Here is a 72,089-nt window from a genome sequence, read left to right as displayed (position 1 = left end):
GGCAGTCAACAGTCAAGTAGGTGGTCTACACGGGTTTTGGTGGTCAGCTTCTTGCTGACAGTTTTGATGTGAAAATTCCTTGCAATCTATGTGCAACAAGTACCTGAGCCCTCAGAAGTTATGTACTTCATTGTAGGTGATCAATAACTGTTAATCATCATAATGTGATATAAATAGGCTTCAGAACCATTGGAAGCTGAGTTTTGCCAGAGCAAAAATATTAAAATACAGTGAATGATAATGTTAGTGTGAATGAGGTTGACTCCATGGAGATTAAAGTAACTTTTATTTGCTAGTATTTAAAATTTTCTTTCCTATTTCCAGTTCTCAAAAGCCTATGGCCCTGTGTTCACACTGTACCTGGATATGAAGCCCACTGTGGTGTTGCATGGGTATGAAGCAGTGAAGGAAGCTCTGATTGACCATGGGGAGGAGTTTGCTGGAAGAGGAAGCTTACCTATGGCCGAAAGATTTAATAAAGGTCTTGGAAAGTAAGTGTGCATGTTCATGTGAGTGCTGCCTAGTATTGACGGTGAAAGTGAAGACTGAAAGGAGGGGCTGGACTTCTTCCTGAGAGACAAGTTAGCACTCTCTATGGTTTCAACTATCAGATCTCTCATCTGTTCCCAGAATCTATTTCAGTGTTTTACCATTTCTTCAGGTGTTGTTTTTAGCAATGGAAGCATATTTAAAGAGACAAGGTGCTTCACAGTCAAGACTCTGAGGAATCTGGGCATGGGCAAAAGGAGCATTGAGGACCATGTTCAAGAGGAAGCACAGTGCCTTGTGGAGGAACTGAGGAAAACCAATGGTAAGTTCAGGTTTAAACATTTACAATTCAGTTAGGTATGTGTGTATGTCATATTAATCATATCCTATCTATATTTTTTGTTTTGAAATCATAAACAATGATTATATGTTTCATGTTCATTTTTCATTGAGCTCTAGAACTAAGCATTTCCATTAGCACAGGAGTAATTTGTCTTTGTGGTTCATTTTACCATGGAATAAGTAGTTATGTTAATAGTGACAGAGCAGAATCAGAGGACATTTGTTTACATTTTCTTGGATCACAGGGGTTTGAGTAAATTAACTGAGCAGTACAGGGATTCTTCTAGGCCCATGTTTTCAGTCCTGGGTAACAATGATGTTATATATGGCTTCCTTTCTCAGTTGAGTGTATCAAATTTTTATCAATGGCTGTGTCTTCTATAGCATGATATCAAATTGTTTTATTTATTTAAAAATTATTTACTAAATTGTGAATATTACATAATTGTGTTAAGATCTTGATCCCCCAGCAACTCTTCTGAGACATACCCCCACTTTCCTATCTATCCTACTTTGTGTAGTTTCTTTATTTATTATCAACTAAACCTGACTTGCACTTGACCTATATGATTTTTAAAGAAAATTTTCTTTAGTGCTTTCACAATTCTTTACTTCTTTAAAAATATGTGTTAATTGAAATAGAATTAATTCCTCTTTTCCCATCTATTCATTTCAACATGCCCTCCCTTGTCCCTTTTCATTCTTTTCCCATTCTTTAATTGTTAGCCACTTGTCTTTGAGTATTATTGCATATATGCATGTACATCGACACATATGTATACAACTTTCACCCCACCCAAAAGATCAAGCCACATAATGCTCACCCACAATCAGAGAGTCTAGTTCGGCCCTGCACAGGTTCCCAAGCTGTCAGTACATAGTGCATGAGCTCCCACTAGTTCAGGTCAGCTGTCTCTGTGGTTTTTCACATCATGCTCTAAACCCTGCCTTTTTCATATGATTCCTCCTCCCTCTCTTCAGCTGAACTCCAGGAACTCAAACCAGTGCTTGTCTATGAATCGCTGCATCTGCTAAATTCAGTTACTGGATATAGGTTCTATGATGAAAATTAGGGTAGTCCCTAATCTTTTTAAAGGGGAAGGCCCATTCAGACTCCCTCTACACTATTTCTAGGAGTCTTAGCTGAGGTCATCCATGTAGATTCCTGAGAATTTCTCTAGCATCAGGTTTCTCCCTACCCCCATAATGGCTCCCTCTATCAGGGTATCTCTTTCATTGCTCCCACCCTCCACCACCTGACATAACTCTTCTTCATCCCTTATGTTCCCATTCCACATCCCCTCCTTTATACCAACCTTCTCTGTATACCCAGCAGATCGTAACAATTTTTCCTTCCTGCGGCCCTCCGTGTGTGTCCCTCTTAGGGTTCCCTTTTTACCTAGATTCTTTGGGTTTGTGAACTGTAGCCTTGTTCTTTCCCCTTCCATCCAATATCCACTTATGATTGGGTTCATGCTATATTTTCCTTTCTGGCTCTGGGTTACCTCTCTCAGGATTTTTTCTAGTTCCATTTATTTACCTAAAAATGTCAAGATGTCATTTTTTTCCTGATGAGTAATACTCCATTTTGTAAATGTACAACATTTTCTTTATCTAGTGTTTGGTTTTGGGGCATCTAGGTTGTTTCCGGATTCTGGCTGTTACAAATAATGCTGCTGCTATGAACAAAGTTGCACAAATGTCATTGTGGTGTGACTGTGCATCCTTTTTGTATATACCCAAGGGTGGTATTGGTGAGTCTTGAAGTAGATTGATTCCCAATTTTCTGAGAAACTGCAATTCTGATTTCCAAAGTGACTGTATAAGTTTGCACTACCATCTGCAATGGAGGAGCATTCTCCTTACTCTACTGTCATCAATGTTCTTAACCTTAGCCCTTCTGATAGCTGTAAAATGGTATCCCAGAATTGTTTAGATTTGTATTTCCCTGATGGCTACAGATGTTGATCAATTCCTTAGATGTTTTTGGCCATTTCAGTTTCTTATGTTGAGAATTCACTGTTTAGGTCTGTACTTGATTTTATGAATTGGATTATTTTTGTTTTGGTGTCTAGTTTCTTCAGTTCTTTATATATTTTGGAGTTCAGTCCTGTGTCTGGCATGGGATTGGTGAAGATATTTTCCAGTTCTGTAGGCTGCTGTTTAATCTTGTTGACCATGTCCTTTGCTTTAGAGAAGCTTCTCAGTTTTAGGAGGTCCCATTTATTGGTTGCTGCTCTCACAGTCTGTGCTATTGCTGTTATATTCATGAAGTGTTCTCATGTGCCCAAATGTACAAGGTTACTTCCCATTTTCCCTTCTATCTGGTCAGTGTAACTGTATTTCTGTTGAGGTCTTTGATTCAATTACACTTGAGTATGTGCATGGCACTAGATATGGAATTATTTGTATTCTTCTATATGTCAACCACCAGTTAACCCAGCAACATTTGTTGAAGTTGTTTTCTTTCTTTCCACTGCACAATTTTGCATTCTTTGTAAAAAAAAAATCAGGCATTCATAAATGTGTGGATTAATGTTTGAGTCTTTGATTCAATTCCCTTGATCCATTTGTCAGTTTTAATGCCAATACCAACCTGTTTTTATTGCTGTAGCTCTATAGTAGAACTTGAAGTCAGGGATGGTATCCCTGAGGTTTTTGCTTTCCCATATGAAGCTGAAAATTGTTCTTTCGAGGTATGTGAGGAAATGTTTTGGGATTTTAATGTGGATTGCACTGAATGTGTCGATTTCTATTGGTAACATTGCCACTTTTACTATGTATATCCTAATAATCCAAGAGCATGGGAAATCTTTCTATTTTTGATATCTTCTTCAGTTTCTTTTTCAAAGACATAAAGTTCTTGTCATATAGATTTTTACTTATTTGGTTATCATTACCCCAAGATATTTCATACAATTTGTGGCTATTGTGAAGAGTGATGTTTCTCTGATTTATTTATCATCCATTTTATCATTTCTATACATGAGGGTTACTTTTTTTTAGTTAACCTTGTATCCTGTTACATTACTGAATGTGTTTATCAGCTCTAGGAATTTCCTGGTACAGTAGTTGGCTTATAAATGTATATATATACATTTATATATACTATCATATCATATGTAAATAGTAGAAGTCTGAATTCTTCCCTTCTAATTTGTATCCCCTTGATCTCCTTTGGTTGTCTTATGTCTCTAGCTAGAACTTTGAGTACTATATTGAATAGATATGGAAGAGTGGACTGTCTTGTCTTGGTCCTGATTTTAGTGGGATTGCTTTGAATTTCTCTACATTTAGTTTGATGTTAGCAGTCATCTCACTGTATACTGCCTTTATTATGTTTAGGTATGTTCCTTGTATCCATGATCTCTCCAAGACCTCTCTGAGTGCCTTCAGCTTTTGTAGCCTCAGTATTTGTTATCATCTACTGTAAACAAAAGCTTCTCTAGTGGTCATGGAGACATGTATTTTATGTCTGTCTTTCTTCTGGATTATGTTTTACTTACCAGGGGCTATACCCTTAAAGAAAACTGACTCAACTTTGGAGAGCTAAATAGTGCCAGTAGCTTCCTGATTATTATTGGGACTTTGTACCTACCTACTCTCTCCATATTGTGATTCAGTCTGGCTTAAACTTACATGGGTCTTGTCAATATTGTCACAACTGTTGCAAGGAAACATTTGTAGCTGCCTTGAGGTGTTCATGAGACACTATTTCACACACCACCTCTGCTATTTTCTGCTTCTGTGTCCATAATTATCACTAAGCCTTAGGAAGAAGCTGTGAGATACAGTTGTTCCAAGTATGGCTGAGTCTCTTTTTGCTCTGTGCTTGAGTGGCTGTGGCTCTCTGTGTTATTAATCATCTAACACATTATGAGTTTCTCTGATGTGGTTTGAGAGATGCAGTAATGAATAGGTATTGTGACATTATTTGGTGTTGGTTAATACTATAACCATGTAGCAGAGGAACAGTAGTAGATTCTCCATCAAGGTTGATTATATGTCTAGGCACAGGACCTTAGCCTGATAATGGATGCAAGTATGGATTTTGCTCAGGGAACAGGCCTTAAACTGAAAATAAATGCTGTTTGTAACTTCCAAGATACTCATGCTACTTTGGCACCTGTTGATATGCCTTGCCAGGCAAGCTGTTACTGTAACTTGCACAGTTTAGAGCTGGGCAATATTGATTATTACTTTTCTATTTAGTAGCCCACATAGCACATTCCAACATTATGAGAGCTAGACTATACAAAAATTTTGAGAAATCTGAAATTAATAGGTTAATGTTTCACCTAAAAAATCTTCAAAAATGAACAAATAATATCATAAAATTTAGATAGGAAGAAGACCGAGTTGGTTTGTACATGCTCTTAATCCTAGTACTCAGCAGTCAGAGACAGGTAGATATCAGTGAGTTCAAGACCAGCCTGGTATACATGATAAATTCTTAGACAACCAAGGCTATGCTTTCTTAAAAAACCAAACATTAACAAAAACACTAATCAGGAAGAAACAAAAATCAAGGCTGAAATAAATTAACAATCTAAAAACTCACAAAGACTTGCTTCCAGGTTCTGGATAATACAAAGAATGCTGCTATCAACATAGTTGAATATATGTCCTTGTTGTATGAATGTGCATCTTTTTTTTTGAGACATATTGATTAGTTTATTTAAGGCCGGACAGAGTAAGGAGACCAAGAGAGAAGAGGAACAGGGGTAAAGGCTGATTGCCACGGCTGGTCGCCAGAGAGAGAGAGAGAGAGAGAGAGAGAGAGAGAGAGAGAGAGAGAGGAGGAGCAGAGGCAAACAGAGAGCAGAGAAGAAGCAGAGAGAGTGAATGTGCATTCATTGGGTATAAGCCAAAGAGAGGAATTGCTGGAACTTGAGGTAGACTGACTCCCATTTTCCTGAGGAATTGCCATACTGATTTCCAAAGTGGCTGTACAATCTTGTACTCTCATCAGCAGTGGAGGAGTGTTCCCCTTGCTTCATATCCTCCCCAGCATAAATTGTCCTTGCTGTTTTTGATTTTACCCTTTCTGACTGGAGAAAGATGGTGTCTCAGAGTTGTTTTGATTTTCATTTCCCTGATGGCTAAGGATGTTGAGTACTTTCTTATGTGTCTTTCAGCCATTTTAGATTACTATATTGAGAATTCTCTATTTAGTTCTGTACCCCACTTTTTAATTACATGGTTTGCCATTTTGGGGACTAGATTCTTGAGTTCTTGGTATATTTTGGAAATCAGACCTCTGTACCTATTGGATTGTTGAAGATGTTTTCCCATTCTGGGGGCTGCTGTTTTCTCTTGCTGACTTGTGTAATTTGCCTTACAGAAACTTCACAGTTTCAGGAGGTTCCATTTATTAATTGTCAGTCTCAGTGTCTGTGCTACTGGTGTTATGTTCAGGAAGTAGTCTCCTGTACATCCCACTTTCCATTTTAAGAGGTTCAGTTTGGCTGGGTTTATGTTGAGGTCTTTGATCCATTTGAACTTACATTTGTGCATGGTGTTGTATATGGAAATATCTGCCATCTTTTACATGTTAGCATTCAGTTATGCCAGCACTATTTATTGAAGATGATATCTTTTTTCCATTGTAATATTTTATCTTCTTTGTCAAAAATCTGGTGTTTGTAAGAGTGGGGGTTAATATCAGGGATTTCAATTCAACTTCCTTGTCATACTTGTCTATTTTTGTGCCAATACTAAGCTGTTTTAATTACCATAGCTCTATAGTAGACCTTGAAGTCAGGGATGATGATGCCTCTAGAAGTTCCTTTATGGTTCACAGTTGTTTTGGCTATCCTGGGTTTTTTGTTTTTCATATAAAAGTGAGTATTGTTCTTTCAAGATCTGTGAACAATTGTGTGGGGATTTTGATGGAGATAGCATTGAATCTGCAGACAGCTTTGTTATGATTGTCATGTTTACTACAGTGATTCTACCTCTCCAAAAGCATGTGGGATCTTTCCATTTTTTTGGTATCTTCTTTGATTTCTTTCTTTAAAGACTCAAAGTTCTTGTTATACAGGTCTTTCACTTGTTTGGTTAGAGTTACTCCAAGATATGCTATGTAGTTTGTGGCTATTGTAAGGGATGATTTTTCTCTGATTTTATTCTCAACTCATTTGTTGTCTATATATAGTAGGGCTAGTGATTTTTTTTGAGTTAATCTTGTATCTTGTCACTTAACTGAGGGTGTTTATCAGGTGTATGAGCTTCCCTGGTAGAATTATTTGGATCACTCATGTAAACTATCATACCATCTGCAAATATTAAAAGTTTGACTTCTTCCTTTCCAACTTTTATTCCCTTGATATCCTTTTGTTGTCTTGTTTCTCTAGCTAGAACTTCAAGTGCAATGTTGGAGAGACATGGAGACAGTGGACAGAATTGTCTTGTTACTGATTTTAGAGGAATATATTGAGTTTCTCTCCATGTAGTTTGGTGTTGGCTGTTGGTTTGCTATATATTGTTTTTAATAGATTTTGTTATGTTTGTTATCCCTGATCTCTCCAAGACATTTATCATGAACGAGTGTCTACTTTGTCACAGTCTTTATCAGCATCTAGTTTGATGATCATGGGGTTTTTCTTTTTCAGTTTGTTTATATGGTGGATTACATTGATGGATTTTCATTCCTTGATGAAAGTCTACTTGATCATGTTGGATGATTTTCATGATGTGTTCTTGGATTTGATTTGCCATTATTTTAGTATTTTTTTGCATCAATGTTCATGAGGGAGATTGATCTGTAGTATTCTCTTAGTTGTGTGGTTATGTGGCTTGAGTATCAAAGTAATTGTAGCCTCATAAAAAGAGTTTGGCAATGGCCTTTCTGCTTATATTGTGTGAAGCATTTTGAGAAGTAGTGGTATTTGTTCTTCTTTGAATTTCTGGTCAAATTCTACACTGAGACCATCTGGCCCAGGCCTTTATTGGTTGGGAGAGTTTAATGAGGGCTTCTATTTCATTAGGAGTTACAGATTTGTTTAAATTGCTTATGTGTTCTTGATTTAATTTTGGTAAATGATATCTATCTAGAAAATTGTCCATTTCCTTTAGATTTTCAAGTTTTGTTGAGTATAGGTTTTCAAAGTATGACCTGAAGATCCTCTGGATTTCCTCTGTGTCTGTTGTTTTGTCCCCCCTTTCATTTCTGATTTTTTTAATTTGCATGTTCTCTCTATGCCTTTTGGTCAGTTTGGATAAAGGTTTGTCAATCTAGTTAATTTTCTCAAAGAATCAACTATTTGTCTCATTGATTCTCTGTATTGTTTTCTTTATTCCTAGTTTATTTATTTCAGCCCTCAATTTGATTATTTTCTTGTATCTCCTCCCCAGGGGTATGTTTGCTTATTTTTGTTCTAGGGAACTCTTACAGCTGATAAACACCTTCAGCAAAGTGGCAGGATACAAGATTAACTCAAAAAAATCTGTAGCCCTACTATATACAGATGACACATTGGTGGAGAAAGAAATCAGAGAAGCATCACCCTTTACAATTGCCACAAACAACATAAAATACCTTGGAGTAACACTAACCAAAACAGTGAAAGAACTGTACCGTAAAAGTTTTGAGTCTCTAAAGAAAGAAATAAAAGAAGATACCAGAAAATGGAAAGATCTCCCATGCTCTTGGATAGGCAGGATCAACAAAGTAAAAATGGCAATCTTGTCAAAAGCAATCTACAGATTCATTGCAATCCCCATCAAAATCCCAACACATTTCTTCACTGACCTTGAAAGAACAATTCTCAACTATATATGGAGAAAGAAAAGACCCAGGATAGCCAAAACAACCCTGTACAATAGAGGAACTTCTGGAGGCATCACCATCCCTGACTTCAAGGTCTATTACAGAGCTATAGTCCTGAAAACAGCTTGGTATTGGCACAAAAATAGACAGATAGACCAATGGAATAGAGTTGAAAACCCTGATATTAACCTACACACCTATGAATACCTGATTTTTGACAAACAATCCAAATATATACGCTGGAACAAAGAGAACATCTTCAACAAATGGTGCTGGCATAACTGGATGCAAACATGTAGAAGACTGCAAATAAACCCAAGCCTTTTGCCCTGCACAAAACTTAAGTCAAAATGAATCAAAGACATCAACATAAACCCAGCCACACTGAACCTATTAGAAGATAAAGTAGAGAAATACCCTTGAATTAATTGGTACAGGAGACTGCTTCCTGAACATAACACCAGTAGCACAGACACTGAGATCAGCAATTAATAAATGGGACCTCCTGAAACTGAGAAGCTTCTGTAAGACAAAGGACACAGTTAGCAAGACAAAACGACACCCCACAGACTGGGAAAAGATATTCACAACCCCACATCTGACAGAGGGCTGATCTCCAAAATACACAAAGAACTCAAGAAGCTGTTCTCCAAAACACCAAACAATCCGATTAAAAAATGGGGTACAGAACTAAAGATACAATTCTCAATAGATGAATCTAAAATGGCTGAAAGACACATAAGAAAGTGTTCAACATCCTTAGCCATCAGGGAAATGCAAATCAAAACAACTCTGAGATACCATCTTACTCCTGTCAGAATGGCTAAAATCAAAACACCAATAACAGTTTATGCTGGAGAGGATGTGGAGAAAGGGGAACACTTCTCCACTGCTGGTGGGAGTGCCAACTTGTACAGACACTTTGGAAATCAGTATGGCAACTCCTCAAGAAAATGGGTATGAGTCTACCACATGATCCAGCAATTCCACTCCTAGGCATATACCCAAAAGAAGCACATTCATATAACAAAGACATCTGTTCAACTATGTTCATAGCAGCCATAATTGTAATAGCCAGAAACTGGAAGCAGCCAGATGCCCCTCAGCTGATGAATGGATAGAAAGAATGTGGTACATTTACACAATGGAATACTACTCAGCAGAAAAAAATCAATGGAATATTGAAATTTGCAGGAAAATGGATGGAACTAGAAGAAACCATTCTGAGTGAGAAAACCCAATCACAAAAAGACAAACATAATATGTACTCACTCATATGTGGATTTTAAACATAGACTAAAGATGACCAGCCTACAATACACACTGCCAGAGAAACTAGTAAACAAGGAGGATCCTAAAACAGACAAAATTAGTCCCCTGGAGAAGGGGAAAGTGACAGGATCCCTTGAGCAAATTGAGAGCATGGGAAGAAGGTGGAGGGAGCCACAAGAATGAGAAGGGAAAAAGAGGAAGGATTCAGAGGTCATGAGGGAGCAGAAAGGTTGAGTCAGGTATGGATTAGAAGAAAGTATATGCAATAGGTAGGCCTTTAGTTTGGGGGGTGGTAGGGGAGGAGGGGAGGGAAAAGGGAACAGAGATTGTCATGTAATTCAATCATGTTTGTTACTCAAATTAAAAAAGAAAATAAAAGAATAGAAAATTAACTATTTACCTTTTAAAGTGACTTAAATGTTTTAAATTCATATTCTGAGTGCAATTAGTAATTGTCAGAATATCTGAAAATACTAATTCTTATAATGCTTCCTATTAGCTAGTGACTTTAGTATTTAATATCTAACAGATAAAATAATCTATAGAAGAAGTAGTAATCTCATATCTTTTCCAGAAAATCTTTTCACTCTAGAAATCATTTTAAATTGTTTCTTTCCATTTGAATTGTATTTCCATTAGTCAGAAGTAATAGATAAGTCAATATCATATTTTTTCATAAAACTTGTTGAACACTTTTTCAAATTTACCCAAAGTATTTTATTTTATAAATGACATTACATTAGAAATTCATTTTTAACTAAAACTAGATAAGCAGTACATAAGAAATATTTATCTTGTGTCCACTATACATTAAAATGACATTTTTATGGAAAAGAGTCACTGCATTCAGAGTAGAAAAAGCAACAACAGTAAACAGCTATAAAAAAAACCTTCATATATTCCAGAAACCCAATAATCATGAGGTGTGATGAACAAGATGATCATGGTATAGCAAATATGTTTAAATAATTGGTATAAAATAAATAATACAAACTGTCCATCCAATCTCCATAAGTTTCTCTGTTTAGATCTAAGGAGTCTGTGTATAAAAAGGGATGGTAAGCAGAGGCTTGTCTAGCCACTGTTCTCTTCATCATTTTATCTGCAGGTTTTACTTCTTCTTTTTTATTTTTATTTTTTCTTTTATTTTATTTAGGTTTTATTTTTCTTCTTTTATTTTACTTTTATTGGTTCTTTATGGATTTCACACCATGCTTTCTGATTCCATTTATTTCCCTGTTCCCTCACACCTGCCCTCTGCCCTTGCAACCGCCCCCCCAATAAACAAATCCAAATTGAAAAGAAAAACAAAGCAAAACTAAGAGGCAAAAGCAAACAGCACTAAAGAAAACCAAAACCGGAGGAGGGGGAGGAGGGGCAGGAGGGTGAGAAGAGCAGAAGAAGAAGAAGAAGAAGAAGAAGAAGAAGAAGAAGAAGAAGAAGAAGAAGAAGAAGAAGAAGAAGAAGATTTTTAAGGAAGCTGTAGTTGGCCTGATGAGACAGAAACACAGTTTACCCTTTAATCTGTTCATCTTTATTTGCAAGTGTTCATTGCCAGAAGTCACTGGTCTGACACAAGGCCTCTGGTTTCTGCTCTGCCACCAAAATTGGATTCTCACTAGGGCTCCTCTTGGATATCCTATTGTCCTATGTAGTGGGGATCCTGCTGTTTTAAAGCTTTAGTTTCATCTACTTCACATGCTCCAACAGTTCAGATTTGGAGGATGTTGGGATGGGCTAAATCATATCCCTGGTTCTAGACTTGGGTGGTAGCTGGATTGGTCAGCTAATCAGCTTCCACTCAGCATCAATACCTAGATGAACTCTCAAGCATTATCTCAGCTAGTTCACCCAACACAGCCTACAGCAATTAGTGGGGCTAGTTCTACTCTCACGCTCTCAATCTGAATCCTCCTCACTAGTATCAGCATGACCAGAGCTACTGATTTGCCCAGGCAAGATTCAGGGAACTCTCTCCATATTGCTGTAGGGGCAAAATGAGGGGTGGAAGGGTCAGCTCTCCTGCTCTCACGTTGTCTCACCTGCATCCCTCACCCATACAAACAAGCAGATCAGGTATACTTTGCCACCAAGGTGGGGTGTGGAACCCATGTCAGGAGCCAGCTCTGGTCAGATATAAAAGTCCTCTTTACAGAGGCTTGGCGACTTCCATGCTTAACAGCCAATTAATCAAGCACCCCACCCCTTAGGTTAGTGTTCCAGATAACCTCAGTAGGTTCCGGACACCTGCCCTGGCCTGAGAGCAATTAACACCCATTCCTCCTCCACTTCCTCTTTCTTTACTTCCTCCTTTCTCTTTAAAAACTCCTTGTTTGCATTTAATAAAATCAGACCTTGACAAGAAAACTGCTTGGTCTCATCTTTTTTTCCCACACATTATTTTCAGGCTTAGTCCACCTCTGACCCATGAATTACCAAGGTCCTGCTGCCCGGGGCAAACCCATTCTCCTATGTGCTGTAGCTAGTGTCGGACAGGGCTAGTAATCTCACTTTTGTGACCCCAGGACCAGCTCTATTGTCTGAAATAGGGATCAAGGGGTGGAGCAGGCAGGACATCATTTCCTCGTTGGCCACCACATGGCAGATGATGGGAGCAGTGTCTGAAGGTATTCATCAGTAACAAAATGTATCATTAATGAAATAGAGGATGATATTAATGTAATTACAATTACCCCTAAAATGAAGATTGTTGTCAAGTAAGTGACAGGATGCATGTTTATGGTGTGTATATTTGTGTGTGAGCACACACTTATGTATACATGTATCCACTCATTATCTATTTGTAGTTATGCATTTATATGTAGGGCATGTTTATAATATTTTCATTTCTTATATCAGTAACTCAAAATATTGTTTTTTCTTGAATGCATATGAAGCAGTTGCTATGTAAAATATGAATATAATTTACAAGTACTTCTTAAACCTGACCGCTGTTGGATAAGGGTAACAGAGCTGGATTACCATTTAAAATTACACAAATACTCACATTTAATAATTGACTTCTGTTTTCTTTCATTGATGATTATATTTCTGGTTAATTTTACTATGTTTCATTATTATATTATCTACTTCACACATTATTTTATATTATGGCACTAAATAGTTTATAATAATGAATCATAATTTCTATTCTATATAATAGTAATATATATATACATATATATATATATTATATATATATATATATATATATATATATATATCGTGCACTAGGGATAAACACTGGCTCCACTGTCAGAGGTACCATAGAATGCCCAAGCCTCCTAACTGGCACCCACATTCAGGGGGCTTGGTTCAGTTTAATGCTAGTTCCCCCGCTTTACAACTGGGTTCTCTATGCTCTCACTAGGTCAGTTGAACTGTTTCTGTGGGTTTCTCTAACACAGTCTCAGCTCCTTTGCTCATCCCTTTTCCCTCTATACAACTGGATTTCAGAAGTACGGCTCAGTGCTTAGCTGTGGATGCCTGCTTCTGCTTTGATCAGCTACTGGATGAAGCTCTAGGATGGCAACTAAGGTAGTCATCAATCTCATTATAGGGGAAGGGCATCAAAGGCAGCCTCTCCACTACTGCCTAGATTCTTAGTTGGGGTCATCCTTGTAGATGCCAGATTTCTCTTTAAACTTATCCTGACTCCCTCTATCAAAGTGTCTCTTTTCTTGCCCTCCTCAATTCCTCCCCTGTCTCACTCTTTCATAATCCCTCCTGTACTCCTCCCCCTCCTCTTCTCCCCTTATGTTTTTAGAATTTTACTGAATAATGAATATTCTCTATTTATCTTTTTCTAGAATTACCCCAATTCTTTTTTTTCTAGACCAATGTGGCTGTTAATTTTTGTACAATATCAACTCAACACAGTAAACTGGGATACTTTTTTCAAAAAAATCAGGAAGGAAACCATTCTGAGCAACATCTTTAAAAACAGCTCTGATAAAGCATGGTCACTACTATGTATCATAAAGCAGGTCCAGCTATGAGTGAGTACATATCATGTTTGTCTTTTTGTGATTGGGTTACCTTATTCAAATAAGGTTTCTTCCAGTTCCATCCAATTTCCTACAGATTTAAATATTCCATTTTTTTCTGCTGAGAAGTATACCACTGTGTAAATGTACCACATTTTCTTTATCCATTCTTCAGTTGAGGGGCATCTAGGCTCCTTCGAGCTTCTGGCTATTACAAATAATGCTGCTATGAACATAGTTGAACAGATGTCCTTGTTGTATGAATTTGCACTTTTGGGTATATGCCTAAGAGTGGAATTGCTGGATCTTGAGGTAGACTGATTCCCAATTTCCCGAGGAACCGTCACATTGATTTGCAAAGTGGCTGTACAAGTTGGCACTCCCACCAGCAGTGGAGGCATGTTCCTCTTTCTCCACATCCTCTCCAGCATATACTGTCATTGGTGTTTTTGATTTTAGCCATTCTGACAGGGATAAGGTGGTATCTCAGAGATGTTTTGATTTGCATTGCTTTAAGTATTTGATGTTGGGGAACACACACACACACACACACACACACACACACACACACACACACACACACGAGGCTAAAGTATGCCAGTGGAGCCTGCCACAGATCACATTCAAGGAAACTAATAAAAAGGACCATTGTTGATCTTTTCCTACAGGCATGGTCTTTTTATTTTGTACTCATCTTTCTTACTACAAGTAGCAGAACAGAAAATTAAGTATCGAGATTTTGTTTTGCTTTTCCTTTTTATGGGACAAGGTGATGTGGTTTGAATTAAATCTCACCCATAGACTCATATACTTGAATGATTAATCAACAGAGTGTGAAACTGTTTGAAAGGCATAGAATAATTCAGTGTACCTCTGGGTGAGGGCTTTGAGGTTTCAAAAACCTAGAGACTCTAAGTCTGAAGACCAGAAAATAGCTCTCAGTTTCTGTTCTAGCAACATGTGTGCAATCACACTCCCAGCTATGATCCTCATAGACTAAATCTCTGAAACTGTAGGCAAGCCCCCAATCAAATGCTTTCTTTCATAAGTATTGTCTTCACAGAAATAGAGCAGTGACTAAAACACAAGGTTTCTCTGTGAAGCTTCAGCTATCCTGGAATTAGTTTTATAGACCATTGTGGCCTTGATTCAGAGATCTTCCTGGCTTGGTTTCCCAATTGCTGGGATTAAAGGCATGCTCAATTATGCCAACTTGTAATAGCTGAGATTTTAAATAACAGCATACAAGATACTAGACAAGTATTTCCAAAATTTTATAGGTACCCTGGGCTTCAACAACTGTCCTTACCTGTGACATGTGGGCGCTTCAGCAGGAGCAGGAGAGCATGTCTCAGTGTTGTGCTTGTTGTCTTTGTCCCAGCAGCAAACAAATTGGTCACAGTTCCTGCCAGATTTTCAAGTGCACAGGTCAACTTCTGATTGTAGTTTTCCTAAAAATGTGTTACAAAATATCTGATAATTTGTTACTGGCACATCCATATAGCATAATTTTAAACTGTTAAAAATGCAGATTCCAGAACTAGCACTATTAGTAGAAACCAATATGGCATTTCAGAGATATGGTGTAGATAACAAACTTATGTTTTCTCTATTTATATTTCTTAAAATCCTGATTATCTTCTCATCTCTGCGTGTGTGTGTGTGTGTGTGTGTGTGTGTGTGTGTGTGTTTGTGTGTGTATGTTTGTGAGTGTGTGTGTGTGTGTGTGTGTGTGTATGTGTGTGTGTGTGTGTTTGTGTGTGTATGTTTGTGAGTGTGTGTGTGTGTGTGTGTGTGTGTATGTGTGTGTGTGTGTGTTTAGGGCTGTAAAAATTGAAGGGACATGTATTTGTTTCGTTGTCTATTCTCTCCTATCAAAACACGTGTGGGGAAGGATGTGTGTTACCTTTGTCTGGGGGATAAGTAGATTCGTTTATGAGAAGAGAACAGAAATGGCAAACAAAGTAAGACTTGGCAGGCACTTGACTGACACATCGTGTCTATTCTTCAATACAAGCACTGGTTTGTAATAAACTCCTTTTGATATATATATATATATATATATATATATATATATATATATATTGTGTGTGTATGTGTGTGTATACCTATATATATATGTATATATATATGCCTTTTATGACATTCATAACTAAATTTCCTTGTTAGAAAGTACAATTTAAATTCAAAGCAAGAAGTAAATAGAGTACATAACGATTGAATTTGGAAGACTATTTGGAGAGTTTGATAGCGATTTCTGAAAATATTTTCATGGACTCTATATTACTGCAGACTCACCATAAAGTTCAAATTGTCTAAAAGAGGTAGGATTCATAAATAGCAAGAATAGGTTCAAAGACTGAAGATGACCTGGCTCCATTTCACTTGCGAGTCAACTAGCACTATGATTAATATAATAGGAAAAGGAGCATGTACTTTTTACCTTCTCATAGGGAGGGGGCCCTGAAGGAGCAACCTGCAAGCGGGCTGTTTGAAGCTGCCGTTTTCGAGGTTTTTTGCTACTTTGTATATGGTCATCCAGATAGTATCTTTCTTTTTCACCTAGCTGAGCTGTTTCCCTAGTATTTAAGACTTCATCTCCTGAGCTTTCAGAGTCACCCGAGCTATCAAGATTTAAAGCTTCAATATCATTTACAGAATCATCTAACAAATTACACACTCCCTTGTCATTAGATACCCCGGGAGGTCCTTTTTCCTTTTTTATTCTTACACACACTCCCCCGTCATTAGACACCCCGGGAGGTCCTTTTTCCTTTTTTATTACTGGGCGCGCCCCACCTCTCACTACGTTTGGTTTCTGACATGTAATTCTGGACTTCTTCAAGATTGCTACAACAGTGAAAAAGGTCAAGATGGCTCCGAGTAAAAGCACAAAAGCCTCTACACTAACCTCCCAAGATGGCAACATTCCCAAGCCAAAGTCCAAAAAAGACATACCTCTCCGAATCCTACCTCCCTGCAGTTCTGAATCCTCCTTGTTGCCAAGGGGTCTCCGATGGTGTTGATGATGATGAGGTCAATTTCCTGGGTTTCGGCACCAGATGTCCCGCGCTAACCGTCTCGCCAGCAAAAACGACACGGGGACACTCCTCAGGATCCTTCTGCAGTAAAGTTTTAATGCCTCTTGAGAGGAAGAGCATCAGCTTACAGAGCGGAGACTCTGAACTCCCCAAAACCCCTCCTTATATAGGCTGGCAACCGTCGCCTCAGACTGTTACTCTCTGACTGGATGAAGCCCGTCGGACCATATGACGTCAGCTGGTTGGACCATATGACGTCACGGGAGGGGCGGAGACTAAGGGCTGGAAAGTTACAAAGTTACCTATTGCGCATGCGCACAGCTTGTAACGGCTCCTTACATACGCACCAGCTTGTAACGGCTCCTAACAGCTGTACAAGTTGGCACTCCCACCAGCAGTGGAGGAGTGTTGCCCTTTCTCCACATCCTCTCCAGCAGAAACTGTCATTGGTGTTATTGGTTTTTGCTATTCTGATAGGTGTAAGGTGGTATCTCAGAGTTGTTTTGATTTGCATTTCCCTGATGGCTAAAGATGTTGAACACTTTCTTATGTGTCTTTCAGCATTTTAAATTCCTCTGTTAGGAATTGTCTATTTTGTTCTGTACCCCACTTTTTAATTGGATTATTTGGTGTTTGGAAGACTAGCTTCTTGAGTTCTTTGTATATTTTGGAAATGTAAGTGACTTACATTATCCCCTGGAGAAGGGGAAATGGACAAGACCTCCTGAGCTAATTGGGGAGGGGAGAGGGAGTTAGGAGAAAGAGAAGGGGAGAAGAGGTGGGGAGATGAGGACTTGAGAGAGCAGGAAGATTAGTCAGGGGAAGAATAGAGGAGAGCAAGAAGAGATACCATAATAGAGGGAGCTATTATAGGTTTAAAGAGAAATATGGCACTAGGGAAATGTTCAGAGGTCTGCAAGATTGACCCCAACTAACAATCTAAGCAATAATTGAGAGGCTACCTTAAATGGCCTTCTCCAATAATGAGATTGATGAGTACCTTATATGCTGTCCTCCATCCAGTAACTGATGGAAGCAGAAGCAGACACCCATAGCTAAACACTGAGTTGAACTCTGGAATCCATTTGCAGAGAGGGAGGAGGAATGAGCCAAGAGATCAAGACCAGGCTGGGGAAACCCACAGAAACAGCTGACCTGAACAAGGGGGAACTCATGGACCCAGACTTACAGCTGGGAAACCAGCATAGGACTGTTGCAGACCCCCTAAAAAAGGATTTCAGTTTGGAGGTCTGGCTAATCTAATGGGCCTCAGGTAGTAGGTCAGTATTTATACCTAGTACACGAATGGACTTTGGGAGCCCATTCCACATAGAGGGATACTCTCTCAGCCTAGACACATGGGGTAGGGCCTAGGCTTTGCTCCAAATGATATGATATAGATTCCCTTTAGAAGGCCTCACCCTCCCTGGGGAGCAGAAAGAGGATGGGGTAGGTGGTCAGTGAGTGTCAGGGGAGGGAGAGGGAACTGGGATTGACATGTAAAACAAGCTTGTTACTAATTTAAATAAAAAAGGAAAAAAGAGACATATTACTGATTATTTAATGTTGATTCCAGTTATTTTTTGGATTTTGTGGATTGTGTGTGTGTGTGTGTGTGTGTGTGTGTGTGTGTTTACTTTTTGTGTTTTAGTAATGTGGGATTATCTGTTACCTATGGGTTTTTTTAGTGTAGCTAACTTCCTTGGGTTGGAATTTTCCTTCCAGTCCTTTCTGTAGGTCTGGTTTTCTTCTATGATTTTGTTGAATATGTTTTCTTTGCCATTGAAGTAGACTTCTTCACCCTCTATCCCTATTATTCTTAGGTTTGATCTTTTCATCATACACAGATTTTCTAGATATTTTGTGTTAAGCATTTGTTGGAGTTAACATTTTCATTGGTCAACGAATCTATTTTTTCTAGTGTATTTTCAACACCTGAAATTCTCTTGTACATTTCTTGTATTCTCTTAGTTATGCTTTCATCTGTAGTTCCTGATCATTTACCCAGATTTTCCATTTCCTGCATTCCCTCAGTTTGGTTTTCTTTACTGGTTCTATTTCAGTTTTTAAGTCTTCAACTGTTTGAATTATTTCCTTTACATGTTTGATTGTTTTTTTTTTTTTTAGTTTTCCTTGCTTTCTTTAAGAGATTTGTTGATTTCTTGCATTTTTTTGGTTTGTCTTTTCCTCCATTTCATCTATTTTTTGTTGGTGTTTTCCTCTGTTTCTTTAAGGGAGGTACTCATTTCAACTTAAGGGCCTCTATCATCTTCATAAAGTTATTTTTAAGGTCATTATTTTTTTCTCTTTTTTCCACTTCATCTCTGTTAGGATGTTCAGGTCTTGCTGGTGTAGAACCCCTAGTCTCTGATGGTATCATATTACTCTTTATGTTGTCTAATGTATTCTTATACTGTCATCTACACAGGTGATTCAGGGGATCTCTCTCTAATTGGTATAGGTGGGGCTTAGGTGGTCACTCTTCCTCTCCCATTGGGGTTGGAGCCAAGGTTCCAATGGTGCCAGATGTGGTGCTGGATGGTTTTTGATGTGGGGAGGCTGCTCCCATGTCTCTGGACTTTTTCTTTTAGTGGGGGTGGGGTCAAAGCTCCAATTGGGCAGATGTGATGCTGAATGGTTTGATGGTGTCCCCAGGTCCCTGAGGTTTCAGTGGGTGGGATGGGGGTGCAATGTGCCCTTGTTATGGGTTTCTATGGGGGTTGAGGAATGGAAGAAGGCCCAGGACTCACCTTCCCTGGTGGGTACAGGGCCAAGGCTGTAATCTACAGACCCAGAGAGGCTAAGTAACAAGGAGTGTTCAAGTGGGCATCACAGATCTCCCTGGGTAGTAGAAATAGAATAGATTTTGGCAGTGGACTGGGATAGGTGGGGGATAGGAACAGGAGAGATCATGTGGGGAATGGAGGGAAAGAGTACTCGGATAGACAACTGGAATTGGGGAGGGGCATTTACTGGGTGAGGTAGCAACATGATGCACTAGAAATTTCCTGGAATCTAGAAGGTTTCACCTAGAGAAGACTCCTAATAATGGGGGATGAGAAGTCTAAACCAGCTATTATCTGTAAGAAAGCAAAGTCCTTCCAGAGGAGGAACTGAGACACCAACCCACTCACAAACCCTCCAACTTAAACTCTGTCCTGTCTGCAGGATGTGCTGGATGGAGTAGGTAGTGCATAACTTTTGGGAGTGTCCAATCAATGACTAGTCCAACTTGAGAGGCATGCCACAAGGGGGACCACATGCCTGAACCTGTCTGTAAGGCTAAGATTGAGAATCTGGATAGCACAAAGACCTGGGATGGAACCAAATATAAATGGCAAAATTAAATAATTTCTAATAATATTCTGTTGAACTCATAGACTGGAGCCTAGCATAATCATCATCACAGAAGCTTCATCCAAAAGCTGAGAGGAGTAGATGCCATACACACAGCCAAATATTAGGTGGAACTCAAGGAATCCTGTGGAAGGGAGGGAAGAAGGACTGCAGGAGACAGAGTAGTCAAAGACACCACAAGAACACATCCCACAGATTCACTGACCAAAGCTCACAGGGCTCACGTTGACAGTCAGGGTGCCTATTAGGTCTGTGCTAGGTCTTCTGCATTTATGTTACTGTTGAGTAACCTTCTTTTCTTTCTTTTTTTTATTAGTTCAAATTAGGAACAAGCTTGTTTCACATGTCAATCCCTTCTCCCTCTCGTCCCCACCCCCCAACATCCCAGCTGCCCCTAGCCACCCCTGCTCCACAACCCCAGGCAGGGTAAGGCCCTCAAAAGGGGCTCCCCAAAGTCTACCACATCAGCCTGGGCCAGGCCTAGGCCCTTTCCCATGTGTCCAGGCCAAGAGAGCATCCCTTCACATAGGATGGGCTCTCCAAAATCCCTTCTTTTTTTTTTAAGACCTTACATATTTAATACAGTGTTTTACCCTTGTACAAATGGAAAAAAAATAAGTTCAAAATTTCTAGAACAATATGGCTGTTAATTTTTGTACAATGCCAACTCACCACGGTAAACTGGGATACTTTTGTCCAAAGTTGACAGCACATCTAAAGTTTCCAAAAATTCAAATTATGTGTGTGTGTGTGTCTCTGTGTGTGTGTGTGTGTGTGTTTGTATATATATATATATATATATATATATATATATATATATATGACCAATAATGGCAGTATGTCATGCATCAATAGCAGCAACAGCTTTTCCAGGTTCTGCAGTCATTTGAACAAAACTGTAGAGACATCCAGCACACTCCATTTCAACAAAAAAAAAGTAAAAAAACAAAATCCCAGAAAAACAGCACAGTTCTGTTACTCTTGTGGTACTGGCACCATTTTTTTTTTAAATCAGCTTCTCAATCATGATCTGGAAAGAAACCATTCTGAGCAACATCATTAAAAACAGCTCTGATAAAGCATGGTCATTACTATGTATCATAAATCAGGTCCACATATGAGTACATATCATGTTTATCTTTTTGTGATTGGGTTACCTCGTTCAGAATGGTTTCTTCGAGTTCCATCCATTTTCCTGAAAACTTCAAGATTCCATTGTTTTTTTCTGCCAAGTAGTACTCCATTGAGTAAATGTACCACATTTTCAACATCCATTCTTCAGTTGAGGGGCATCTAGGCTGCTTCCAGTTTCTGGCTATTACAAATAATACTGTTATGAACAGATGTCCTTGTTGTATGAATATGCTTCTTTTGGGTATATGCCTAGGAGTGGAATTGCTGGATCATGTGGTAGACTCATTCCCATTTTCTTGAGGAGTTGCCATACTGATTTCCAAAGTGGCTGTACAAGTTGGCACTCCCACCAGCAGTGGAGGAGTGTTCCTCTTTCTCTGCATTCTCCAGCATAAACTATCATTGGTGTTTTTGATTTTAGGCATTCTGACAGGAGTAAGATGGTATCTCAGAGTTGTTTTGATTTGCATTTCACTGATGGCTAAGGATGTTGAACACTTTCTTATGTGTCTTTCAGCCATTTTAGATTCCTCTATTGAGAATTGTCTTTTTATTTCTGTAGCCCATTTTTTAATTGAATTGTTTGGTGTTTTGGAGAATAGCTTCTTGAGTTCTTTGTATATTTTGGATCTCAGCCTGATTAATTCAAGGGTATTTCCCAATTTATCTTCTAGTAGGTTCAGTGTGACTGGGTTTAGGTTGATGTCTTTGATCCATTTTGACTTAAGTTATGTGTAGGGCGAAAGACTTGGGTCTATCTGTAGTCTTCTACAAGTTTGCATCCAGTTATGCCAGCACCATTTGTTGAAGGTGTTCTCTTTGTTCCAGCGTATATATTTGGATTGTTTGTCAAAAATCAGGTGTTCGTAAGTGTGTGGGTTAATATCAGGTTGCAAATGTTCTGCAACACCTAGTAACCTTATTTTCTGTTCTGTCTACTAATGGATTGAGCAAGGGCTCTTCCTGAAAGTTTTGCTTGCTTTTGGGATAACCTTACTCCTATCCATTTTCCCAGTTCAGCCTTGAAATGATGTTATGTGCCTAGTCTTATTGTAGCTTGTTGTGCCATGTTTGCTTGGTATCCCTGGGAGGCCTGCTGTTTTCTGAAGAGAAAATAAAAAAGACTGGATCTGTGGAGAAGAGGGAAGTGTGATGGAGGGATTGGAAGGGAAGGAGGGAGGGGAAACTGTGGCTGGGGTTGAATCAACTGAGAGAAGAATAAATAAAAAAGAAAAAAAACAGAGAATACAGAGAGGGCATTTAAAACTGTAAAAGGTGATCAGGTCACTCCTAAATGCATGCCCTTCAGAATAACAGCTGGTTTTTCAACAGAAACATTTAAATGCAGAATGATATAGTCCAAGATTACATATGTATTTCTCTAAGAATGCTGTCTGAGTAAACCATGATGAGCAAGCCAGTATGCAGCATTTCTTCATGGCTTCTGTGTCAACTCCTGCCTCTAGGTTCCCACCCTCTAAGAGTTCCTGAAGCATAAGCCAAATAGACCTAACTCTCAACAAATTTAACCATGTCAAGGTCATATAGAGATTGCATAAAACATAAATGAAAGGAAACATAATAAAAGCTAATAAATTATTTCAGCACAATTTTGGCAAAAAATTAAACTTAATCATGATCTTCTACAGCAGAAATTACAGATCTGAAATAAAACCAAAAAATAATCACATCTATAATCAAAAGGGTAAAATTTAGTTTGCAAAATCAAATATGTGAAAGATTGATGCCCTTAATTAAAACAATTTCTGGTTTAAGAAAAAATATCAACAAGTGGGAAAATCACTCATTACAAGCACTGGAAGATGTAATAGTGGTAAGATGTTGGTAATACCCCTCCTCCAAGTTAATCTAATGAATGTCTTCCATGGGTACTAAAGTTCAATAGTAGAGAAATTCACCAGATCCAAGTGCAACTGTAGAAAAAAAACTGAACCCCAAATTTGAAAACGTACTGCAAATTACAACAATATAATCAGTGTGGTATTGACACAGAGATCAAGATTAAGTCTCAAAGAGTTTCAATGTTTAGATGAGCACAGGCATACAAACAGGCAAAGCTCTTCTACATAAAAAATTAAAACTTAGATATGATCAGGGATCTTGTAGCTGTGAAATTATTTAATGTATGTTGAAAATTATAGTTATTTTCACAAATATAAGTTTGAAATTACCATTTGAATAAGCAAGCACAGTATTTAACTATGCACAAAAATAAATACACAACATAAAGAAGCATGTGCACAGATATTTATGGACAAATAGCTCAGAGGTATCAGAAGTATAAATAACACAGATACATGAATGATGAATAAGGAATTGTGGTTCTCAAAATTGTAAAAAGTTTGCTATAACAGGAGGAAAAAGAAAAAAAAGCTGAACTTAGAGGAACATCAAATATTTCATCCAAGTGAAAGAAGACAGAAAATAAAACCACATATACATAAGACCTGGTTTAGATGCAGTACACTCTGTCAGAGAGATGTGGGAAAATCTATAGAAACAGAACTCTCACCATAATACCATGGTGTAAGGGGAATGATGATTTAGTGACTGTAGTTTACTGGTGATTAAAAATTACCAAGAGAGTGTATCTAGTCTTTCTCAGCATTTAGTGCCCTAAATGGTTTTTTCCAATACATACTCAATACATACTCATCCCCTTTAACATAGGGGAGCACTAAATGGACAGAGCAGGCTGCATTCAATTTATATACTTATCTACAGCTGAGTGTTGGTGGCACATGCCTTTAATTCCAGCACTCGGGAGGCAGAGTCAGATGGATCTCTGTGAGTACAAGACCAGCCTGATCTAAAAGAGCTAGTTCTAGGACAGCCTCCAAAGCCACAGAGAAACCCTGTCTTGAAAAACCAAGAAAAAAATATACTTTTCCATAATATATATATGTATGTATATATGTATATATATATTATAGTGTGTGTATGAATATTCAATATTCAATAGTAATTAAATGACATGAAGTTCTTAGGAAGCACTGTGTATGGGAGGTGTTGGTAGAAGAAGGTAGGACACAGTGTCATATATTGTTGGAAGCCAAATCTCAGGCCTTGGCATGAGATCCTAGGCCATGCTAGGCAGGCCACATAGTTAACCTTTACATAGCAGCTCCTTAGAACCTCAGCACAAGAAAAGAAACAACGTAACCCAGTCCTCCACCCACAGGCTCAGTCACCTAGGCAACCCTTCCTGGACCTCTTACTCATGAACTCTTTACCCTGCCAAACATCCTCTTTGTGGCTTCCTAATATCCTGCCTGCACTAACACCTGATGCACAAACAACCCATTCTACTCCTCCCCATATCCTGACTATATAAGCTAGCCTGAGAAAAGTAAAGTTTGCCACTTGATCCGAATCCTTTTCTTTCTGCATCTCTTGTCCCCATTCCCTATCCCTGACTCTCTTGCCCCAGGTTGACGTCCTGCAGGTCGGGACAATATATCAATTAAATAGAATATTTAAAAATAATGTTAATGTGTCTTAGGTAGATTGACGATGAAAGCCAATACCAAAAAGGGGTAGGGGTTTATCACTGTTTAATGGCTAATCATAAATTCAAAATGAAATATAAACATGTTAGAAGAGCACTTAGAAAACATAGAAAGATCCAACCTTCAGAATATAGGCATAGAAGAAGGGAGGAACATGACAGCAAAGTCATGGAAAATATTCTCAAGAACATCTTGGAAGAAAATTTCCCAAAACTATAGAAATAGATGGCTACACAGGTATAAGAGGTCTACAGAACTCAAAATACATGGCACCAGATCATGACATATGATAGATAAAACATTAAAAACAGAGCAAAGACTGGGCATTGGTGGCACACACCTTTAATCCCAGCACTTGGGAGACAGAGGCAGGTGGATCTCTGTGAGTTCAAGGCCAGCCTGGTCTGTAGAAGTGCTAGAATAGGCTCCAAAGCTACACAGAGAAACCCTGTCTCAACTCCCCCCAAAAGCCCCTCAAAAATAAAAACAGAGCACAGAGAGATGCAGGCCATGCCAGTCATAAGAATGGGTAAGAGGACCACCTTCCCTTGTTCAGTTTCCAAAGCACCACACTACTAATACCGCTTCCTGCTGTAACATCCACCCCTGTGAACATGAAGCCACTCCCACATTGGGATGATATTCACTGCTTAGGTGAAGGACATTCTACTCAAAACAACAGCTGCAGAACATGCCAGTCAAAAGAACAAGTATAAGCCATGCTAATCTGTAGAACAGGTGCAGGCTATACTATCCAGAAAAAAAAAAAAACAGATAGGCCAACTTAGACAGAGACTCTCCTTGACTAGAGACCACACCTGTTGCCAGATCCACAGACAGGTAGCCCAAATGAGGTCATCCTCTGCTCTCTAAGTACCTTCACATACACTATTCTTAACCACAATCCCTTTCACATCCATCATCCAGCAGGCAGGGACTACCTGCTGGACCAGCAGTCATGCTGGCCACCAAAAATCCAGGTTACAAAGACCAGAATGCAAAAGAGGAAACAGAAATAAAGAAACAGAAAACCCATCCATCAAAGACAAACTCAGAAATCGGCACCTAAATTTATACTCATCTTAAAACCCAGATGCCTACATTCAGTTGTAAGGACACAATCAACAATAGCCAGGGCACTATGACACCACCAGAGTCCAGCTATCATACTACAGTAAGTCCTAAATATTCCAACACAAATGAAGCCCAAGAAAATGACCTTAAAACTAACTGATAAATATGGCAGAGGTCCTTAAAGAGGAGATTTTAAAATGCTGTAAAGAAATCCAGTAAATCACAAAGAAACAACTGGAGGAAATGAATAAAGGCTTTAAAGACAGCCGGGGGGGGGCAGGTGATGGAAATGAATAAAGTTATAGAAGACCTGAAAATAGAAATAGAAGCAATAAAGAAAATCCAAATGGAGGGAATTCTGGAAATGGAATATCTAGGTCAGTTAACATGCATATATCCAAAGGTTATTCAATCATTTCACAAGATTTGCACAAATATGGTCACAGCAGAGGTAGTCCCAATAGCCAGAACTTGGAAACAACCTAGATGATTCTCAACCAAGGAATGAATGAATAAAATGTAATACATTTGCACAATAGTGTATTAACCAGCTGTTTAAAAATTACATGAAATGTGTAGACAAGTGGGTGGAACTTGAAGAAAAATAATCCTGAGTAGGATAACAAAGACCCAGAAAGACAAACATGATACTATTTACTTAAAAATGGATATAAACTATTTGAGGCATGCGACCTGCATTTCGGCGGGTTCCGAACACCGACCCATTGGCAGCCCAGCCTCCATCCAACAGCTCAGGTAGGCCAGGGGCTGTTTCTGGCACCTGCTCATTGCTGCTTCTCAGAGTCATCTGACGGAAGTGACCTGCATGCCATACAGAGTTCAGTAGCAGGATCCGACACCCCAAGGGCAGGTGACAGCTCTGCCTCCAATTGCCAGCCCTGGCGGGAGCTGGCATACCCAAACACTGCCAACACCCAGGTAACAGTGACACCTCCTTCCACGAGAAGAGTACAGACATCAGAGAATTGGAACTGTTTATATCTACCAGAAGGGAAACTTGGTCCCATACCCACCAGGACAGGAAGAGACACCTGCTACACCCACCAGAAAAGGATGAGAAGAGGACAAGGTAAAAGCACATCCAACAACAGAAAACCCAATATGACACCACCGGAGACTAGGAACCATACACCAGTAAGACCACAACATCACGATGCTGATGAACCAGAAGAGAATGACCTTAAAAATATCTTCAGGAAAATGATAGAGGACCTCAAAGAGGACCCCAAAGAGGAAATGAGAAATTCCTTAAAGAAATAGAAGAAAAAGCAAACCAAAAAATAAAAGAAACAGTTAAAGACCTAAAAAGTGAAATAGAGACAATAAAGAAAGCACAATCTTTGGGAATGCTGGAAATAGAAAAGCTGGGTAAACAATCAGGAACTACATATGTAAGCATGCCCAACAGAATACAAGATATGGAAGAGAGAATCTCAGGAGTTGAAGACACACTAGCAGAAATAGATTCATCAACCAAAGAAAATCTTAAGTCCAACAAATCCCTGACACAAAATATCCAGGAATTATGGGATACTGTGAAAAGACCAAATCTAAGAATAATAGGCATAGAAGAAGGTGAAGAAATCCAACTCAAAGGCACAGAAAACATATTCAACAAAATCATAGAAGAAAACTTTCCCAACCTAAAGAGAGACATGCCAATGAAAATACAAGAAACCTACAGAACATCAAATAGACTGAACCAAAAAAAAGGTCACCTCCACACATAATAATCAAAACACCAAGCAAACACACCAAAGAGAAAGTATTAAGAGCAGCAAAGGAAAAATGTCAATTAACCTATAAAGGCAAACCTATCAGAATCACACCTGACTTTTCCATGGAAACTCTGAAAGCCAGAAGATCCTGGATCGATATTCTACCTACACTAAAAGACCATGGATGCCAGCCCAGACCATTGTACCCAGCAAAGCTCAATCAATATAAATGGAGAAAACAAGATATTCCATGACAAAACCAGATTCAAACAATAAATATCCACCAATCCAGCCCTACAGAAAGTTCTGGAAGGAAAACTACAACCCAAGGAAATTAACTACAACCAGAAAAATATAGGCAATAGATAATCCCAACTAACCAAAAACAAAAGAAAAAAGGGATAGAATCCCACACATAATTTGCCACCATCAGCAAATAAAAAACAAACAAGAATGAACAATAATCAATGGTCATTAATATACATCAACATTAATGGTCTTAACTCCCCTATAAAAACACACAGATTAGCAGAATGGATAAGAAGACAGAATCCATCCTTCTGCTGCATACAAGAAACTCACCTCAACCTCAAAGACAGAGGGTACCTAAGTATTAAAGATTGGGGAAAGATCTTCCAATCAAATGGACCCAAGAAACAAGCGGGGTAGCAATCCAAATATCCAATAAATTGGACTTTAAACTAAAACAAGTCAAAAGAGATGAAGAAGGTCATTTCAAACTCATCACAGGAGAAATCCATCAGGATGAAGTCTCAATTCTGAACATTTATGTCCCAAATACAAAGGCATCCATGTTTGCAAAAGAAACTTTACTAAAATTCAAATCACACATAAAACCACACACATTTATAGTGGGAGATTTCAACACCACACTCTCACCACTGGACAGGAACACCAGACAGAAACTTAAAAAAGAAACAAAAGAACTAATAGAAGTTATGGTACAATTAGACTTAACAGATATCTATAGAACATTCCACCCAAATACAAAACAATTTACCTTCTTCTCAGTGCCACATGGAACCTTCTCTAAAATCGGACCGCATACTTGGCAACATAGCAAACCTCAACAGGTACAAAAATTTGAAATAAGCCCCTGTGTCTTATCAGATCACCATGCTTTAAAATTACAATTCAACAACAACATGAAATACAGAAAACCTACAAATTCATGGAAATTAAGTAACACCCAATTGCACAATTCATGGGTTCAGGAAGAAATAAATAAAGAAATTAAAGAATTCCTAGAATTCTATAAGAATGTGGACACAACATATCCAAACCTATGGGATACTCTGAAAGCAGTACTATGAGGAAAGCTCATAGTGCTAAATGCCCCCATGAAGAAACAGAAGAATAATCACACTAGAAAATTAACAGCACAACTGAAGGCTTTAGAAAACAAAGAAGCCAATACACCCTGGAGGAGCAGATGCCAGGAAATAATCAAATTGAGGGCTGACATCAATAAAATGGAAACTAGGAGAACAATACAAAGAATCAATATAACAAAAAGTTTGTTCTTCGAGAAAATCAACAAGATAAACAAACCTTTATCCAAACTTACCAAACAGAAAAAGAGTGAACATGCAAATTAATAAAATCAGGAATGAAAAGGGGGTCATAACAACAGATACAGAGGAAATCCAGAGAATCATCAGGTCATACTTTGAAAACCTATATTCCTCAAAATTTGAAAATCTAAAGGAAACGGGCAATTTTCTGGACAGATTTCACTTTCCAAAATTAAATCAAGAACAGATAAGCAATTAAATACACTGATAACCTCTAAAGAAATTGAAGCAGTCATCAGAAGTCTCCCAACCAAAAAAAAAAAAAAAAAAGCCCAGGACCAGATGGCTTCAGCTCAGAATTCTACCAGAAATTTAAAGTAAAGCTAAAACCAATTCTCCTCAAAGTTTTCCACACAATAGAAGCACAAGGGTCATTACCAAACTCTTTTTATGAGACCACAATAACCTTGACCCAAGCCACACAAAGACACAACTAAGAAAGAGAACTACAGACTAATATCCCTCATGAACATTGATGCAAAACTTCTCAATAAAATATTGGCAAATCGAATTCAAGAACACATCAGAGAAATCATCCATCCCGATCAAGTAGGCTTCAACCCAGTGATGCAAGGATGGTTCAACATAGGAAAATCCATCCATGTAATCTACCATATAAACAGACGGAGGAAAAAAATCACATGATCATCTTACTAGATGCCAAAAAAGCCTTTGACAAAATCAAATATCCCTTCATGATAAAGGTCCTGGAGTAATCAGGGATAACAGGAACATACCACAACATAATAAAAGGAATATACAGCAAGCCAACAGCCAACATCAAATTAAATGGAGAGAAACTCAATGCAATTCCTTTAAAATCTGGTACAAGACAAGGCTGCCCACTCTCTCCATACCTCTTCAATATTGTCCTTGAATTTCTAGCTAGAACAATAAGACAAAAAAAGGAGATCAAGGGAATACAAATCGGAAAGGAACAAGTAAAACTCTCACTATTTGCAGATGATAGGATAGTGTACAAAAGTGACCGGAAAAACTCAACCAGGGAACTCCTACAGCTGATAAACACATTCAGCAAAGTGGCAGGATACAAGATTAACTCAAAAAAAAAACTGTAGCCCTACTATATACAGATGACACATTGGTGGAGAAAGAAATCAGAGAAGCATCACCCTTTACAATTGCCACAAACAACATAAAATACCCTGGCTTAATACTAACCATAAAATGAAAGACCTGTACCATTAGAATTTTGAGTCTCTAAAGAAAGAAATTAAAGAAGATACCAGAAAAATGAAAAGCTCTCCCATGCTCTTGGATAGGCAGGATCAACATAGTAAAAATGGCAATCTTACCAAAAGCAATCTACAGATTCAATGCAATCCACATCAAAATCCCAACACACTTTAACTGACCTTAAAAAAAACAATTCTCAACTTTATATTGAGAAAGAAAAGACCCAGGATAGCCAGAACAACCCTGTACAATAGAGGAACTTCTGGAGGCATCATCATCCTTAACTTTAAGCTCTATTAGAGAGCTATAGTCCTGAAACCAGCTTGGTGTTGGCACAAAAATAGACAGGTAGACCAATGGAATAGAATTGAAAACCCTGATATTAACCCACACACCTATGAACACCTGATTTTTGACAAACAATCCAAATATGTACGCTGGAACAAAGGGAACATCTTCAACAAATGGTGCTGGCAGAACTTGATGCAAACATGTAGAAGACTATAGGTAGACCCAAGCCTTTCACCCTGCACAAAACTTAAGTCAAAATGGATCAAAGACTTCAACCCAAACCCACCCACACTGAACCTACTAGAAGATAAAGTGGGAAATACCCTTGAATTAATCGGTACAGGAGACTACTTCCTGAACTTAACACCAGTTGCACAGGCACTGAGATCAACAATTAATAAATGGGAACTCCTGAAACTGAGAAGATTCTGTAAGGCAAAGGACATAGTCAGAAAGACAAAGCAACAGCCCATAGACTGGGAAAAGATATTCACCAACCCCACATCTGACAGACGACTGATCTCCAAAATATACAAAGAATTCAAGAAGCTCTTCTCCAAAACACCAAACAATCCGCTTAAAAAATGGGGTACAGAACTAAATAGACAATTCTCAACAGAGAAATCTGCAATGGTTGAAAGACACATGAGAAAGTGTTCAACATCCTTTGTCATCAGGGAAATGCAAATCAAAAGAACTCTGAGTTACCATCTTACTCCTGTCAGAATGGCTAAAATCAAAAATACCAATGACAGTTTATTCTGGAGAGGATGCGGAGAAAGAGGAACACTCCTCCACTGCTGGTGGAAGTGCCAACCTGTACAGCCACTGTGGAAATCAGTATGGTGACTCCTCAAGAAAATGTGAATGAGTCTATCCCAAGATCCAGCAATTCCACTCCTAGGCATATACCCCTAAAATGCACATTCATATAACAAAGACATCTGTTCAACCATGTTCTTAGCAGCATTATTTGTAGTGGCCAGAAACTGGAAGCAGCCTAGATGCCGCTCAACCGAAGAATGGATAGAGAAATTGTGGTACATTTACACAATTGAGTACTACTCAGCAGAAAAAAAAAACAATGTAGTCTTGAAATTTGCAGGAAAATGGATGGAACTCGAAGAAACCGTTTTGAGCAAGGTAACCTAATCACAAAAAGACAAACATGATATGTACTCACTCATATGTGGACCTGCTTTATGATACATAGTAGTGAGCATGCTTTATCAGAGCTGTTTTTAAGGATGTTGCTCAGAATGGTTTCCTCCCAGATGATGATTGAGAAGCTAATTTAAAAAAAAATGGTGCCAAGTACCATAAGTGTAACAGAAGTGTACTGTTTTCTGGATTTTGTTTTTTACTTTTTTTTTTAAATGGAGAGTGCTGGATGTCTCTACAATTTTGTTCAAATGACTGCAGAACCTGGAAAAGCTGTTGCTGCTGCATAACATACTGCATATATATATATATATATATATTATATATATATATATATATATATATTTAAACTTTAGCTGTGCTGTCAAGGTTGGAAAAAAGTATCCTAGTTTACTGTGGTGAGTTGGCATTGTACAAATATTAACAGCCATATTGGTCTAGAAATGTTGAACTGAATTTTTTTCCATTTGTACACAGGTAACACACTGTATTAAATATGTAAGTCTTAAAAAAAGAAGGGATTTTGAGAGCCCATCCCTTGTGAAGGGATGCTCTCTTGACCTGGACACATGAGGATCGGCCTAGTCCTGGCCCAGGATGATGTGGCAGACTTTGGGAAGCCCTTTTTTAGCCCCTACCCTGCCTGGGGAGTGGAGGGGGGATGGCTATGTGCAGGTGGGATGTTGGGTTGGTGGGGAGGGAGATGGAGAAGGGATTGACATCTGAAGAAAGCTTGTTCCTAATTTGAACTAATAAAATAAAATGTAACATAAGTACAAATAAACATTAAACATAAAAAACACAACAACAAGAAAAACGACTCCATGAATTAAGCTGTCATCTCCATTTCTCATCGTCTGTTTTATCTTCATTAAAGTAAAACTAATAGAATCTTGTGTGTATATCTATTTTGTCTGATAGATGAAGAGACCTAAATTTTCAAAAGAATTAAACATTTAAATGAGATAAAATGGATATAAACTGTAAAGAACAATCATGATGTAATCCACAGACAGACCAAGAGATGCTAAGTAACAAGTAGGGCTTCAGGAGGCAATCAAGTATCTCCCTGGGAAGGAACATAGAATAGATTTTGGGGTGGACTAGGGTAGTTGGGGATGGAAACAGAAGAGATTAAGTAGGGGATGGAGGGTAAGAGTACTGCGAGAGACAACTGGAATTAGGTAGCATTTAATGGGTGAGATAGAAACCTAGTGAAATGGAAATTTCCTGGAATCTACAAGGTTGATTGTAGGGAAGACTCCTAGTAAAGTGAGCTAATGAGTTTGAACCAGCTATCCTCTGTCACTAGGGAAGGCTTCAATAGAGGTATTGAGCTGGTAACTAAGCCAAAAAACGTTCGAGCTACAATTTGTCCTTCCTGTAATATGTTGAGGGAAAGGTGCATAACTTGTGGGAGTGGCCAATCAATGACTATTCTAATTTGAGGCCCATGCCTAAGGGGAAGCACATACCTGACACTGTAAGGCTACGAATGGGAATCCGGATAGCACAAAGAACTGGGTAGAATCAACAAGACTGACTAAAAAATGTAAATGATATGATTACTAATGATATTCTGCTGTATTCAGAGACTGGAGTCTAGCATAATTTTCATGAGAGGCTTCATCCAGAAACTGATGGGAGCAAATGCAGAAACTCACAGCCAAATGTGAGGAATCTGGAAGTTCTATCAGGGAGTCCTGTGGAAGAGGGGGAGGGAGGATTGTAGGAGTCAAAGGGTGAAGGCTTCTTGCTGTGTGTTATTTCTACACTGTCTGAAAATGTATTGCTGTGATTGATGTAATAAAAACCTGAACTGCCAATACCTAGGCAAGACGCATATGCAGGTCTTCTTGGCACAGAACAGGGAAGTGGGAAAAGATAATGAAGGCACAAGGTGACACCAATGAGACATAGAGGGAGTTCAATATACAGAATGAAAGGTAAAAAAACACAAGGCAAAATGTAGGCTAGTATAAATGAGTGAATTTAAGTTATAAGCCCTAATGAGGAAAGCCTAAATTCAGGCCAAGATTTAATAATTAACAATGAGTCTCCATTGTCATTACTTGTGAGCTGCTGGCCAACAACAAAGCTTGCTACAGACACCAAGACAACACAGCTCACAAAATCAACTATCCAATGCTCACAGGAGTTCATCCAGGGAGCCTATATAGGTCTGCCCTAGGTCCTCTGCATATATGCTATGTTTGTTCAGCATGATATTAGTGTAAGGATTCAGACATTATACTGACCCTGCCCCCTGACAAGTGGCATTCAGGCAGATATTTAGACAGCTTAAAGGGCCCTATATTGTGTGGTTACATCATGTGTTATGTGACTGCATAAGGACTCTGTACACATGTGCAAGCTTTCCCTTTTAAGTGAGCACCTCCCATCTGTTCACCCCTTCCTCTTCGCTTCTTCCCCCTTCCATTTCTGTTCCCCCCTTCCCCTTCCATCCCTGTTCCCGGTTGGCCAACACCTACCCCTTCCTTTGTTCCCTTCCCCCAATAAACTCCACGTGGGTTTTATTGAGTTTTGTGGTTCTTGTTTCATCACCCGAGGCTGCAGCAAAACATTTGGTGTCATGACTAGCTTAGGCTCTCTCCATAATTTCTCCTGCTGCCTGCAGCTGGCAACCAGCAGCTAGAGTCATTCGGGGACCCTGATCCCAAATCATCAGGCCACTTTCCATCTACCCACCTTCTTGGACTCCTGCACAATACTGGCTACGATTTGATAAGGTACCCTTCTCCTGGTCAGTGTAAACATTTCCTTGGACCTGTGGAAGTGATTGTTGATTGTCTGACACCCTTCCAGTGTTCTTGGAATCAGGGGCACCCCCAGTCACGGCCTTCAAGGCCACGGTTTATCCCTCTTCCAGACTATCACCTCCAGTAGACTTCTATAGGTAAGGCCCCATATACTAAGTCAAATTGGCCACCTAATGGCTCTTTAGATCCCGATGTTTTATAGGGACTTTTATAATTACTGCCATCAGAGAGTTAAATGGAAGGGATTACCATATATCCAAGCCTTCTTCTACTTCTTTTTTAAAAAAGATTTATTTATTTATTTATTATGTATACAGCACTCTATCTGCATGTTTGCCTCAGTGCCAGAAGGCATCATAGCTCATTACAGATGGTTGTGAGCCACCATGTGGTTGACCTCTGAAAGAACAGCCAGGGCTTTTAACCTCTGAGCCATCTCTCCAGTTTTTCTTCTACTTCTTTACTAAACATTCTCTCTCAACTTATCCTCTACAAGGTGGAGTTACTCATGAACAATGTTTACTTGTTTCAAATTCAAGTACTTCCAGTGATTCTAAGTGATGTTCAGCCAAAGAGGTTTGGTATCTTTCTCTTTACATTCTGTTTTTACATGTATGTATGTGGGTATATGTGCAAAATCAGATACATGTATGTGAGAGAATGCATGTACATGTACATACACATATGTGGAAGTCAGAGGTGAACCTTGGATGTTGTTTCTCAGGAGATGACAAGCTTATTTTTTGAGATAGTGTTTCTCACTGGAAAATGTGGCTCACTAATTAGGCTTGAAGAATCTCTTGTTCTGTATCCCCAGTGTTGGTATAACAAGCACACACCACCATGCCTGGCCATTATATACACTACCAGAGTTTAGATTTAGGTCTTCAGATTGTGTGTCAAGCGCTTAATTGAATGAAATATCTCTCTAGCACTTACCCTTGCATTCTCTACCCTTCACAGTATGTGGACCAGCATGATGTGTTGGGAACTGTATTTTCTTTCATTTCTTACCTGAATTGTAAACTAGTCTCAGAACAAGTACACAAATCAAATATATTTATTATTGAAAACATGAAGAAGAAAAATGACAGTGAATTATCTTATTATATTAGCTATATAATAGTAAAGTTCTATTTTAGCTCAAGACCAGATACATATTAGCATAAGGGATATTGAAAGGTTCAGGCATTATGCTGGCCTGCCCCTGTTACCTGGTGAAACAGGCAATACCCTGGTCAGCCCAAGGTTTCATAGGAACTAAGTCTGCACACAGGTGCAGAGGACCCCTTTAAAAGACAGGCCCCTGCCCATTTACATTCTCTGTTCCTTCTCTCTGTCCCCTCCCTCTGTTCCCGCTCTCTGTGCTCTCTGATCCCCCGCTCTACTCTGTCCCCCTCCTATGCTCTCGCTCTGTCTCTCTATGGCAACCAGCCGTGGCTGTCAGCCATTTACCCCTGTTCCTCTTCTTAGTCTCCCCATTCTGCTGGGCCTTATAATAAACTTATAGTCTTATGTCTGTCTCAGCATTTCTCTTTTCTTCTTTTTTTAAACAAAACAATAACAGATAATAACAGTTGCAAAGAATAAAAAATAGAAATATATTTGTGCAGTGACTCCAGAAATTTCAAAATTATTGACAGGTGTTTCCTGGGATATGACAGATTGGGAATACATGAGAGGGGAGGAAGGACAATTTGTCCCTGATGGAATGAAGGTCTAGAGGGGATTGCAGAAAACAACAGAGCTTAGGCCAGAAAGTCTAATCTTCTTTAGACAGGAATGAAGCAGAGCTGGAAGGGGGGTGGCAGAGAAGCAAATCCATTTAGCACTGGGGTTGTATCTATGTCCTTCGGTTGAACCAGAGATTTCAGCTTAAAGTTCTGTAAAATGGTGGTCAGGAATAGAAACAGCTCCATGCGTGCCAGGCCCTCTCCTGCACACATCCGTTTTCCTAGGGGAAAATATCAAAAAAAGATTATTATTCTCATTTGAAAATGTGAGAATCACTGTACTTGGAACTGACACAGAGGCTATGAATGAAGGGTAAATTATTGGATGGGTTGGTAGAAGGATGGCTACATGAAAGGACAGACAACTAGGCAAAAAGAAAAAGGTGGAACAAATTTGTTGCTCAATTAACTTACACTTTTAAGAAAGACATAGTTCAAAAATACTTTTTAGCTGGGTGTGATAGTTTCACATGTGTAATCAGACTGCTTGAGAGACTGAGGAAGAGGGATTCTATGTTCATTATCAAAAATAACAAAACCAAGGACAGAAGCTACACATACAAAGGTAGCATGCACACGGAAGATGTTGACTCAATATCCCTTACTCTCACCCTGAATAAGAAAGAACAGGGTTCTCAATCATCTGTGCAGCGTGTCCTGCCACACGGACAATGTCTCTACCATCTCATGATGATTTCAAAGGTTCTGGCATTCTGAACTGTGTAAAAAATGCTCTGATCTTATTTTATACATGGCCTATTCCCCAACTGGCTACTTTTGATAGCTAGGTACATTTTTAGGTCAGACACAAATGGTTCAGGCAGTGGGTCCAAGTCTTGCCTTTGCTGTTCTAGGGCATTTTGTAGCCACCTTTAATTTACATGAAGTATATAAATGTGTATTTCCCAGCCACCTTGTCCCTGCTGTATCATAAATGGAAGTGCAGCCCGGTGCTGTTGTGAGGCCACGTGTCATGCTGTGTGTGTGAGCTGTATAGATGTCACATCAAGAAAAAAAATTAAATTTGGATAGTTTGATTCTTTAGCATTTAATTTTAATATATAAATTATTTTAAATTTTTTGTCTTAAAATTTATACATCAGCAGTTTAGACAAAGGCTTAAGCAAAATTTTTGTTATGGCTCTCATATAATAAGGAAGTAGACACTAAATCCATGCCAGCAAATGAATATCACAAACTATTTAGAACAGAAGTTCGGAAGTGACTGCACTTGAGATTCAGCCCCACCATCTGTTCTGTGTGGCCTGTGAGCTAAAAATGGTCTCTGTGTTTCTCAGTTGTTCCAAAAATCACATTTCATGATACACAAAATTATTATGAAATTCAGATTTGAGCATCCATAAATAAAAACTCATTGGAACACAAACTGCTATGATCTAATAAGGTTCATGACCTTATTTTAGTTACATGTGATTTTTTTCTTACAATTCTCCAATACTTGTGCCTTTTGAAGCAACTAGGAAGTCTTGTTTTAGAATGTTGCTTCATTTTTGGCTTTAATAGAAAAGGTTTGATAGATAAATGTGCTGATTTATCCCCAATAACCCAGAGATCTGGGAGACTTTCTTATTTCTTTAGTCCAATTGACATTTGATAAGTATTGTTCATTCAGGTGTTCACCAAGGGCTCTTGAGGCTCTTCAGTAATTGTCTGTACTTTTGGAGACATGTTAATTACAAGAGTTGAGCATGGAGGTGATTGACAGCAAAAAAAGACAAGAATGTAAGTTATGATGTCTCTATTTTCATGGGGAGTGAGAAAAGTGTAAATGAAGTTGGCTTTCTTTGGTATTTTTTGATGTAGCTAAAGGAAGAAAATAAATAGTCTACACTCTAGCTTTCTCAATTTTGAACAATGGATGAACAATCAAAGCCTCATTTTCATATCCTGACAGAGAAGGAATCTCTTTTCATGGCAATGCATCAACAATGAAAGGCATACCCTTGATCATTGCAAGTCTGCTGGCTATTAGGGGGGCCACTATGTAAGCCTCCACAGATTCTCATGTCACTGGATCCATGGAAATGAATTTCTCTTACCTGCTGAAAAGGGCATGAAGTAGTCACTTTTCTTAAAGTTCCCATTCTTATCTAGAAAGTGGCCAGGGTCAAATACCTCTGGGTTGGGGAATTCCTTGCTGTCATACAGCACTGATGACAGTGATGTTATTACTGTTGTTCCCTATAACAACACACAGAGACAAATCAAGTTACAAAAAAAATCATAGAGCTGAAACACATTATGGAAATAGCCTAGTTGACTTTCAGCTCCATAGCAGGGGTATGGTTCAAATTACTGTCGGGACATTTCAACACAAAACAGATTAGGAACAGGGAGGAGTTTGAGGCCAGGCATAGTGGTAAGGCTAAAGCACCTTCAGTGACATTTCACTTGAGTATTTGGACTAAAACTCCTGAATCTCTTCTTCCTTTCCTTCAGATTGGACTCATGCTTCTCTGAACAGTGTCTGCTATAGCTCATCACATCTGTCTACATATATGCAAACCAGGTTCCAGATGGAATAGTTCATTGAGTATTTTGAACATAATAAGAGACCATTAAGAACAATATGGAAAATTTGGAAGGACAAATACTATTCATTGTTTCTCATTTACAGAATCTATCTATCTATCTATTTATCATCTATCTATCTATAGGATAAGAAAGCAAATGTAGGGTTATGTAACAGTGTAGAGGTGTGCAGTCATATATGCTGTCTATCTATATGAACACACATCACAAACACAAAAATGCACATATGTATATTTCTCAGAAATGAAGGATGAACTATTTTTTAGGACAAAAGTAAGGAATGGAATTTTGAGGATAGGGAGAAAATAAAATAAAATCCAAATAAGATGAAAGGTAAGTTATGAAGTCCTGATCTGATGACAGCTAAATCAATACAACTTCTGAAGATACACAGAAATTGTTTGGGAGCTGGTGCTGGCAAGGTCTCTTCAGCTAGCAGACAAACCAACCTTATATTATATCAAAGTTGCCAGGAACATGGTCTAAAGTCTAAAAGCTTTCATAGGGTTGCCACACAAATTAGAATGTGGCTAAACTAAGAATGTTTAAATTTTAAATACTAAAAATACTATTACTAACATGTAAATTATGTGAAAATTAAGTTTTAGTGTCAATAGGACTTGAATGTATTATATTTATAAGCAATTGCCTGTGACTGCTTCTCTGCTATAATGACAATGTCTATAAAGGGGCAGCACAGTTCTTATGGACTAGAATGCTTGAAATCTACCAGAACAATTATGGCAAAGATCACTGATTCCTTCTTATCCTATTAGCTCTGCTGAGATCAGTGGCTCCATTCTGATAAAAAAAAAATACCCACTTATCCTACTTGTTAGATGGGAGAATCAGCTGTGATATAGACAGGTTGTTTCATAAAGTAAAAGTATGTTATATTCTACTTGACTAGACCCCCAAAGAGACTAGTCATAATAGCATCCATCAGCAGAGGGATGCTGGGATATAAGTTTAGCTGAGGCAACACTCTCCTCAAACTGGGCCTTAAACTCAAGGAAGCGATGAAGGCCTTAAATTTAAGATGTTCCAATCTTGTCCTTTGTTGTACAATTAGTTGGGCTAATGACATAAACAGAAATAAGTTTTGTATATTAGCCAGATACCTCAATAGTCTTACCTCAGGAGTGTCCTTTAGCCAAATAGAGCACAGTGGCCACCTAACCCATACACTAAATCTGTTATCACAAAGTAAAACCCATTGCTGCCTGGAAAAGTTAGTCCCATGATCTTAGTAACTGGAACCTTATTAATGTCTTTTTGTTCCACCCCACCCTGAAGAAATACAAGAGAGAGTGTAACTTCATCCTTTTCTTTTTTTTTCTTTTTTGGTTTTTCAACACAGGGTTTCTCTGTGTAGTTTTGGAGCCTATCCTGGCACTCTCTCTGGAGACCAGGATGGCCTCGAATTCACAGAGATCCACCTGCCTCTGCCTCCTGAGTGCTGGGATTAAAGGCGTGCGCCACCAACGCCCGGCCAACTTCATCCTTTATGAATGAAGATATTCATGTAAAAATTCTGAATTTTTCTTCTGTAGTATCTGGCACTCAATAAGAAGTTTTACAATGTCTTCAAAGTAGCACAAAGTAGCCACAGAAATGAAGTTAAGTACAAACAGAAACACATCAGGGAGTATTTTTAACTTAGTTTTAAGCCAACAACTTGGTTTTAATATAAGAATTCTAATAAGTATGAGAAGAAAAATTATGGACAGAATATTCTTAATATTGAAATCATTAGTAATATGTGGTGGAGAAAATCCAATGAACATACATGTTTGTAACACATACAGTCAGTGATCAAGGAGGAAATAATACATAGAACCATAAAATGGGTTCAGTGAACAATTTGGAAAAGAATGGACAGACTTTTGTGAATAAAATTCATCTCAAAATTAAAATCTGTGTTCATGGGCCATGCTCATACATAATTGGCTCCACAATAAATTATCTCTTATATACTTAAGTAAATCAGACCAAAAATTTTCATCTGGTTTACACAACTACCTTTGTATTCCTAAAACATCAAACTTGATAGGGAGATATTAAAGTTGCAATTGTCATTCTCATCAGAAATATGGCAAGCAATATGCTGTGGAATAATCCTTTTGCACACTGTGAAGATTTGTCACTCTGATTGATTTATTAAAAAGCTGATTGACCAGTAAGCAGGCAGAAGTTATAGGTGGGACACCCAAATTAGGAGAATGATGGGAACGAGTAGGGCAGAGTCAAAGGACATGCCAGCCAGTCACTGAGGAAGCAGGATGTGGAGAAAATGAGTTAACGTGCCGCTATCCAAGTGGCAAAGCATAGATAAGTCATGTGGGTTAATTTAAATGTAAGAGTTAGGTAGTAGCAAGCCTGAGATAATGACTGAGCATTTACGATTACTATTAAGTTTCCAAGTCTCTTATTTGGGAAGTGGCTGCTGGTTATTTGGGATCAAAGTCAGGGCAGGAAAACTCTGCCTACTCTGATGCCTACTGCAACCAGGTCTGTTCATCACTGTCTTGCAATTCATCAAACTGAAGGGCAACTTCAGGAATATGAAGAGTACCTAGAAAATTATTAGCCCACATAACACCTTCAAATTCCACATATATTTACAGGAATAGTTACATAAATTGTTTTCATTAAGCAGATGGAAAGAACACCAGAGACACTAGAGAAATAATAGCAGACATTAGTAATTCAGGAAACCTCTAAGAAGACATTTGCAGGCTATATTATAGAAAAGAAATATAGCAAAGAAATCAGTATCACAAATAAATGATTGAAGTAGCCTTGTTAAGCAGTTGAAGAATTCAGAATAGCAATTTTTTCAAATTTGAAGATTTTTTCTCATAATGATGAAAATCTAGCAAAGACTTTTGGGAATTTGACAAAATGCTCAAACATTCAAATGAAAATAATTAAGCTTTGCGCAACAGTGTTTGGAAGAGAGAGCAAATGTGGAAGTATCATTGCCAGGTATCTCTGTACCTGTAGCAGCACTGCCCTCCAGATCATGGAGTAGTACAAACCACATCAGCCCTTGGGTGGCTCAGAGGACTGGAACAAACCTGTGAACCTGGGAGCATCAAGAGGGCAGAGATGCAGCAGAGAAGAGACAAGCTTACCTTGGGGATGAAGTAGCCCCTGAATTTAATGTCACAGGTCACCGCATGGGGCAGGTTGGTGGGGATGAAGTCTATGAACCTCTGGACTTCATGAATCATGGCATCTGTGTAGGGCATGTGGCTCCTGTCCTGCATGCAGGGACTTCGGTGTCTGCCAACCACTTGATCAATCTCTTCCTGGACTTTAGCTGGTTGGTTACAGCGAGAAATGAGGGAATAGAAATGTGACATGTTTGGTACAATGTCAGGTCATATACAGCATAATGTAGGTGTTCTAAGGGAATTATAAATGTTCATTATTTCATTCAAGTGTAAAAACATATATATATATATATATATATATATATATATTTACAAAAATTCTGTGTTGTGGGTTTATATCACTATCTTTCTATATTAATATTATGATAGATCAGCATATAATTATTATTTAGTAGCCATAATAGCAAGTGAAGTATAAGTAATTAAAAGTATCAAGGAAAACAATATAATTAGTCATCATGCTTTAGTCTGGGGTAAAGGACATGAGAAGTCAGATACTAAATCTCTGTCTAAATACAATGTTCTCTTACAGTCACATTCTAAGGTATGTATATTTATGAACATATGTATGTATTGTATGTGTACAATTTAAAAGACTCTTCTTTTTGTTCTTACACCCTGTATTGAACAACTTCATCCTATTCAACTACTGCTGAAATATATTCATATTTGTAAAATTACTGTTTCTTATATGCCCACATAAGTACAACATTTATGTCTTTCAGATAGGAGAAATGAAAATTTCAGTTATATCTATATCATCTATATTAACAAGTACATGCAAAACACATACACCATTCCCTTTAACCCTCACTTCATTACCACTAGCATATTGGGACCTCTTGAAACTGAAAAGCTTTGTGTGGCAAAAGACACCATCATTAGGACAAAATGGCAGTCTACAGAATGAGAAAAGATTTTGCCAGATACACATCCAATAGAGGGCTAATATCCAAAATATATAAAGAATTAAAAAATAAGATATCAAAAGAACAAATAACCCAATTAATAAATGGGGTAGAGATATAAGCAGTGAATTCTTAAAAGGTGAGACTCAAATAGCTGAGAAAAACTTAAAGAAACTAAGAAAAAATGATCAAAAACTTTAGTTATCAGAGAAATGCAAATCAAAACTACTTTGAGATTTCATCTTACACCCAACAGAATGGAGAATATCAGTTTTTAAAAACTGCCGGCTCATGCTGGTGAGGATGTGGATTTACAGGAATATTTGTGCATTGTTGGTGGGAATGCACACCTGTACAGCCACTATGGATATTAGTGTGACAGGCATTAAGGAAGGTGGAAACCAAGCTACACCATGATACAGCTGTACCACTCCTGGGCATTCATCTAACAATTGCTTCATCCTATCACAGAAACACATGTTCAGTCATGTTCATTGCTGCATTATTCATAATATCCAGGAATTAGAAACAATGTAGATGTCACTAAACAGAAGAATGGATTCTTTTAAAAGAATAAAAGTGATACATTTATACAATGGAGTATTTCTCAGCCATTAAAAAAGAATAAAATCATGAAATCCTCAGGTAAATGGATGAAACAAGAAAAAAACACCCTGAATGATATAATCCAGACCCAGAAGGACAAATAAAGTATGTGTCCACTAATGTGGATAATAGCTGTTAAATCAATGATAACCAAGCTGAAATCTGTAGACCCACAAAGGTTAGATGTAAGTAAAGGACTATGGAGGAAAGATAGATCTTGTTAGGAAAAGGAGGTAGAACAGATAATTATGGATATATGGTGGGAATTAAGTGGCAAGTGGAGACAGGAATGAAGGAGGGAATACAGGGAGAGACAGTTAAAATCCCTTTTGAGGGATAGTATGGAATCTTAGCACAGTAGAAACCTCCTAAATATATATATTTGAAACATATGTAAAGGTGGTCTAAATGAAATAGCCAGATAATGAGGAGACAGACCCCCAACTGAACATCCCTTGTCATCCAATGAAACTGCTAGTAATAGGGTTAGGTTACAGCTTTTTGAGTTGTTGGTTAGAGGAATCTTGTGAAATCTCCAAACAACCTAGACTGCTGTCAAGCCAATGGGTTGCTCCCCACAAACTGACAGCAAGACCCCATTGCTGAAGTAACACCTACACAACTCTGTGAACATGGAGAAGTCAAGCTGGTTCCTATATAGAACTTTACTCCTGTGCTCCAGCATCTTAGTAGAAGAATGTACTCTGCATACTATCAAAAGAGAAACAAACACCAACCCAGCCACAAACCCTGTGATCAACAATGGTGTCTTGCCTGCAAGATATGCTAGGACAAACGTGGCACAAAACTTGTGGGAGTAACCAACCAAGAACTGATCTGAATCAGGGCCTACTCCACAGTATGAAACTCATTCCGGAAACTGGGTGGCCAGTAATGGAATAATAGATAGCCCAGGAACCTATTGTAAAACAACATATTTCTTTTCTAAAAATAAAAACAAACAACAAAAACATAGCAACTAAATGACTCCTTATGACATTCTGCTATGGTCATAGATCAATATCTTGCTCAGCCATCTTAGAGAAGCATTACCTTGCAGCAGATGGCAACAAATACAAAAACCCTTAACTAGATACTGTGTAGAATGTAACAGACCTTGAAATATTTAGCCCTAAATGGAATGAATATCTCCATCAAACCCCTCACCTCGGGGATCAGGGAACACTGTAGTATAGGAGGCAGAAAGTGTAAGAACAGGAGGGGATGGAGAATATTAAGAAAATAAAGCCCTCTAAAGTCAAAATAATCAAAGGACGTTTGAACTCACAGAGACTGAGGCAGCATGCACAGGGTCTGTGTAGGTCTGCACTAGGTCTTATACATATATAGTATGGTTTCCAGTTTAGTGCTTATATGGGATTCATTGATATATAAATGATTGGGTGTCTTTTTCCTATGCCTCTCTTGTGTTCTTTTCCTCTGTTTGTTTTGTCCACTTCTGATGTGTTATTTTTGTGTTATATATTTATTGTATTATATATTATTCTTGAGAAGCCTACTTTTTTCTAATAAGAGGCAGAAAAGAAGGGCATTTGGATGTGAGAGGAGATGGGGAGGAGCAGGAAGAAATAAAAGGAGGAAAAACCATAATCCTAATTATGGGAGAAAAAACATTTTCAATGAAATGGGAAAGACAGCAGATTGGATTTTAATACTTTGTTATACTAATATTCATTGCTAGAATAATTGTAATTATATAAGCATTATTTATTATCATGAACATTATTATTATTTTCCATTATTAGCAGTCTCTTGATAAATGGATACATTCTTATTGGTTTGTAAATTTCCATTTCTTGAGTTAGAATTATAGTGAAAATTTAAGTAGATATTTTTAAATGCTGGGAATACAAACTCAATTAAAAGGACCGTTATACTACAAATTGTTTCTCTTTCGTCTCTCACGTTTTTGTAAAAACCCTACAGCACTTACATGGTAAATATTGAATTAGGAGCTTCCCAGACCTGGTACCAGCAACCTTTCTGATACACTCACATTCACACAAGGGCCATTTAGACTCCTGGAGCCCATGATTTCCTGTGATTTTACTTTAGATATTAGTTGAAAAAAACATTCTCAAAGTATCATGATGAAATGGAAAATTGGATAAAAGTTATGGCACACCTGAATGTCTCATTTGCCTTTTATTTTTATAAAGTTATAAGAAGCCAGCTGATCTGGAGAATTCTGGTGTAGTTTTGATCATAATAGTTGACACGTGACTGAAGAATCTCCCTGAAAGGTTTTGTGCTTCTATTCAGTCTTAAAAATCTATGATCCTATCTTGAGTGGAGGTTTTGAATCCATTCTGATGAATACATGAATTTTTTTTCCATTAAGGTGGTAAAAAACAAGAAGTGCTGATTATTCCTTTTATGTGGATAATAGACGCTGCTGCTCATGTCCATGGAATAAGAAACAAAAAGGGCTCTGACATGCAGAATTCTAGGACTTTAACTTTGTTAGCTTCAGAGAACTCAGACACTTAGCAGAATTAGATTGGTTTTCTGACAACCAGAGTCCATTTGTCTTGGTCACTCTCTTCATTATAGTCAGTGAGTGGCACAGGCAGTGAAGGACTGAGACTTTTCTAAGAATAACAACACACATGACAATACAAGTGTCTTTCCATCATCAGACAGGAACGCTGTGGGTCACCATCTGTGTCCTTACCTGTGACATGTGGGTGCTTCAGCAGGAGCAGGAGAGCATATCTCAGCGTTGTGCTTGTTGTCTCTGTCCCAGCACCAAACAGATCATTCACAGTGATTGCCAGATTTTTAAGTGAAAGTTCAGATTGTTGATTGTGGTTCGACTAAGAATAATTTGATGCGATAATTTTATAAATTATTTATTAGCACTTCTGATTACAATGGTTCTACAGTGTCACACATGCTTATATATTTGTTACTGAAAGTGTAAAATTTAAAGATGTACTCCATAGTTTCCATGCCAAATGGTGCTTCTACCTGTATAGTTTTCTGAGTTGTATAGACTTTGGGTCTAGTTAATTTGATTTGATGTTTTATTTATGTACAAGTTTTTTTTTATAATAAGACAACAAAAAATTTTTTGTTTTATATTATTGCCAACAAAGATCCTGAAATGTAGAGTAGAGAAGAAACTAGCATATTATTTCAAAGACTATGGCACAGATTTTTATAACTCTCAATTTCACCCTAAGGCCTTACTAGCTTAACTCTTGCATTGATGTGATTTTCTGCATATATAGTTTTGTTCTTTTATGCCTTAAAAACATAATGGAAACATTTTATTCAATTTCTGTTTTCTCCTATCAAAGCCATATGAAGAAGAATGTGTGGAAGGTATAATGTTGGGATACATGCCCCAGGACCAGTAAAAGATTATATACATCTTTTTTGAGCCATTGGCCAGTAGAGCCACATATATCCTTAAGTCATGGCCAATATTCTTGGTTACTCTCCAGAACTTGACAGTAAAACCCTATCTTTATGACATTATCTATTTCAGTCACAGAACATGAGGAAATCAATCAGCTACTCATCAAGAACCTTCATCCCTATTGACTAGTATTTGTGTTTCTGGAATGTGATATGTGTGCTACTGTAGGAGAAAAGTTATTCTCAGTTTCACCCAGTTGTGAACCTGCAAGTTACAACAATGTCGGGCCTGATAAGTAATGCCCACTAGAACAATAGTTACTCCAATTTCATGGGGGCAAACAACCACTTTCTGATTGGATCTAAGGCCCACTTCTTTAGGTAGGATCCATATCTGCCACAGTTAAAGGGGTTTATACTTGGTGATCAAATCTATTATTTTAATGGACTAATGGGCATAGTGTTAAAATTATTCCTAATGATATACTACTATATCCATAGATGATAACTCTCTTACTTTTTCATCAGAGAAACTTCTCCTTACAGAAGATGGCACTTAATAGTGACACCCAACTGCTCAATGTGCAGAGAACAAAGTATTGTTACCTGATCATTCCTAAATCATGACACACTCCTCCCCAAATGAATAAAGTATCTTTGGAGAAGAGGGGTCAGAAATTTTAAGAGCCATCAGTGATCAATAACATCAAGGAAGCACTGTTTTCTGGATACAAAAGCACAGATGAACATAAGAATTTGCACTGACTGTGTCAGCCTGTACGAAAACTGTACGCTTCACTCAGTAAAAACCCAGGACTTGAAGGAGAAGAAGGAAGTTGTGGAGGAGGCAAAGAATGGAAGAGATGCACTGGCCAATGGGAATGCTAATGAGGAAAATGGGGAGCAGGAGGCTGACAATGAGGTAGGCGAAGAAGAGGAAGACAGTGGGGAGGAAGAGAAGGAGGAGGAGGAGGAAGGCACAGTGAGGAAGAGGATGGAGATGAAGATGAGGAAGCTGGGGCTTCTACAGGCAAGCAGGTAGCTGAAGGTGATGAGGGTGATGATGTTGACACCAAAAAGCAGAAGACCGATAAAGATGACTAGATTGCAGAAAGGAAAAGCTAAATTTAAGGCCACTGTGACCTATTCACCCTCCACTTCCTGTCTCAGAATTTAAACGTGGTCACCTTCGAGTACAGGAGCAGGCCCCGCCCTTAGCAGGCAGTGCCACCCACAGATGTCATGTGCTCTCCACCACCCCACCCAAACCACAACATGAATTTGCAACACGGGAGGGAAAAAGAACCAAAGCTTCCAAGGCCTTGCTTTTTTCCCTAAAAATACTTTAAAAGGAAACTTTGTTTATATTTTTATTTACATTTTATATTTTTGTACATATTGTTGGGGGGTCAGACATTTTTAATGATAATGGGTGACCAAACCATGTATGAGGAATAAGTACATTGTGCTATTAAGTTGTGAAAATGAATTTTGCTGCAAAGAAAGAAGCACTGAAACAAGATGAATTTAGATGTATGTCCAAGATTTTATACAATTGCAAGAAGCCAGTACTTTCTCCTTTCTTTGCAGCAAAGTGCAGTTGGCAAGAGCACTTGTGCCTCATTGTTGTGTAAAACCCTAATAAACCATTTTAAATGCCATGTTATGTATGTCTTTGAACGGTTTTGAAGAAAACCTATCCATTTGAAATATATGTCTGTATATCTAGAAAACTTAAGTAACATAACTATTTGAGTGACTATCTATAATCTGTATTTAAGTCTACATTACATTTTAAATAAACTGTAGAAACACAATACTGAAACAAGAGTAGAAATATACATATAACAAAAATGACCTTTAATTTGTATCAATAAACCAAAATCCATACAATGCAAAGTATTCATTTCTACAACATACTTCATTTCTTTAGAAAGAGACTGACTGTGATCATTAACCACTTGTAACTAACCCTATTTAAATGAAAGCAAACGTTTATGAACAGTATGTAGGAATGTGGGTATAGTTCTCTCCAAAATGCTTCATTCTAGAGTTTATATATTATCCTTCTGGGGTCTTTGATGGAGTTGAAGACAGATAGTTATGGTTATGGTTTTTCCTAGTTATAATAAAAGAGTGTTACACATAAAAGTTTAGACTCAAAAAATAGGATGATAGAATATTTTCCTTAAATTTTGCCAAATATTAGTGGAGTAAATTTTGTAACTATAATTCTTTCTTGATAACTGTTTTGTTATATATAATTTTCATATCAGTTAAAACCTTAATTTTTATGTAGACAGAAGAGAGTAGATGATGGAGATGTCCTTCTGTGTGCTGTGAATATCTGTTTCTCTTATTGTTGATTAATAAAGCTGCTTCAGCTAATGGAGACAGGATCAGCCCATTCAGCCTGAGGTAGAGGTAAGAAGCTAGTGGCAAGCTGCTTTGCCTTTCTGATATTTAGCTTGAAGTTTGAACCCCTATATCAGTATCTGGGTCTTTATTTTTCAATTTATAACTGATTTAAACCATAAACATTTTAGTGTTCAACAAACCACAAAATGCTAAACAATAAACAAAATTTATAATAACAATTTACCTGCTTTAGTTTAATCAGGTAATAATCAATAAAGTCCCGAGGGTTTGCAACATCCAGTGATTCCTGATGTTCTTTTATTTTCTCTGTAAGGTAATTTTTGATGTAATTGACATTTTTTGTTATTGTGTGATGACTTCCTGGACAGTAGTCAATTAGTGAAGGGAAATTATTGCAGACCTACAAAATAAAAGACATTTTTGATAAGATAAACTGTTATACATTTAGTGGTGTGTGTGGTATGTGTATGCATGCATACATGAATGTGCCATATATGTGTGGGTACCTTGGAAGCCAAAGATATCAGATCCTCGGAAGCTGGTGGTTTTGAGCCACCTAACATGGATGCTAAAATTTGGACCCAGGTCATTTGGAAGATCGACACACATTCTTAACCACTGATCCATCTCTCCAGCTCTTGCCAAAAAAACTTTTTAAAGGAACAGATATGAGGAAATACACATATACATAATACATAGCAAGACAAACATGGGTTTATAGCTTCACATGTGAATGAAAAATAGTGTCCCACAAAAGGAAGAAGTGTTTTATTTCATGTGTGTAGCAATTCTCTATGATAGTAGAGAGATGAGGGGTGAGATTCCTGCCCAAATGATAAAAGATTATGATCAAATTTCCACATTCATGAATACTTTTCAGTAGAAAGCATATTTATGAAGATTGGTTTATGGCTTATTCCATTTATTCCAAGACTGAATTATGATGTAAATCATTGTCATTTACAGGTTTTAGGTGACAACAGTAGTGAAGAGAGTCAGGCAACACCCCTATCAACAGGATCATTTCCACTTTGCTTCCCAGAAGAGGTACATGGCCCACTCTTTGTAGTGTTGCAGCCAATGTGTGTCAGGACCAAGCCTGTGCAGCCCTTTCCTCATGGCCTTCAGTGTTAACAGGAGCTATGGACATCAACACCGACCATGGCTGCACAACAAGGCCATGAACCCAGACATGGACCCTGGAAGCAGCTGGGGCTCAGACATCACTATGGCCCTGGAAGAAATCAAGCCACACTCTTCAGCCCTCTCTGCACTGCTTCACCTCTTCACCTGTGTCTCTTTCCACAGGACATGAACCATTCTAAGTCTCTGTCTTTAGCCCACCTGACATTTGCTTAACATCGTAGTGTCTGACTGCCTGGTGCCTTTTTCCCTTAGTGCCCAGATCACAGCCATTCTTTATGGAGAGTTCAGGAGGTGACACTTGTGCCTAGGACAACTCTGAGAAGATGGATGTGGGCCACACAGCATTAAATCACTCACCCTGTGCTTTCTACCTGTCTGTTTGTCAACTAGGATTCCAACTGACCCATCAAACCACTAAAACTACCCAGTGTTTCCTGGCAGAGTTCATTGTCATTAATATTATTTATCCTTTAAGAGAATATTCTTTCTATACTAAAATATTCCTGCCTACTAATATGATGAGGATATATATGATTAATGATAGAAAAGAAGATAAGAACTATTCATAGAATAATTTTCTGTGAACAACTGGCAACACTTCTAGATTTGAATGCAATCTTTTATACAAACAGTTCTGTGAACATCAAATGGAAATTGATAGGGAACTATTAGTCTTTAGCCAACCTGAAATTTGCCCTTCAGCTTTGCTATTTGTATATCAAAGGGCTTAGATCCACCTTCCATATATTCTTTCCATAATATGTTGTTCAGAACCATGGTGTCTGGTCCATATTGAATTTGACCTGTGAGGATGAATTTGACCTTATAGGCTGTTCCCAGAAAAAAATATCTTTACTTCACCTGCAACCAGGGAGAGCTCAGAATCCTGACATTCTCATTTACTTTTTCCATAAAGTTAAGAAAATCTTGATCTTTATAATCAAAACGATTCTGGAAAATAATGGAGCAGATCACATTGCAGGGAGCACAGCTCAAGATGAATGTGGGATCACATGGTGAGGCTGGAGAATTAGAAACAATTGGAGAAATACCATTAAAATATACAAAGAAGACCTTTTGCTTTTGTTATAGTTTAAGGTTCTTTAGAAGCTTTAAACCATATCTTATCTACAATTTTCCTAACAGATAAGCATCCATTTATATAGAATCAATGGATCATTTTAACCTAAAATTTGAGATGGCCTCACCCTCACCAGTTAAATAAGAGCAGATTGCATCTATTACACCAATTTTTACACTTTTAAATATCTGGTATTTAAAAGAATAAAAGATTATATAAGCCTAAAATTTCTAGTATTCAGAACAGAATTATTTATTACTAGGATGTCTAATTACCATATAACACTGGTATTTAAATAGAAGAATGTACATCTGGAAGATCTGCAGCCACAATGAGTAACCAAAGCAAGTGTTGATCCAAGGAAGGAGGAAACGGCAACCATGCAGGTGAGTTCTCATATTAGAAGGAAAATCATGGGGAAAATTCCTCCTACTTATATGAGAGTAATATGTAAGCTTAAGAACAGCCACTTTCATGTGGAGTTGTTTGTATTATTAAACAAAATGAAAACTTTTATTTTACAGTTAATTCCAAGAGGGAGAAACAACATTAGGGAAGTGATAGAGGCTTCCCTTTTATCATTTCATCTTTTACAACAATACATTTTGTTTTATAGGAAGTAAACACAATATTTGAAAAGTACACACAAAGTATAATAAAGTCAGAGCTAGAAAGATATCTCTGCATTCAAGGTACTTCCTGATGTTTCACAGAACCCAAATTCAGTTCCAAGCACCCTCCTGGTGACCCATAACTTTCTGTCACCCCAACTCCATGGGAATATGACACAATTTTTTGACTTCTGTGGCACCAGGTATACAAATGATGCACACATGGATGTTCAGGCAAATATTTATACACATAAAAGAAAAACAGTATTTTTAATTATAACAAAGATTCCTGGGGGTTGATGCAATAGGAAAACTGGCAATGGGGTGGCCCAGAAAGAAGACCGTAGGGAGGCATTTCCAAAGTACATGTTACACTGCTATGCAATGTCTTCATAAGGCACACACTACATACAGTATTAGCAACAATAATGTTTATTTTTAAAAGAAGTAAACAATGATTATGTTCAATGAAAATCTACACAGTATATTTGGGGGAAAGTGTGGTTTTTAGATCATAAACATTTCCCAAAATCACCATTATTAAATTATAAATGCTGACATAATGCTTAAAATCTGTGTGGCACCTTTGTGTTTGGTATTACAAGTCAAAAATATCATAAGGAAATTTCTTTTTAAAACTTATTTTTATTTGTGTGCATGTGCTTGTGTGTGTGTGTGTGTGTGTGTGTGTGTGTGTTTTTGTGTGTGTGTGTGTGTGTGTGTGTATTTGTGTGTGGTGTATATCTGGAGAGGCTAGGACAGCATATCAGATCTCATGGAGCTGCCTTCCATGGGCACTGGGATGCCACTGCTGCTACTCAGAAGGAGCATTCTCTCTCAAGTGATAAACCATCTCTCCAGCTCTTAGGGCAGTTTCTTCTGATGTCCTTTCTATAGTGAATTTGCTTTGATCAAATGATAAATACACTTTACTTTAAAGATGATCCAAAATTTAAATCTGTAGACATCACATAAGGATCACAAGAATTAACACTGTTGTGAATAAATTGCTAAACATATGAGCGACAGGAAACTCCTTAATATTCTTGTGACTATGCCGGGGTTTAAAAACATGACTATATTCTACAGTATCAGGAAGTGTTTTGTTTAAGCCAAAAACAGTGAAGGGAAAATATTGGGACTTTTCTTGTGCGTATACATGGAATTCACAGATTAAATCTGATTCTCAGTCTTTCCTTTTACTTTATTTGTAAGAAAGAACTTAAAGTCATTATAAATCAGTCCACTCCACTAGATGCTGAACAAGCTTTTGACAAAATCCAATACCCTTCACGATAAAGGTCTTGGATGAATCAGTGATAACAGGAACATACCTAAACATAATAAAAGCAACATACAACAAACCAAAAGCCAACATCAAACTAAATGGAGAGAAACTCAATGAGATTCCTCTTAAATCAGGAATCATACAAGGCTGTTCAGTCTCTCCATACCTCTTCAGTATTATACTTGATGTTCTATGTAGAGCAATAAAACACCAAAAGAAGATCAAGGTGTTACAAATTGGAAAAAAGAAGTCAAATTTCACTATTTGTAGATGATATGATAGTTTACATAAGTGAGCAAAAAAACTCTACCAGGGAACTTCTACATCTGATAAACCCCTTAAGTAAAGTGGCAGGATACAAGATTAACTAAAAAAAAATCAGTAGCCCCACTATATACAGATAATAAATGCACTGAGAAAGAAATCAGAGAAACATCACCATTTAAAATAGCCACAAAGAACATAAAATAACATGGGATAATGCACCCAAACAAGTGAAAGACCTGTATAACAAGAATTTTGAGTATTTGAAGAAAGAAATTAAAGAAGATACCAGAAAATGGAAAGATCTCCCATGCTCTTGGATAGGCAGGATCAACAAAGTAAAAATCGCAATCTTGTCAAAAGCAATCTACAGATTCATTGCAATCCCCATCAAAATCCCAACACATTTCTTCACTGACCTCGAAAGAACAATTCTCAACTATATATGGAGAAAGAAAAGACCCAGGATAGCCAAAACAACCCTGTACAATAGAGGAACTTCTGGAGGCATCACCACCCCTGACTTCAAGCTCTATTATAGAGCTATAGTCCTGAAAACAGCTTGTTATTGGCACAAAAATAGACAGGTAGACCAATGGAATCAATTGAATACCCTGATACAGACCCACACACCTATAATACCTGATTTTTGACAAAGAAGAGATAAAATTATACAATACAAATGAAAGCATCTTTAACAAATGGTGCTGGCATAACTGGATGCTGGCATGTAGTAGACTCTAGATAGATCGTCATCTATCACCATGCTCAAAACTTAAGTCCAAATGGAAGAAAGACCTCAACATAAATACAGCCATACTGAACCTCTTAGAAGAGAAAGTGGGAAGTATCCTTGAATGAATTTTTACAGGAGACAGCTTCGTGAATATCACACCTATAGCACAGACACTGAGATCAACAATTAATAAATGGGACCCCCTGAAACTGAGAAGCTTCTGTAAGGCAAAGGGCACAGTCAACAAGACAAAACATCAGCCCACAGATTGGAAGAGATATTCACCAACCCCATATCTGACTTAGGGCTGATCTCCAAAATTTACAACGAACACAAGAAGCTAGTTTCCCAAACACCTAGTAATCCAAAAGTGAGGTCCAGAACTAAATAGACAATTCTCAAAAGAGGAATCTAAAATGTATGAAAGACACATAAGAAAGTGATCAACATCCTTAGTCATCAGGGAAATGCAAATCAAAACAACTCTGAGATATCATCTTACTCCAGTCAGAATGGCTAAAACCAAAAACACCAATGATAAGTTATACTGAAAAAGATGGAGAGAAAGGGGATCACTCCTCCACTGGTGGTGGGAGTTCAAGCTTGTACAGCCACTTTTCAAATCAGTATGGAGATTCCTCAGGAAAATGAGAATCAGTCTACCTCAAGATCTAGCAATTCCATTCTTAGACATGTACCAAAGTTTGCACACTAATACGGCAAGGACATCTGTTCAACTATGTTCATAGCAGCATTCTTTGTAATAGCCAGAACCTGGAAGCAACCTAGATGCCCCTCACCTAAAGAATGGATAAAGAAAATGTGGTAAATTTAAACAATTGAGTACTACTTAGCAGAAAACAAAACTGGAATCATAAAATTTGAGTGAGGTAACCCAGTCACAAAAAACATGGTTATGTTTTTCACTCATATGTGTATATTAGACATAGAGTAAAAGATTACCAGCCTTCAATCCACACCCCCGGGGGAGCTAGAAAACAAGTAGGACCCTAAGAGATACATACATGGTCCATTTGAAAATGGTAAAGGGATAATATCTCCTGAGCAAATTGGGAGTATGTGGAGAGGGGAGAGGGAGTTAGTAGATAGAGAAGGGGTGAAGAAGAAGGGGAAAGAGGACATGAGGGAGCAGGAAGATTGAGTCAGGGCAGAATAGAGGAGAGAAAGTAAAGAGACACTTTAATAGAGGGAGCCATTATAGATGTAAAGAGAAATCTGGCAATAGGGAAATGTCCGGAATCTACAAGAATGTCCCCAACTAACAATCTAAGCAGTAGTGGAGAGGCTACTTTAAATGCCCTCCTCCTATAGTGACTTTCATGACTACCTTCAATGCCATCATAGAGCTTTCATCTAGCACCTGATGGAAGCAGAAGCAGACACCCACAGCTCATCACTGAGTCAAACTCCTGGAATCCAGTTGCAGAGAGGGAGGAGTTATGAGCACAAGGGTCAAGACCAGGCTGAAGAAACCCACAGATAGAGCTTACATGAACAAGGGGGTGTAGGGGACAGTAAGCCATGCCTGTTAGAGGCTGGCTACAGGTGTGCCTGACCATGCCTGTCAGTGCATGGTCAAGGTGAGGTCAGGATGACATGTGATAAGTTCTTAAAGGTTGGCAAAGCATATGGAAGCCCTCTCTCTGCTCTAGCTGCCTCACTGCCCCTGGCACACTCTGGCTTGCATTCGGCTGGTGTTTATCTGAATAAAGATATCTTAACCATAGGGACTACAGATCGGCTCTCATAAGTGGCACCCAACATGGGGTATGAACCCACCTGCAGCCCGGGAACTTCCAGTGTAAACAGTGAGTTACTGCCTCACCGGCCACCTGATGTACTTAGTCCCCACCATTCATCGGGTCGGGGGACTTTTAAATTGCCCACAGGCTTTTACTTAAATTTCCCTGTGGTTCTTACTGCTCCAGGTAGCAATACCACAGCCAATTCCAGCTGCATGCTCATTTACTGTTAGCAACATGCACACGCCAGTGGCCCTGAGCTGCGACCAACACAGGTTTGTCTTCCTATGTGGGGCGCTACATTTTCTGTGGCTGGCAGCTGATGGCAGAAAAACTGCACATCCTCCGCTGAGACCTGCAAACTGCTGTGTTCCCTTTCCCATGCTAACATTCCCAGTTCCAGGACCCAAAGCTGCACTAAACTCTGCTGCCGGCCATGCCGGTTTAGCCGCGAGCCCTTGCTCAGCCCCATCTGCCAAGCTTGGTCTCCACCAGGTACGGTTAGAAGGTTTTCCCATACCTAGTAAATACACCCCCAATCCATTCTTAAGATGCTCTGTAGGCTTTTAGGAATTTTCAGGTCCAACTCAAAACAACCACTACCGAAAACCTGTGCCACATGTGCCACCTGCTGGCCAAATCTGGTTATCGCATCTGGAGTAGAAGCTGACTGGTAAATATGGCTGAATATTTATCATTGGCCTCACTTGGTAACATTTTCATTTCTTATGTAAATTCAATGTTTGAGGAAAAGGTTGATCTGCCAATAATTGGCCTATATGCCTTACTAGCTGTTAGTGTGCGAATGCACACATTATCACTAGCCAGAGGCCTCAGAAACAGGGATAAAGTTAATTTCACCACCTGCCTACAGGACATGCAAGCTTTATGTAATAAGGTTTTGGAGACCAGACTGACCCATGATACATTTATACAACATCTACAACAGAAGCTAGATGATAGGCTTTACTCTATGTCTTATATGATACAGGTAGAACAGTCAGAGGACCGTGATGAACTAAAGAAAATATGTAGCCGACTGGAAACTCAGATAGGCTCTCTGTCTTGTAATCTGGATACCAAGAGTCAGGATACTCAGGATAGGTTTAAACAATTGGATAATGCCATTAAATCGATGGCTGAAAAATATGAGAGGGTAGATAATAGAGTTGAATCTAGGTTCAATGTTTGCAAGATGATTTAAAGAACAGAGCTGACAAATTAGGGAGGTCCATTGCCTCAGTCGATTGCGGAGGCAAATCACGACCTTGAGTCTACATTTCAATTCCTGGAGGGCAGTTTCCTTACCACCCAGAAGGTAGCTAGAGACAAATGTATTAAACACCTAGAAAATCATATAGAAGAGCAGTCACAGCAATTCATGGATTCAATATCATGCCTAGAATCTTTTATGATTAAGGAGATTGAAACTGTTCATGAGGATATCGTTACTAGGCTCAAGAATCATTGGAATGACGAGGAGACAGAATCATTCCAATCTTAGGCTACTCCACACAGGAGAAGAAAAACATTGGATACTATTAAAGTTGATCAAGATTCGAGTTAAAAAAGACAAACCTCTTGGCAAGGATTAGTGACAGGTATTTTACTGAGGTATATCTCATAAACTAAATAGAAACCTCCCAAAGAAAAGGGAAGTGGGGCGCTACATTTTCTGTGGCTGGCAGCTGATGGCAGAAAAACTGCACATCCTCCGCTGAGACCTGCAAAATCTTCACAGGAAAACTCACCTCCAGAAGTACAAGAACACTACATGGGTAGATGCTTAAGAAGAGAAGGTAGCTATAACCATCAAATAAAAGGAACATGCCATGCGGTAAACTTTACAGCTGTCTCTCAAAGAACTCTATTTCTCTGTATTTTTCTATTTCCTATTCAAGTAAATCAGTGCTAGATTTAGAGTTGAATTTGGCTTTCATCCCCTAAAATCCAAGCACATTGTTAAACTAAACTTTAGAGTTTCTGTATTGTATCAAGAAGCCAGTTGATATAATACAGAATGAGAGAAGAACTTGGGGACTGTCTTTGTCTTTCTTGGCTCTTTCCTTCAAGGTGTACACCATCTCCCAATCATTATTTTTCCTTGATTGCTTTTTCCAGCATGCATACATACACAAGCAAACATTTTTCTGATAACACTTATGTTTGAGTCCCACACAGCCAATAAAGACCCACCTGACAGCAATCTCTGGATGCTCTGGAAAAGAAATAGCGACATACCTCCTCAACTACACTGGATGCAACTTACTATGTTTCAACTGACACTCCCACCAGAGCTTCAAGTACTGACTTCAATCAAGTTGAGGATTTCAACCTAGGTCTTCAATCAAGCAAATCCCATCTAACATGGACTGGGTATAATCTGTTAGAGACTTTCACTATACTAACATTTTCCTCCCACAGGACCACACAAGGCTACCATCATCCCATTTCAGCAGGAAGTAACTTGAAAGATGCTACACACCCATCCCCCATTATTGCATTATTGTCTATTAGGGCAGTGTAAATCTAGTTAAGAATAACTTTCCTATTGTTTAGGGTTGGGATTGGAAGGAGGTGTTCATGTTTGGACACCTCTTTCAGATGACTTTAGGGTTTAGCGGAAATAGACATAGGATGTGCAATAGCATATTATTGTATCTTCTTGTATTTCACCTTTATGATTGCTAATTTTGGATACTTTACACTGTTAAGTTTTAATCCTCTTTTAGACTAAAAGGGGAATTGTAGGGGACAGTAAGCCACACCTGTTAGAAGCTGGCTACAGGTGTGCCTGACCATGCCTGTCAGGGCGTGGTCAAGGTGAGGTCAGGATGATGTGTGATGGGTTCTTAAGGTGTGGCAAAGCGCATGGAAGCTCTCTCTCTGGCCTATCTGCCCTGCTGCCCCTGACATCCTTTGGCTTGTGTTCAGCTGGTGTTTATCTGAATAAAGATACCTTAACCATCTGATCTGCTCTCTTTATAAGTGGCGACTCATGGACCCCAGACTGACAGCTGGGAAACCAGCATAGGGCCAAACCAGGCCCCATGAATGTGGGTGTGAGTTAAGAGGTCTGGAAGTCTGTGGGGCCTCTGGTTCCATATTTATCCCTAATTTTCGAATGGACTTTAGTGGGATACTGTCTCAACCTAGACAAATGGGAGGGCCTAGGCCCTGCCCCAAATGATGTGACAGATGTTGATGATCCCCCATGGAAGGGCTCACCCTCTCTGGGGAGCAGAAAGGGGATTGAATGGAAGGTCAGTGGGGGGCATGGGAGGATGGGAGTAAGTGGGAACTGGGATTGATATGTAAAATGAGAATGATTCTCAATGAATAAAAAATAATTTTAAAAGATTTTCTGAATTTCTGGCTAGGCAGTGGTGGCACACCCCTTTAATCCCAGCACTAGGGTGGTAGATATGTGAGTTTGAGGCCAGGATGGTATACAGAATAAGTTCCAGGACAGCCAGAACTGCACAATGTGTGTTGTAATGTCTCCTACTTCATCTGCAGTTTTAGAAATTTGAGCCAACTCTTCATTGATTCTCTGCATTTTTGTGAGTTTTTACATTGTTTATTTATTTCAGCCTTGATTTTTCTTTCTTCCTGATTAGTTTTTTTGTTAATGTTTTGTTTTTAAGAAAAGTATAGCCATGTTTGTCAAGGAATTATGTATCTCAGGTTGGCCTTGATCTCACAGATATCTACCTGTCTCTGCCTTCTGAGTACTAGGATTAAGAGCAAGTACAAACACTCAGCCTTCTTCCTATCTATTTTGTATGATATTATTTGTTCATTTTGATGATTTTTAGGTGAATCATTAAGCTATCAATTTTATATTTCTAAAAAGTTTTATATCTGCTAGATCTCATAGTGCTGGAAAGTGCTACATGGGCTACTAGAAGAAAAAAGTAACCATCAATATTACCCAGCTCTAAACTGTGTATGTTACAGTAACAACTTGCCTTGCAAGGTGTATCAACTGGTGCCACAGTAGCATGAGTATCATGGAAGTTACAAACAACATTCATTTTCAGTTTAAGGCCTGTTCCCTGAGGTAAGTCCATACTTGGTACCATTATCAGGACAAGGTACTGTGCTTAGACACATAATATACCTTGGGGGAGAATCTACTAATGTTCCTCTGCCACATGGGCATAGTATAAATCAACTCCAAATAATGCTGTGATGCCTATTGATTAATGCATCTCTCAACCCCCGTCAGAGAAACTCCTAATGTGGCAGATGATTACGAACACAGAGAGCCACAGCTACTCAAGTACAGAGCAAAAAGAAACCAAGCTTAGCCATAGATGGTACAACTATATCTCACTGCTTCTTCCTAAGGCTTAGGGATCATGATGGAAGAGGGGGCAGAAAAAGGCAAAGGTGGTGTGTGACTAGTAGGAAACAGTGTCTAATGAACACAGCAAGATAGCTGCACATGTCAACTTATAGCAGTTGTGACAACATTCCCGAGACCCATGTAAGTTCAAGCCAGACGAATCACAATATGGAGGGAGGAGGTGGGTACAAAGTCCCAACTGTAGTCAGGAAGCTAATGGCACTACTTAGCTCTTTAAAGAAGTTGAGTCAGTTTTCTTTAAGTGTATAGCCCCTGGTAAGTCAAACATAATCCAGAAGAATAGACATGGGAAAATGTATTAACCAAGCCCACATTTGGCAGAGGACTGATCTCTAAAATATATGAAGAACTCAAGAAACTAGAAACCAAAACACCAAAGAATCCAATTTAAAAATCAGGTACAGGTCTAAACATATAATTCTGAACATAAGAAACTCAAATAGCTAAAAGACATTTAAGGAATTGATCAAAATTCTTAGTCATCAGGGAAATACAAATCAAAGCAACTTTGAGATACCATCTTATACATATCAGAATGGCCAAGATAAAAGAAAACCTCTGATGGCAGTGGAGTCAGGAGAACATTCCTCCATTGTGGTAGGTGTGCAAACTTGTACAGACACGTTGGAATTCAGTATGGCAGTTTCTCAGAAAATTGGGATCTACCTCAAGACTCACCAATACCACTCTTGGGTGTATACCCAAAGAATGCACAATCATACCACAATGACATTTGATCAGCTCTGTTCAAAGCAGCATTATTTGTAATAGCCAGAACAACATGATAACAACCTAGATGCCCCTCAACTGAAGAGTGGATAAAGAAAATGTGATACATTTACACAATGGAGTATTTCTCAGTGCTAAAAAAAAAGACAACTCAAAATTTGCAGTCAAGTGGATGGAACTAGAAAACAAATCCTGAGTGAAGTAATCCAGAGCCAAAAAGACAAACATAGCATGTACTCACTCATAAGTGGATATTAGATGTAAAGACAACCAGGCTACAATCTGCAACCCCAAAGAAGCTAGGTAAAAAGTGGGACCCTAAGAAGAACACACATGGAACACCCTAGGACAGGAAATAGGATCTCCTGGGTAGACTGGGGAGGCTGGTATAGGGATGTGGGGAATGGGAACATGAGGGATCAAGAAGACAGCCTTGGGAAGGGGGGAGGGGTAGAGCAATGAAAGAAATATCTTGATAGAGGGAGCCATTATGGGGTTAGGGAGAAACTTGGTGTTAGAGAAATTCTTAGGAATCCACAAGGATGACCCCAGCTAAGACTCCTAGCAATAGTATAGAGGGTGTCTGGATGGGCTTTCCATTTTAACTGCACTAATTGTCATCACAGAAACTATATCCAGTAACTGAGTGAAGCAGATGCAGTGATCCATAGACAACGACTAGGCTGAGTTCCTGGAGTTCAGCTAAAAGGGAGGGAGGAGGGATCATATGAACAAGGCAGGGTCAAGAGCATGATGTGGAAAACCACAGAGACAGCTGACCTGAAATAGTGGGAGCTCATGCACTATGGACTGACAGCTTGGAAATCTGCCTGGGACTAAACTAGACTCTCTCAATGTGGATGACAGTTATGTGGCTTGATCTGTTGGGTGGGGTGGAAGTTGTGCACATATGTGACTATGTACATGCAAATATTCAATAATACTCAAAGACAAATGGCTAACAATTGAAGAATGGGAAAAGAATGAAAAGGGGCACAGGGGGCATCTGGAAAGAAATAGATGGAAAAATGGAGGAACTGTGTAATTCTATTTCAATTAAAACATATTTTTAAACAAGTACAAAATTCTGAAAGCACTAGTAAAAATTTTCTTTAAAAATCAAATATGTCAAGTCCAAGTCAGGTTTGGTTGATGTTAAATAAAAAGACTATACAAAGTACGATAGATAGGAAAGTGGGGGTATATCTCACAAGAGTTGGTGGGAGAGCACGATAAAAACACATTATTTAAAATTCTCAATGTTGCAAATAACTTTTAAGAAAATAACAATACAATTTGATATCACGGTATAGAATACACAGTCATTGACGAAAATTTTGTTACACTCAACTAAGAAAGGAAAACCATAAATAACATCATTGTTACCCAGGACTGTAAACATGGGCCTAGACAAATCCCTGTACTTCTCAGTTAATTTGCTCAAACCACGTGATCCAAGAAATTGTAAACAAATATCCTCTCATTGGACTTTGTCACCATTAACACAATCACTTATTCCATGATAAAATGAACCACAAAGACAAATCACTCCTGTGCTAATGGAAATGCTTAGTCCTGCAGCTCAACAGAAAATTAACATGAAACCTATAATCATTGTTTCTAATTTAAAAACAACAGAAACATTACAAACACACATAACTAATTGAGATGTAGATATATAAACCTGCACTTACCATTGGTTTTCCTCAGTTCCTCCACAAGGCACTGTGCTTCCTCTTGAACACGGTCCTCAATGCTCCTTTTGCCCATGCCCAGATTCCTCAGAGTCATGAGTGTGAAGCGCCTTGTCTCTTTCCATATGCTTCCATTGCTAAAAGCAATGCCTGAAGAAATGGTAAAACACTAGAAATAGATTCTGGGAACAGATGAGAGACCTGAGAGGTGAAACCATAGAGAGGGCCAACCCGTACCTCAGGAAGAAGTCCAGCCCCTCTTTTCAGTCTTCACCTTCACAGTCAACACTATGCAGCACTCATAAGAACATGCACACTTACTTACCAAGGCCTTCACTAATTTTTTCAGCCATTGGGAAGCTTCCTCTTCCAGCAAATTCCTCTCCATGGTCAATCAGAGCTTCCTTCACTGCTTCATACCCATGCAACACCACAGTGGGCTTCATGCCCAGGTACAGGGTGAACACAGGGCCATAGACTTTTGAGAACTGGAAATAGGAAAGAAATATGTAAATACTAGTGAAAAAAGTCACTTTGATCTCAATAGAGTAAACCTTATTCACACTAACATACTCATTGTAGTTTAGTATTTTTATTCAGGAAAAAACTCAGCTTCCAATGGTTCTGAAGCCTATTTATATCACATTATGGTGATTATCAGTTATTGATCACCTACAGTGAACCACGTATCTGCTGAGGACTCAGGTATTTGTTACACAAAGATCACAATGAGTTTTCAAGTTAAAACATTCAGCAAGAAGCTGGCTATTGAAATTCCATGTAGGCCACTTACTTGTATGCTGATTGCCCCACTCTCTCATTGCCTGCCTACTCTACCCACAATCACCCCTTCCATCCTGGGCAACACCTCCCAGTCCCCCAAATTGGGCAGAATGCCCTGTCTGAACAGAGGTCTCTCTACTCTAACCCACAGAAGTCCAGCCCACAAATGTGGAGACCCTCAACTGGAACACAGGACACTCCAGCCAAAAGACCAGGGAAGAAGCAGAAACCAAGAAAAATACACCCATACCACTAAACCCATACTTCTGTATTTATAGATTGAGTGCTATGCATCAGACTTCTGATGCCATATTTACAGATTTAGAAAAACAACAGAGGACTTCATATGGGACAACAAAGAACTCTCAAGGGACTCCTAAGAATTAAAAACACTGTATGTAGGGAGAGACCTGGTACCTGTACCTGTGAATCCCTCTGTTGTGCTTGGTCACAGGGACATGTGAAATAAAGAGCTGAGAGAGAGGGCACATGCTTACTTGGTTCCTGTCGGGTCACAGAGAGCAGCTGTGCTTGATTCTCGGAGACAGAACTTGGGGTTATTGGCTTCTCCTGTAAGTGACCTCTCCCCAAATAAAATTAACCTATATTATCCCAGTCCTGTGAATCTTAATCTGTTCATCCACAAAGGTATAACAATATATGACCTAAAATTCTATTATAGAGCTATAGTGATATAAACAGACTGTTACTAACAAAAAATAGACAAGTAGACCAAAGAAACAGACGAAATGATGCAGAAATAAAGCAACAAAGCCAGGCCCAATTAAATTTGAGATGAAAATTTGTATTCAGCACAAACTATTCTTTTGAGCAGTCTAGGTTTTTGCAGTCTGCTACTACAAACATAGAGAATGGGCACCACAGACACTGCACACAAGCATGTAATATTTCCCGGAAAAACAGTTCCTTCTCTGGCAGCATTCTTAGCCCAGACTTAGGTTTGACAAATATTAAAACTAGATCTAAATATCACAAAATATACTGGAAGCTTGACATCTTTCTTGAATTTCTTGCATTATTCCATGTCCACTCATACTTAATTAAATTAGGCATCAGTTCTTTTAAAGTCCAGAGTCAAATAGACAACCTCAGTAAAAATGGATATCCAAAATTCTATCTGACTTATTCAATATACTATTACTCGCTATTGACCTTCAACCAAAAAAAAATCGGAAAAGCTGTTTTTTAAGATAGGAAATAGTCACAAATTTTGCAATTTTATGGCCATTTTTTCTTTTTTTATAAAATGCAATGAAATAAATATCTTTTTACCTGAAATCTCTCTCTTTACTGAATTCCTGCAAAGGCCATCTGTTTAAGTCATAAAGTACACAATACTTTGAAAGAGCTTTGACTTGATGGTTATTTATACCAACACTGCCTCTGACACTAGATTTTCATTAAAAGAAGCTTTCACTGTGTCTTCTTTCAGCATATTGGAGGAACACAAAGAATACTTACATTGGTCAATGATTGGCTGATATTTTTCACATCTATTTGGAAGAAATTGCCAATAAGTGGGAGAGGAGTGGGACCAGGAGGGAGCTTCCCTCTCTCAGAGCTCTGTCTCCAGAGTGAGAGGAGAACCAGACAGGAGAAAATAAACACCAACACCACAACTGGATCCATGGTGACCCTTCTCACTGACACAGCTATGATCAGACAGCATGGGGCTTTTATACCACTATCTGCTGGATCAACATGTTCCACTTGAAACATTATTGACTAATCAATCAGATAACCTTTAATCTCTCTCACAAGTAGACTTTGTCCTTTTGATAGAGATAAAAATAAGTTCTTTACACTTGTCCTTCTTTATAGGGTACCCATTTGAATTTCTGGTTTAAAGGTACTGATTATTGTCCAAATAGTGCTATAAACAAACATCTTTATAGTGTGCAACTGCTCTTGAGAAGAAATACATTAATTTTGAGATGGAAAAAACTACTCAATATTTATTTTCTCAGGTTAGTGACCACGTAGGAGTTTATGATGTATGAAGAGCTTGTGTATTCTCTGAAATATATTTGTTTTAGTAAAGTCTTACTATATATCTTAGATTAACCTCAAACTGACAATTCTTTTGCTACATTGTACCAATGGCTAGAAATAATTTGTGTACCACCATGGTCATACATATTTTTAAATAATTCTTTGTTATATTAAACATTTGGACTTATTTTGTTCAGCAATGTAAGCCTCATAGCTCTTTATTTCACTCTTTGTCCATTTATAACAACAAGATAAAAATATAGCTATCAGTAACACACCTTGAATCAGAAAATATATATGTCAAACTTTTAGCAAAAAAAGTTCTTTGTTTTTCAGTGTTGTGTAGTTCAATCATGAAAGACATTTTTCTGAAAGTGATGGGACAGAAAGAACTATCAGTGTCTCACAGCTCATAGCCAGAAGAATTTAGAAATCAAAGCTATTATCTAATAGGCATACTTCTTCCCTGGCTTTACCATAGATTCTTAAAGAAAGGTATTTGAATTCTCCTAGTCCCACCAGTCCAGATGTAAAACATGAATAAGCACAATAGTCTATAGAGTCTGTACAACAATTGATATAACCTAACCTCTTCCCCAAACAGTGCCACCAAGTGGGTACCAAGTATTAAAATGCCTGAGCCAAAGGGGGCATATAACTTAAGCCATATTTCTTGCATCTTACCCCTTTACTTGCATAAAGGCATAGAGTTCAACTATATCCATCATAATTGCTTAACTATGAACTATGGCACTATACTGATCATAATCAGTAGCAGTCACACTACCATGAACCTAGTTAATAATTATGTCATCATTATTTTAACATAGAAGTCATAAAAGTTTGCTTAAGTTTTGCAATCTTGTTCAAAGTTTACAAAAATAGCTACACAGGGAGCTCAGATTAATTTCAACAACCCAAAGTCATGTTTATCCTCATTGTCTATAACAAAGTAAGCAATAATTTGTTGCTCAAATGATATTGCTCTAAAATCTCAAAGAATAGGTTTGAATAAAACAGTCTCAGATTTTTTTTCATGCCTGCAGTGATACTTGGTCTGGCACATTTGTAAATCATCATGATGTTTTGGATCAGCTTTTCCTTTTATAAAATTCAAGAATCAAAGAACACTTAAAGAGAGATGGGCCTTTGAGCTCACATTGTTGGCATTTTCCTTTGATTTTTGTGGAAAGAGCTGTTGGTGATACTTGGAACATTACCAATGACTGTAACTCCATCAAAGATCAAGTGATTCTTGTGAGAATTTTTTATTGACCCTTTATTGCATTTTGTTTGTTAGCTTGTCCTTCTCTCATCAACATCACATAATTTTAAAAATATGTTGGTATTTTTATGAAAAATTACTAGTGGATATTCATTGCACAATTGAATGGATTTCATAGTGCCATATTTATTCAAGTATATCATGACTTTGACATTATACACACCCTTTCTTTTCCATATTGGTTCCTCTTCATTCTGACTCAGAGTCATCTTTCTCTTCTGAAATAGTTCCTCTCCTGTGTCTAAGAAATATCTATCACTCAAGGGAATAAAAAGAAATAGTTTGTTCTGGAGCCAAATATGAGGCACGGTGACTGAGAAAATGGGAACAATGTTTCCCCCCAACACCTTGTTCTGATATGGGAACAATTTCAAATAAAATAAAAAACAAAGGCATTTGTCAAATTTATCAATGGAAGCCTTAGTTAGGGTGATTTTGAAATGTAGAGAAATCTCTGATAAAGGTCTCAGATGCTTTCTGACTCTCTTAGAAGATAGGGATATATTTATATATTAAAAAACATTACCTAATAGTCACAAAGAAGATAGGTCCTATAAAGACTTGGGAAAAATCACTATAAAAGAAAGTAAGTAGGTCAGAGGTCATTTGATTCTGGACTTGTAAATTTCTATCTTCTTCACAACAGTGAAGATTTTTTTCTTAAAACATAAAAATTTTTAAAGGAACCTGGACTCAGCATTATTATTGTATAAATTCAATTGTAGAAAATTTTTCCTAGAGAAAATATATTGAGATATAAACAGCTATAAACAAAACCAAAGTGGTGTTTTTAATTGTGAAACAGGATTAGGAAAATAAGAAAAACCAGCTTTTTCATTCCATCTGATAATTTCAGGTAAATCAACATGTGTTCAGAAGAAAGCGCCCAGAGGAGTACCTGTGAACTCCATGTGGCATCTGTTACCACAGGAAATCATATGAGTCCCCCCACTCTGAGAAGAACTGAGGTCACCACCAACAGGGATTGAACCTGACCTGTGGGGACCAGGAGGAAGACTAGAAGGCCACAAAGGATCCTGCCCACTTCCTCTAAGTCATATAGGTAATGACATATTTACAAGCCAACAAAAAAGAAAAGAAAACCTCTCTGCCACCCTGAAATGACATAGTGTAGAGGAATGCAAGGCTGTGAGGTTGGCAAGGAAAATTTGATGGGAATATGTCAGTTTAACCAGTCAGTTGGCCTTCATGTTTACTTTGTCTTTCAAGGAAGAGGCATTCATAGGCAGAATCCTCTAGAGAGATATCTTTTTGACATGGTGATCTCTGACAACTAACATAAAGAAAATAGTTGCATTGCCAGTGTCTCGAGTATCTACTTTGCTTTAACCCATAAAGAAATTTAAATTCAACATTTTAACAATGAAGAGGGAAGAGTAGAAGAAATGCAAAGACTTGTTCAAATATTTTACAGGTTTGTTTTGAATTAGTATGTTTTCATGCTGTAATACTTTTAACATTTTATGAATCTGTGCTACTAAGATTGGTTGTTCTTGTAACTTATTCAGACAACTTTTCTTAGACCAAGTGCAAGAGCTAAGCCAACAAAGTTAGAATCAATAATGTCCAAACTTAGTATAATAGAAATATAATAGTCAAGAATGTCAGAATCAAGGGTTTTCTCTGTCACATCTAAATACCTGTCGTTAGCCAGGAGCAGTAGAAACATTTGAAAGAAGGGGAAGTCAATGCCTTGGACTCTAAACCAATATTGAGCCACTCATGATAGCACTTCATTGACCCATTCCCATTGCGTGTCTGTGTATTGATCTTTTGGGACAACATTAACCTGCCAGCCATGAACTGTGACCACAACCCTCCCCTATTACCTATGATGTCAAGAGAGATTGTGGGGTGGAGCCAGAACAGAACCTTAAGTATTTCTCAATGTTTGCTACAATTCAGTGAGTTATAACAAGCAGGGACTAATGTCCCTGTGCTTACAGATGGATCCTCTAGAATTGCCATGATTCATATGGGAACCTGGGCAGCCATGGGACAGAAATGCCTTACATCAGTAGGAGCTTTTTCATGGCTACAAAATCACAATATGTCTGAATGGTGTCTTGGTGGGAAATAGACTCTCCACAAGACTTCGACACCATTTAGGCCCCAAAGCTAGGAGGCACAATTTAATATAAACATCCTTTGTGGGGAAAAGAATTAGCATGTGGCAATAGGTTGTATTACAAATGCCTGGCAGTTATCTCTTCATGGTTACTCTGCCAAAAGCCATGCAGAATCCTACAGTGCCTGACCATAAGCTGGTGGCTTTGGAAAAGTTGTATCGGGCTACCCCAACACAAGAAGACAGACTGTCCTCTGTATGTACTCTCCCAGGTCATGCTGAACCACACACTACCTATGGACTTAGAAAAATATGGCATTGGTCATCCTCTACTGGTAAAATATTAAATGCATACAATGTAAGGCTGTCAGCAAATCTGGATTGAGATATGTATCACATAGTTCTGAGGTAGTAGTCAGAAGTACTCAGGAAATCTTACCAAAACCACAGTGAGATACCACATTCTTAGAGTACTGTTGTCTACTGTTAAAAACATGGCAGAGAATAAGTGCTGGTGAGAATATGGAGAATAAGGAGAAACTATTGGAGTAATGTTAACTGTAAGTGTCACAATGGAGAACATCCTTGAAATTCCTCAAAAATTAAATCCAGAACTCCTACATCATCACCAGCTCCAATACTATTATGTTAGCACAAACACTAGAATAGGTGTATGGAACAGACTCTACAATCCTGTGTGTAATGTGACATTTTCAATATAGAATGCAAAGGTTTTAATATGCACCTATTATTGACAGATGACAAAACTATGATGCAGGCATATGATAGAGTGCTATGCTGTCATTTAAATTTGATCTTACTCATACTGTGGATGGAAGTGAAAAGTGTTATGCTGTAGGAAGGAAGCCAAACACAAGTTCCTATCTACTCTTCCCTGGAATTAAAGTTGAAAGTTGAAAGAAAGCAAGTGTGTCAGCATGGAAATACATGGAAGGTATTACAGAGGGGAAAGGAAAGAGGGAAATGATATAATTAGATTATAATCTCAAAAAAGTATTTTTAAAGTTGATGTTAGTAGAAATTTAGAGTAAAAGGATAGTCAATTTAATTTTGAGAGAATAGATGGGAGAAGGCTATGGAAAAGCTGATAATTAGAGCTGAGTAAAAGGTTCTCATATGTTTGTGATAAAGTGTGTTGTATAATTACAAAAAAAGAAGCATTTTTCAGTGTTTCTCTGTAAATAACTGCTAAACATTTGAGATGGGTATTTTAAATTATTTATTATATTTATGTGTATGTGTGTTTGCATGCTTGTCTGTGTGTTCACTATATTCATGCAATACCATCAGAGGCCAGAAGAGGAGAGGGTGAGTGTTTCCTTGGAGTTAGAGCAGTCTTGTGGGTGCTGAGAAACAAACCACATCCTTTGCAAGAGCGCTTAACTGCCAAGTCCCCTCTACATTTGTTTTTATTCATCAGTTTAAAGTAAATTCAAAAATAAAATAATCATATCCATGTTTAGTTATCTTGGGGTCTTTTCTGGATTATGTTTTAGTAAAAGACATAGCTAATTATACAAGATGTAAGTATTTGAGTCCACATTTATAAAGAACCATGTTTTCTATTAGACATAATCTTTGTATATATTGCATAAAATGTGAGAAATTATGTTCATGTGATCATATATTTACAGATATGGTCTGGAAGAAGGCATTGTTATTGTGACTTTTAAATACCAGACTATGAGATAAGGAAATGACTCAACAGTTAATATCACTGGCTATACTTCCATAGGTCCAGGATTCAATTCTCAGCAACCACATGGTGGCTCAAAACTGACTTTAACTGTAGATATAAGAAATACAATGCCCACTTCTGGTATGCAGACATACATGCTAACAAAACATCTATATACATAAAATAAACCAGTAAGATAAAAAATGTTAAACAAAAAACAACAAAAGAAAGTTAACTATGCCGATAAAATGTGGGAAATAATAATATCACACCAACAAAACCTAAAGAATGTAAGCTTGTACACAAACACACACACACACACACACACACACACACACACACACACACACACACATCACCACCACAACGGTAGCAACAACAAAATAACAGAAAGCAGCAATCATTAATCATTGATGTATCTCAATACCACTGGACTCAATTACCCATTAAAAAGACACAGACTAACAAAATGGATGTGAAAACAGGATCCTGTGCAGCCACCTGAGGCCATGTTGATGTCTGTGGTCTGTACTGCAACCAGAACCGTGTCTAGGTCCATGTTCCTGCTGCAGCTCAGGCCACACCTATGTTCGTGTTCTGTGTTATCACCAAAGGACATGGAGATATCAAAGGTCTGTGACATGGGGTAATGATCTTGTACAATGTAAAGCTTTGTAACTCATATTGGTTTAATAAAATGCTGACTGGCCAATAGCCAGGTAGGGCTACCCAGACTAGAATTCTGGGAAGAGAAAGGCAGAGAGTTAGTTGCCAGCCAGACACAGAGAAAGTAAGATGAGAACTCCTTACTGAGAAAAGATACCAAGCCACATGTTAAACATAGATAAGAATTATGGGTTAATTTAAATTGTAAGAACTAGATATCAATAATCCTGAGCAATTAGTCAAGTAATTTATAATTAATATAAGACTTTGTGTTTATTTGGGACTAAACTGCTGTGGGACTGGGTGGGACAGAAACTTCCATCCACATGTCTGTGCCACTGTGAGTATTAACTGTTAAATAAAAGTGAA

General features: G+C 38.2%; 1 protein-coding gene across 2 annotated transcripts; it reads right to left on the bottom strand.

Moving 5' to 3' along the window:
- Nucleotides 1-36,531: 36,531 nt before the first annotated feature.
- Nucleotides 36,532-65,618, bottom strand: LOC100773851 (cytochrome P450 2C26). 2 transcript variants are annotated; one of them, XM_027407416.2, is made up of 9 exons: nucleotides 65,451-65,618; nucleotides 63,511-63,673; nucleotides 63,186-63,335; nucleotides 51,509-51,669; nucleotides 49,725-49,901; nucleotides 46,434-46,575; nucleotides 42,183-42,370; nucleotides 38,553-38,694; nucleotides 36,532-36,713 (listed from the first exon to the last, which is right to left on the bottom strand). In XM_027407416.2, the coding sequence occupies exons 1-9, from the start codon at nucleotides 65,616-65,618 to the stop codon at nucleotides 36,532-36,534; spliced, it is 1,473 nt and encodes a 490-aa protein (XP_027263217.1). The 2 variants fall into 2 exon arrangements, with proteins under 2 accessions (XP_027263217.1, XP_035297750.1); XM_035441859.1 differs by lacking the exon at nucleotides 49,725-49,901.
- Between the last annotated feature and the right edge of the window lie 6,471 nt (nucleotides 65,619-72,089).

This window comes from Cricetulus griseus, chromosome 3 (genome assembly GCF_003668045.3).
Source record: "Cricetulus griseus strain 17A/GY chromosome 3, alternate assembly CriGri-PICRH-1.0, whole genome shotgun sequence".
In the NCBI taxonomy this organism is placed as follows: Eukaryota; Metazoa; Chordata; class Mammalia; order Rodentia; family Cricetidae; genus Cricetulus; species Cricetulus griseus.
This window is presented reverse-complemented; position numbering and strand designations above follow the sequence as displayed.

Excerpts from the sequence above, each read along its gene's own strand:
- LOC100773851 (XM_027407416.2), bottom strand. The coding sequence starts at position 65,618 with ATGGATCCAGTTGTGGTGTTGGTGTTTATTTTCTCCTGTCTGGTTCTC. Across the intron at positions 63,674-65,450 it reads TCAGCCAATCATTGACCAAT|TTCTCAAAAGTCTATGGCCC; the intron begins GTAAGTATTCTT and ends TCCTATTTCCAG. Across the intron at positions 42,371-46,433 it reads GAAGCACCCACATGTCACAG|CTAAAGTCCAGGAAGAGATT; the intron begins GTAAGGACACAG and ends GTAACCAACCAG.